Source organism: Apteryx mantelli, chromosome 25 (assembly GCF_036417845.1).
Source record: "Apteryx mantelli isolate bAptMan1 chromosome 25, bAptMan1.hap1, whole genome shotgun sequence".
In the NCBI taxonomy this organism is placed as follows: Eukaryota; Metazoa; Chordata; class Aves; order Apterygiformes; family Apterygidae; genus Apteryx; species Apteryx mantelli.
Genome location: NC_090002.1, coordinates 9,058,984 through 9,125,565, shown reverse-complemented (window position 1 = coordinate 9,125,565; position 66,582 = coordinate 9,058,984). Strand labels below are relative to the sequence as shown.

At 45.7% G+C, this 66,582-nt stretch overlaps 3 protein-coding genes across 5 annotated transcripts; all 3 read left to right on the top strand.

Annotated features, from left to right (window-relative positions):
- The first annotated feature begins 6,873 nt into the window (after positions 1-6,873).
- Positions 6,874-29,154, top strand: SLC41A1 (solute carrier family 41 member 1). The gene is given in 11 exon segments (XM_013942765.2): positions 6,874-6,963; positions 6,965-7,357; positions 14,351-14,458; positions 18,650-18,721; positions 19,027-19,171; positions 19,268-19,414; positions 20,196-20,343; positions 21,012-21,091; positions 22,230-22,364; positions 23,358-23,506; positions 25,223-29,154. Coding segments are annotated over 11 exon segments (1,653 nt in total). The 3' UTR covers positions 25,409-29,154.
- Positions 29,155-31,401: 2,247 nt separating this feature from the next.
- On the top strand, positions 31,402-40,829 carry RAB29 (RAB29, member RAS oncogene family). The gene is made up of 5 exons (XM_067310520.1): positions 31,402-31,537; positions 33,707-33,778; positions 35,423-35,604; positions 36,550-36,671; positions 37,361-40,829. Exons 1-5 carry the CDS (start codon positions 31,414-31,416, stop codon positions 37,476-37,478), a joined length of 618 nt encoding a protein of 205 aa, XP_067166621.1. The 5' UTR covers positions 31,402-31,413; the 3' UTR covers positions 37,479-40,829.
- Positions 40,830-42,943: 2,114 nt separating this feature from the next.
- On the top strand, positions 42,944-65,470 carry NUCKS1 (nuclear casein kinase and cyclin dependent kinase substrate 1). Of its 3 annotated transcripts, XR_010886308.1 has the most exons (9): positions 42,948-43,252; positions 51,990-52,039; positions 53,103-53,208; positions 56,510-56,565; positions 56,889-57,038; positions 57,785-57,937; positions 58,733-58,882; positions 59,605-60,190; positions 62,802-65,470. XR_010886308.1 is itself a non-coding variant. In XM_067310468.1 (8 exons), the coding sequence occupies exons 1-8, from the start codon at positions 43,236-43,238 to the stop codon at positions 59,802-59,804; spliced, it is 879 nt and encodes a 292-aa protein (XP_067166569.1). In that variant the 5' UTR covers positions 42,944-43,235; the 3' UTR covers positions 59,805-65,470. The 3 variants fall into 3 exon arrangements, 2 of the variants coding, with proteins under 2 accessions (XP_067166569.1, XP_067166568.1); XM_067310468.1 differs by having other exon boundaries at positions 42,944-43,252; positions 58,736-58,882; positions 59,605-65,470; XM_067310467.1 differs by having other exon boundaries at positions 59,605-65,470.
- The last annotated feature ends 1,112 nt before the right edge of the window (positions 65,471-66,582 follow it).

The following is a 66,582-nucleotide window of genomic DNA, read 5'->3' as shown; positions in this document are numbered from 1 at the left end:
CCCCAGCTCTCCCCATTCTTCCCAGTCGCTTCTGATAATGATGCATGCTTTGTACCTACGGCAGCTTTGCCCTTTGTGTTCTTTCTTGTTTTATCATGTCAGCTACCACGATCTGGCACAATTCTGAAGGGCTGCCTGATGATCTGATACTTGCACACCTCTCCTGACAGACCAGTTTCTTCTCCTCCCCATTCTCATTCTCTCCACCTTTCTCATTATACGTTCTCATAGAATGTCTCTCTCCTTGAGTAGTATTTGAAATCTTTGGGTCAACGTGTAAATCGTTGCGTAAGGATGATACACTGACCTCCTTTGCTAAGATCATTTAAAACTTTGCATTGCACGAATAACTTCTTGATGAAAAGTACATCATGAAAAAACAGATTGATAGCTCTGGTTTGTTCTTTTTCATAATGAGTCAGTGTACTCTGGTCACATGGACCAATTACCTCTGATTCATCAGAGAAACAAAAGCCTGATTTTCTGCTCTGAAGACATGTAGCTTGGTGTTATATTTAATAGGGTTTTAATGCTGTTTGTATCAGCCCGGTTCCAGCATGTTACCGTGTTCCTGTGTTACATGCATAGCAGCTTCCTTTTTCCCCTTCTTTGTAGCCAAGTCTACAAAGCTGCCATTCCTCTGACAACACTTCAAGCAATATGTCTGTGGTTGTCCAGCCACAGCAGCCCGCTAGCTAGCACACCAGCTGATGGGGGTCATACAGGCCTGCAGCACTATGAAGAAAAGGTCATGTTCCACACCTGCATTTTCTAAAGAAAGCTCTGTTGCTGGCCTCTATTTAAAAGGGCTGAGTTTATTTTGAGCCTCCAGTGACCATGGAGAGTTCAGGCATGGAGCTGGAGGAGAATGCAGGAACAAGGTGTTTACAAAGTTGTTTCCTCCCGCCTTGCATTTGACACTTGCATTCTTGGCTCCTCTTTTGCTACTTTGTCTGGTATTTCATGGAGCTGGTGAAGTCCATTTTCCCAAGCAGGTGCTGTCACATCTTCCCTGCTTGACTTAGCCAGTGCCCCTGAGCAAGACATCCCTTGAGTAACTTGGAGGCCCCTCAGCCATAGCTTACAGTCTCCTTTGCCATCAAGAGAAGCGCTCCCCACCTGTGACCTTCAGTCCTGACCTGTAGTGCTACGTGCTGCTACCAGGTTGAACCTTGCGCAGATTCTTGCCAGTGTTTTCAGTCCTCATCTGCAGCTCCTCTGCAGAGGTTGCTAGCGCTCTGGCGTTTTTACAGACATGCTTTGTTTCTTTAGTCCCCAAATTCAGGTTCCCAAAATAACCCTTTAAAGAAACTGTGCTGCCATGACCTATGAGGTCTCTACTGCAGCACTGTTAGTTGTACATCAGCATCTCGCAATACTTGTAGCAAGGCCTAGAGGCATTCAGAAGTGCTGCGCAGGGAATTTTTTTTTTGTTGCTTGAACAACGTAGTGAAGGCTACGTGTGATCTGAGTTGCAGTGCAGGAGGCTTGGCTCTGGTTTCCGGTTCCATAGCTTCCCAGGGTAGCAGGGGCGGCAGAGATAAAGAGCTCAGCATGGTGGGGAAGGGAGTGACCTGCTTCACTCAGTAGAGATCACTCTGGCTGATTTAAGAGCTGTGATGGTGGGCCCCAAAGGAAGCTGCAGTCCGTTCTCAGCAGGAAGGAAAATGACCACATCGAAGGGTGGTTAGTGCAGGGGGTGGGGAAGAAAGAGTGAATGCTCTTCATCACTCATGGATTCACCTATGAGTTGGGTCAAGGCCTGGGCAGTGAGATATAAGAAGCAACATCCAAGCCATGAAGCATATCCCAGGTGGATAATTATTTACCATGGAGCATTTTTATTCTTCCCAGTGCATTTAGATTTTTAAACATTATTATTATTGTTCTGGCTATTTACACTTGTGCACCACAGGAGGTTAATCCAATGTCATCGCTGGGATTTTGTGAAGTGACAGGAACCTCACAGAGTAGGAAAAAGGGGGAGTTGAGATGATTCTCATTTATAATTTTTTTAATATCAGTCTCTGCCCTGACCAGCCCAGAAGCCTCATGGTGTTAGTCATTTCTTCAGCCTAATTTCTGAAAAAAAAGAATTTAGAGGCTATACCCAGAAGAAGGCAGAAATATGAGGCATGTCTTCAGTCCCAACACGACAGGTGGCCACGCTGCTGCTGGGTTGGCAGCTGCAGACAAAGGAACCACTGGCCTCGCAGGAAGCCAGGGCCCTTCAGCCTTCCTCTGCCAGATGTTCTCATGTGGCAAAAAGCCCTAGGGATGAACTTGAGTGACACTGACCTGTGTTTGTCACAGCAGACACAGCGTGTGGGTGACACGCGAATACTGTTGAGACAGGTAGTCATTTGGACCTTGAGAAAAAGGCTGGTGATGGTTTTATTTGCTTCTAGGGCTGGTAAAACAGAACTTCTGTGATCTGCATTTCTTCTCCCAGACCAGGACCAGAATAGGGTCAGCTTCTGACATTGCTGCTTGCCTTCATAAACTGCTTTTGCTTTGGACTGATCTCTGTAGGGGTAAGTCATTATCCATGACCTGATCAGTCACTGAGTTTGTCTACTGAGATTCCTAGTTGCAAGGACTTTAAGAACTAGGTCCTCTCAGAATCCATGGTCAAAGGCAACTGGGGCTCCATTCAGGTCAGCATTTAGATGCGGAGAGGGTGGACAGCTGTGAAACTACAGCAGGGAGCAAAGGGTCTGGACTTCTCAGGACATTCAAATTCTGTGTTAGTTTTTTTGAGTAACTTTGGCCAAATCACTTCATCTTTCTGTATCTCTGATGTCTGTGAAAAGGGAAAATTCTACTGCCTTTATCCCATATGCATTTTGGCTTCATAGGCCATTGCTAGGTCCTTGCTCAGAACTGGACTGTGCGGTGTGACAGCTTCATAGTGCTAAAGTCATGTGGCTGCTGTAAAACACAGGGGTACAATGTTCCATAATGCAGTGTAGCTCAGTGGTAAATTCTTTCCTTTCCAAGCATTTTGTTGCCATTGGTACCTGCTACCCTGCAACTGGAAACCCATTTCCTGCCCTTTCATCCTCTGCCTTTCTGATCTCTGCGCGTCAGCGTAGCTGGTGGGGATTTTATCTATTTCTGTTTTCTTGTCTCAGGCGGCTTTTGTCTTCATACTTCCACTTCCTGAGTGTGCAGCTGGCTGGACTGTTAATCAACAAGGTCACATTTTGGTGTGCGTTGTGGTTGCGGGGGGGAAACAGTTGCTCCGGGTGGGATATGGATTTTCCAAATCAGGAAGGAAAGATAAAGGCAGAAATAGTGCCTAAAAGCCCAGGGTTTTTTGGACAAAGGAAGACGGAAGCTAAGGTTGGAGGCAGGATTTGGGACTCCTGGGTTCCCCTCCCAGCTTGAGTGTGGAGCTGTGTTGCAGCTTTAGCTAAGACATTGTCTGTGTGCGCTTCAGTTCTCCCATATGTCTCTTTGGCTGTGTCACAGCAGGAGGTTATGAGAATTAGTTAAATGACTGCAAATGCAACTGCAAATGGCCATTATCCTTTGAAATACTGGGTTCGAGTAGGCTATGTAACACCAGATAGGTACAAAATCCAGTATGCATTGCCAGCTGTTGTGAGAGTGTGCAGGTGGCACTTTTCTGATCTGCTCCGGAAATTCAGCTTTCTTAGAAGAGAAATATTTGCAAAGGTTGTTGGGACTGAGAAAGTTAGAAACCTAAGTGGTTTTATCTGAGCTAACTCCATGCTGCTTTAAATATATATACGTTGTCCTGTTTTCAGTGTGTCAGTCACCCTTTCCTTCCAAAGCAACAAATATTTCAGGAAAGAAAACTCCCAATGTTCAAATTTTAAATTTTATAAGCAGAAAGGAATGAAGTAGCACAGCACACGTTTCTAGAAGGGTCTGAATCACCATGGATCTCTTGCTGCCATTGACCATGACTACCTTCGTTGCCTTATTTTAAGAAACGAAGTCAGCAGTTTTAGTTATGCTTGACTAAGCATGTGTGTCTGTGGGGGAGTGCAGTTCCGGTGTTGCCCTCCCTCTTCCCCTCGCACACATGCTTGTGCCACGGAGACTGTTACTGGTTCAAGACCTGTCTCCAAGGCATGGAGATGGGGATCACGTAATCAGTCTGGGCAATAACTTGCTGTTGACCATTTCCTGGGAGGAAAGGAAAGGCAGGAAGGAAAAACAACAACTGGTCAGAAGTTGCATTTGTCTTTTAAAAAAAAAAAAGAAGAAGAAAAAAGGAAATAAAAGGGAAATGTGAATCAGAAAAGCTGGTTTCATTCAGAAAGACAGAATCCTGCAGAGCAACACTGTAACTGCGGAGGTACTGACCTCCGTAGCAGAAGTTACTGCTTTTTACATACACATTTGTTACGGGGAGGTTTGGCACGAACAGATGGAGGAGTGAGTACATGCGACTGTTCCTACTCTTTGCTGAACTGCTTCAGAGAAGCCACTGAATCTGGCACCGGGGCCTGAAGGCCGGCGCGTACTGTTTGTACTGTGCTAGTGTTCCTGGGCCTCAGTCCCAACGTGATAGGCAACGTACAGATCCTTCGGTGAGAGCGAAATCTGTACCAGAAAGCTGGGCTTATTTAGAGTTAGAGAGTTAAAATGATAAAATACCCTTAGGTTGCTGTTTCACAGTCATTTTAAGCAGACCTAAATGAGAGCTACTGCTGGAAATAGTCTTCCTCTCTGTGCGTTTCCACTCCTCCCGTCTTCTTGCGCTAACAGGGAACCATCTGGGTGAAAGCTTAGCAAGTTTGTGATGAATCAGTTTTCACTTGTAGCAGCAATTTGATCCAATTCCCAACACGATCACACAATCACAAGAAGCTTCACAAAGAAAGAGGCAGAAATACACAGCTGGGGTTAGAGGAGGCAGTGGGGCTTGCTTCTTCCAGTCTGCAGTTGGGTCGGATGAAGCATTTCGTGACTCTGCACCCTTGGGATGGAGGCTGTTACGCCTGGTTTAGAGGTGCTGTGTACCACGCGGAGTCATGTTGACATGGATATATCAGTATACATGTGGAGATACAACTGCAGCAACACCTGTGCACAGCATGGCTGTCCAGAACAAAATGGGAAGAGTGAGGATGAACGTCCCCAGCCCTGCTGCGAGCAGGGTTAGGCAGCCAGCAGCCGGGCACGTCCTGTGCTCAGAAAGCACAGAAAAGGGACCCATCGCCCCTCGCCTGCGGTGATGGCTCTGCCCAGGTAACTGGTGCTACTGCTGTCTTTCCTGATGGGAACTTCATTCCCAGGTCTGTCTGAAGCCTGTTATCATGGACTGCTACCAGCCTTCTCTGTGATCCCTAACCCCCTCTCCCCAGGTGAGGAGAAGATGACCTTCTCATTTGGAGATCCTGCACCGTGCACAGCTGAGGCGCTTTCTAGGAACAGCAAAGCTGAGGCTTCAATTTCAGCAGGAAGAAAAAGGAAGCGGGAAACTCACTGACTTGCTCCCACCACGTCTGCAGCTTCCATTCCTCTGCAAAGCCGGAGGCTCCATGGAGCCAAGGAGAATTAGGCCCGGGCCCAGACTCAGCCCCCAAACCTGGTCCCGGATCCGGACCCCGGCCCAGCCCCAGCGCGGGGCTCGCCGGCCGCACGTGATGCGAAGCCCCGCCCCCTCGCGGCAGGGGGGCGGGGCCTCCCGCCTCGCTCCGCCCCCGGCGCGGTAGCGGGCGAGGCGTCCGCCGGCCGCAGCTGGCCTCGGCACCGCGGGGGCGTGGCCGAGCGTGATGCCACGCGCGCCCGTCCAACGGCGGCGCCGCACGGCGCCCGGGCCCGGGCCGCCATTGGCGGGCGGTGATGTCAAGGCGGCGCGGCCCCGCCTCCGGCCGGCCCGGCCCGGCGCAGCGCAGCGCAGCGCAGCGCGGCGGCGGCGGGGCAGAGCGGAGCGCGGCGGCGGCGGGTGCGTAGCGGCGGGAGGGAGGGAGGGAAGGAAGGAAGGAAGGGAAGGAAGGAGGAGGCTGCGGCTCCGCCGGCGGCCGCGGCTCCCTCGGCCCCGGGGCGCCCCGGCATCGCGGCGCGGTCCCCCGAGGGGCTCGCGCGGGGAGGGAGCGCGGCGCTGCCGAGCCGCCCCGCAGAGCGCCGCTTTCCTTCCCCCGCGCGCTCCAGGTGACGGACGGCTCGTCCCGCGGAGTGACATGTGCACCTGAGGCTCGGCGGCCGCCAGCTCCCGCCCCGCAGCCGGCTCGGCTCGGCGAGTAACCTTAGCTGGGAGCTTGCTGCTGCCTTAAATAAGAGCTGTTGCTGCCTCGTGCTGTAAGGTGAGAAATTCCCTCCTGGAGGAGGAGGAGGAGGAGGACTCGACACTGACGCTCGGAGCTTGCTGCTGTTGCTGCCTTTCCTGGCACGGAGCGCAAAACAGGCTGCAGCAGAGCGAAATCCTGCAAGAGGTTTCTGACTCAAGCTCTGCGGAGGGAAAGTACCACTGGAGACGGCGACAAAGCCCTGGTAGTAAGAAGGGTTTTTCTGGATTGTATCATCTCTAAAAGCCAGTTCTTAGGTTCCTGTTTTCTTCTTTGCTCTTCACTCCATTTGTTTTTCTCTCTGCCTTATTGTGTGCTCCATCACAGCAGTCCTGCTGCTGGAAGAAGCCTCAGAAAGATGCACTGACCTGTTACACGGCAACAAGGAAAAGCTTGGATGCTGTCTCGGCGGCTGCTGTAACTTGCAGTACCGGAGAGGAGGAGAACTAGAGTAAATTCACTGTAGTTCCCAGTTCCACCCGTGTTCTCTGCTCGCTCGGTGGTTGGTGTCCCTCATTCCTGCATTGTGCTTGATGGGGATCTCTGCTGCGGGAGCAGTCTCTGCACTCAAAGGCAAGCGAGCAGGGATAGAAGAGGTGGCCTCTAGATGCTGGAAAGGCCATTTGTATAAGCTCCTGGCAGAAGGTTTCTTCTGGCGCAGCTGCTGGCTGTAGGCCCACCAAGCCAAGGGTCAGGACGAGCCTCTCTGCAGCATGTCTTCCAAGCCAGAGCAGAAGGAGGCCCATCAGGCCAACGGGGCTGTGCTGCCCATTGTGCCTGTGGACTGCCGCGTCGGTCCGGACCGGACGCAGCTGGTGGAGCCCTTGGAGTTCCTGGGATCCGACAGTGACGGGGTGGAAGTGGTGGTGCTGGAATCCCGTGCCAATGCCAAAGGGGTGCGAGAAGAAGATGCCCTGTTGGAAAATGGCAGCCAGAGCAATGAAAGTGATGACACTAGCACAGACCGAGGTCCTGAGCCTGCCTCGCCACTCAAAGAGACTTCCTTTTCCATTGGGCTCCAGGTCCTCTTCCCTTTCCTCCTGGCAGGCTTTGGGACAGTTGCTGCTGGAATGGTGCTGGACATCGTGCAGGTAGGACTGAAACCTCCCTGGCGTGGGACTGGGCTCCGAATCCCATTTCTTTAGCCTGCAGCTTGATTCCAAGCTGAGCCAAGAGGCACTTGAATGCTGGAGCTAGTTCAGCAGGTGGCAGCTAGAGAGGGGAAGGAGACCTTATGTGCTGCTTGGGGTGGGGGGAGGCTGGGGCAGTCAGGGAAATTAAAGAGAACCACTTTTCCTGACTGCTCTGCTGTCCTTGGCCAAGCTTATATTGCTGAACTGAGATCCCTGAAGCAGAATGGCCTGGTGGTTGGAGTGCGAGCCGTGGGGGAGCGGGAAGGACCACCTTCAGTTCCTAGCGCTGCTGCTGCGTTCCCGTGGGTCCTGGGGCGAGTTGCTAAGGCTGCATCTGTTCTGCAGCGTTTGCAGATGTCCCCAGACTAGCACAGTTGTGTGGCTCGTGTTGTAGGGACCCAGCACTTAGACCGTGGTGCCTGCACTGTAGTCGCACCTCACCTTTTTAGTTCAGCTCGGCTATTTAGCTTAGATATGTTTCTGTGAGCTAGAAGCACAACATCGTTGTGTTCAAGGCCTGCGATATATTCACCACCCCCAATATATATGGAAAGTAAGTGAAGGCCTTGCAGTCTGCTTTCTTTTCGCTTTGTGAACTGGAGGGGGCTGCAGCTGAGACTGATTCCTGACCTTGGTGATGTCTGGAGCGAGGGAAGAGGAGGCTGCAAGCACTCCTGCTGCCCTGTTCCTGCTCGAAGGAGGAGGCAGCAGCTGGCACTTGTGCAGCCAAAGCACCTGCCTGGGAATTGAGACAGCTCTGTGCATTAGTACTTGAAATAAAACGCTCTCCTGTTGATGGCCATAGTCATCCCAGGCCCTGGTCCTGGTTCCACAAGCCCTGTTTCCCTGTGTCGCCTTTGGTGCTTGCTGCGCTGTTTCAGCACGCTTGGCTTGTCCCAGCCAGCCCCATTAACGACTCCCTGTTGTGGTGGGTGCAGGACACTTGCATGGTGGCTCACTCTGAAGGCCAAAGCCTGGCTGAGTGGGCTCTCCCCTACCTTCTTGTGTGCTTGAAGCAGCCAGGAGTGACTGGGCTAAGGGAGTGACTCCTCCTGAGAGCTGTGTGCAGCCGAGCCTTTGGAAAAGCCAGCTGGACAGCTGGCTGTTACCTCTGGATCAAAACCAATGTATTGCTAGACAAGCTTTCTCATTAGGTCTTTTGCTTTTCCTAATAGGGAGTTGGCCTCAGAGGCTTGGCCCCATCCAGAGGATACTTCAGAAACTTTAGAAAGGCTGATTTGAGTTTGATGTTGTAAGCGTTTTCTGAAGAACACATTTTTAAAGAGCTGCCTTGAGAGCAGCTTTCCACAAAACCAAGGAGGAACTCAGCAGTAGCTTGCAGGAACCTCTTTAAAGGAGTGGTAGCAAGAGCTGTGTTACATGAAGTATGTTTGCTTTCTGATCTCTGATGTTGCCTCTGACTGCTCCACACTGGCTCCAAAAGGAAATGAAGATTTTCTCTGGAAAAAAAAAAAAAGAGGTGAATCCGACTGATTTTTAAAGTAGCATTGCAGATACCTGAGCGTGAAACTCGGATAGTGTTGTAAGTGCTTCTGGAATGGTGGGTGGCATGGTAGTTGTCTGGTTTGCTTAGGTTTTATCTGGGAAATGTAAATTAACAGACCATGGCTCCTGTGCCAGTCTCTAGCGCTGGTTTTCCAAGCTTGCATCTCAGCTCATCAGCAGCCTAAGCCCTTCTGCTGTGCTCTGAAAGACAGGCTGTGCGGGGTTGTCTGGATACCCACGCCAAGATGGTGAGTAAGGCACTGAACTCAATCACCCGTGCAGTGAGTTTATGAAGCTCTTTGGATGGGAGGAGGCAGCCTTTTTAGAGCTGTGGTCAACCAAAAGCTCTCCTTGAAGCGCCTTTATTTTCTTAAGTGGGGCAAACAACCCCTTGCAGTGCTTGGCGTGAAAAGACCAAATATGAGTCGCTTGTCTGTATTGTTGGCTACTACAGTTGTCTCCGAGCCAATCTGTAAGCCAATCTGTACGCCAACAGGGCAGTAAGGCTTCCTCATGTTTAGGTAAGTTGAGCTTTTCTACATGTGTGGGGGATCAAGCTCTTGCTGTCTTGCCCCTGTAATGGCTATTTCTGCACGTCCTTCCATACTGGTCACCCTTATGGTTTCTCTTGATGCAACTTGTTGGGAGAGTTGTGCAGTTGTGGCTCCAGACAGGAAAGGCTGAACTAAATCCAGGATAGGGGGATTTATTGAAATGATTTTCTTAAATAGAAAGAAAGTGTGTTTCCATTTGCAAGGTCCTTGTAAACTCATGTGTGGCTCTTTGGTTTTTCCTCAGAGCCCGTGCTTTGAACCCAGCCTTAAAGTCTCTGCTGGGGAAAGAACAGCCCTTGTGGCTGGGGAGGAGAGGGGCAGGGGTTGGGATACTGTGGCATACTGCTGTGTTCTCCTGTCTTTTATTTATGGCCATTAGAAATAAAGCTTCATAATTCCTCTGTTCCACAGCAGCTCGGCATGTAGCTATGCAGCATGTCCTGCCAAATCCTCTAACTCCCTTTAGCCTTGGGATTAAATGAGATGTCTAAATGCCATAGGGTGAGATGGGGGGAAGGGAAGCCTGTGGCTGCAGCTCGCTTGGCTGCAGAATTCGGGGAGCTGATCTTGATAACGGGCTTCTCGGAGACTCAAACCCTTGGAGGAAAGGAGTGAAGGTGCAGAGGAGGCAGCTACTGCATTGGGGACGACAGGAGTCCCATGGCTTTGGATGCAGCCATGGTTCGCAATGGATGGAGGGCTCCATGCACAAAATTTCCCCTATTTTGAACAAACGGACTAATCAGGCAGCTGTAATTGGTCTCCCCACTGTGAAAACAAGTAGCCCTGGGCTTATGCCATGCTGTCCCATCAATGTGTCCCTATGAATTTGCCTCTCAGGGGAATTTGCCTCTGCTCTCTTTGGGATTGGAGAGACCTTTGCGCCAGGTGACATCTGAGGGTACCAGCTGCTTTTTTGTGTACGACAGAGGAGTTACTGGCACTGTCCCTTCTCCCAGCAGTGCCCAGGACGATTGTTTTCCAGACTCGTCTGCTCCCTGCAGATTCTTTGGATGGGATGGATGATATTTCATATGAAGGAAGGAGTCCGCTCACTTCCTCTGCTTGACTGCCTTTGGCGTTAGCATCCCTCGTGCGGTGGGTCTGAGCAGGGCCGGCTGGGTGTGCTGACCCTGGAGCCTCGCTGGCCTCCCGGCCCTTTCTTAGCAGGGCTCCTTTGCGGCGATCTGGCCCTGCTTCCCATCGCTTCGTCCTGTCGGCCGGAACGCTGTTTACTCAAACCCACGGCGTGGCCTGACCCTGCTGAATGACGTGGGTGGGTGAACTGCCCCGGTAATTCCCGTGGAAGGTGTTTACGCTGAGGGTCGCCCTCCTCTCGCCTCCTCGACAGCAGCACCGTGTTGGTGGTGGAGGGAGGGAATGCAGCAAATAAATCTTGGAGCAACTCTGTTTACGTTGTCCTGAAAGCCCGCAGCCTGACCCACGGGCTGAGGAAGCAGCAGCCCTGGTGAACTTGCTTAGATCTCTGTGGACAGGGCTTTTGCCAGGTTTGTTTTGGCCCTCACTCGCCTCTTTGCCAGAGAGTGCAGGGCCTTAAACTCTCTTGTTAAAGCCGCTTGTTCCTTGGCTCTTTGCGGTGAGGTGGCTTTCGGGGTGGTCGGAGGAGAGACGCGCGGTATGCAAACGGTCCACGCCAAGGCAGTAAATAGCTCTAACCTGCCGCCTCCTTAGTGCTTCCTTCCCCTCTGCTGAGCTATCGTGAATCGCCGCGCCGCTATAATGTGAGCGAAACCGTGCTGCTGCTTACGTCTGTGGGCCTTAACCCCCGTGTGCAATGACCAAAAATGAGAGAGGCTGAGAAGCAGCTGTTGTCCTGGAAATACGTAGATGTCTGCAGGTGCAGAGCTTCTGAAGCGTAGCAAGCCTGGAAGAAACAGCAAAACACCGTGTGGGTTTTGGTGCTACTTCCAGAACCTCCGGCAGGCCGAGGTCCGGTCTCGCCTCCCAGTGCGGTGCCGCATGGGGGAGACTGAGGCCTGTGGTGCGCTGGTATCTGGGGAGACCTGTATTCAGAGGGACCGCAGCTTAGGAGGGGGTGACCACGAAAAAAGCGAGGCCTAGATCTGTTACCTTCTCTCCGCTTTCCCTCCGCAGAGGCCGGGAAGGAGGTGCTGGAGACGAAACGTCTCTCCCTGTAATTCTCTTCCAAGGGGCTGCTGAAAACCGTCCAGGGGCCCCCTCACTCCCCGGTGCAGGGCGCTCCCCTTGGCGCGGAAGGGACTGGACGATACTGGAGGATCTTGTTCACTGCGTGATCCTCCCTCCTCACCCCCAAAACCGGCTTCACGCTTCTCGGAGGGGCTGTCGCAGGGGGGAAGCGGATTTGAGCAGCTCAAAGTCCTGAACCTACGTTCGCAGTGGTTCCCCTTCCCTTTTTTGTCTTCCCCAAACGCTCTGGCTCCGGTTTTCCCCTTGGAGCCGTGTCAGAGGGCGCACGTCTCCGCAGGGAGCTTTGTTCTCTGCAGGAACCGGGCAGGCCTTCGAGACGGACTAAATGCCCGTAGACCAGTGTTGTATAACATCTTATATTAAGAGAGTTGGCAGGAGCCCACAGGTCCTGCTCCTTGCAGTGAGCAAGCTGCTGATGTCTGCAGAAATCTTGTTTTTCCCTCCCCGAAGATGGCTTTTTTTTTTCTTCTTCTTCTCTAGGAACACCACTGTCTTGCGCGGGGAGCTGCTGCAGCAGGCTCCAGTTACAGCAGCTTCTGGCACCGGCGTGCAGTGCGGTGCAGACTCCTTTAAAGGTTAATGTGCAAAGCCAGGGTGTTAGGACAAGGTGAGGGAGGACTGCAGTTTTTTATTAGCTATTGCCTGATCCTTCCTCTGCCATATCTCCTGAAGCAGAAAGAGCCGGAAAGCTCGCCGAGTGCTTCCAGCCTGTGGTCGGACTAACGGCAGTGTTCCTTTCGTGAAGCGTTTCTGGTGGCACCCGTCTTGTTCTGCTGGGGAGTGGGAGCGTGTCGCTGGCTGATCGAATTCTGGATACCGCTAAGGGAAGTCCTAGCAAAGGATTCAGCAGTACAGCAAGCAGCAAAATATAATCGTAATGCCTGCTAGGCCTACCTAAAAATAGAGACGGAGGAGAGCAGAGCTCGCCTGTTCGTAGATGTGACCTTAAAGGAAGCACAGCCTGATGTGCCGCTGTGTCAAACAAAATACTTCGGAGGGCAGGACTGATTCTCCCTCTTACCTCCTACTTCCCTCTCCTGCTCCCGTCAGCAGCAGACACCGAGATCGGACATCCCTCTGCGCTGCTCGTTCGGACGTTTACGTGGAGCCGTACCCTCGGAGCGCCTCTGGCAGTGACGGAGAGGTCTCCCCGGGCAGGAGCTCGGGCGAGCTGCGTGTTAGGAGGTCTGAGCAGGCTGGCTGCTGGGGCTCAGGCTGTTCTCCTAGATGCTGTCCGCAGCAGCTGGGCGAGGACCCTTCATTGGATGGTGAAGGGAGACGAGTCTGGAGACTGGGTGTCCTCAGCAGCCTTGTCCCTGGGCGGCGAGAGGCTTGTGCGCGTGTGTGCCTGAAATAGCCGAACAGCTTTCATCCACGCACCTGGGGGGTGGAGAGCACCGCTAGCTTGTGTTACCAAGCTGGCGGAAACGTTAAGGGGATTTTCGTGAAGTGACTGGGGAAAAGCTTTTCCCTTTGAGGGGAAAAATGGTCCCAGGACTTCCAGTTCATCCATCTTAAGCACTTACCTGCCTCCTGCAATCACGTTTTTTTTCAAACCACTCTTCCAGTGAATGCAGCTTGAACACCACGTTGCAAAGGAGCTGGCAGGAAGCTGGAATTGGCTGGCTCTTGTTGTCCCGGTGCTGAAGGCAAACAGAACAAGGAGTGGAAAAATAAACAAAAATAACTGAAGTCCTTCCCCGCAGGATGGAGTTAGTCATGCAGGTAGAAAGAGCTTTGTTTGCTGTAAGATGTTGGCTATTGGAGTTCCTTGTCCTAGAAAGAAATGCGCGTCCTGTTGGCTAGTTAGCCTGTGGCAGTCCAGTGCTGCGCCGAGGAGGGCGCTGCAAGGGATGGAGCCCGCTGCAGGTAATGCTGTTGGCGTGAAGAAAGCAGCAGGAGCCATGACTGTTAAGGCATTCGGGGCAGGAGCCAGCTTCTGAGAGCGTGATTCCAGCAGCGCTTGGTTTCCTTCAGAGAGTGGTAGTTACGGCAATGTGGGAAGCAGAGGAGTTATTCTGGACGCAGCGCCTTCTTGCAAAACATCCTTGAAAATAAGGAATCGGGCAAGGAGGTTCATGTGGTTGTGAGGGTTTTTTTGGGGTTGTTTTATGTTTTCCCAGAAGCTAGCAGCTTTGCTGTGAGACTGCTTACCCTACAATTACTCTTCGTTTCTTTCCTAAATAACTACGGCTGTCTGTTCTGCCCCTTGCCCAAGGGAACTGGCTTGGCTCTAGAGCCCAAATAGGCAGTACAGACCTGAGCAATGTAGGTGCCAGGGTGAGGGAGGGCACGCATCCCTCCTCTGTGAGATAAGGGGGAGCAGAGAGCCTTTTGGAGCTGGCAGCATCAGGAAACGGAAAGGCCTTGCTCTGGAAGGGATTCGTAAAACACATATATAGGGAATGGCTGTAGGCTGAGACTGACTGAGCTTCAATGCTTGATTCTACCAAAAAGTGCAAATATTGAGCAAAGTTTCTTCATTATTCCCTGTTCTGGCCTCCACATGTCAAAAATGGTAAAAATACGGGAAAGCTCCAAGTGTGGCACTCGAACTGGAAGTGGAATTGGGTAATCTGTTCAGGGCCACACAGGCAGTGCCAGATTGCAAAAGCAGCGAAGTAAATGACGCTCAATTCCAAGCAAAGGTATCTAATGACCACGTGTGTGTGTTCTTGGTTTTTTGTTTTTCACCTTGCAGCATTGGGATGTCTTCAAATCTGTGACTGAGGTATTTATCCTGGTACCTGCACTACTGGGCCTGAAGGGGAACCTGGAGATGACTCTGGCATCTCGCCTGTCTACAGCTGTGAGTATCCAGGGCAGGTTGGGGGAGAGAACAAGACAGCTGATTTCTGGTTTTAGATGTTGCAGGGAAGGCAGGCGTATGTTTGTGTGGGGACTGGGCAGGCGAACAAAGCTGCCTTTGTGCGTGAGCCCGTGAAGTGAAGTCGGTGACCATGAAAAAGAGAGCCTAGTACTTGGCATTCCTGCAAGGTGTAATCACCCTGTTTGACTGATCAGGTTTAAAGGCTCAATAGTCCTTAAGCTTTGCTGACGGTTCATTTCCTTGTCATGACTGCTCATGGTGCTGGAGGCATGGTGCATGAGAAGGATTTGGCAGTTTAATAGTTGGAGTGCTTGGATCCAGCTTTGTTCATGAGGAAGCTGGGTACAGGCATGCCATCAAAGCATGCAAAGCAGGTTAAAACAAGCCAGGTTCGGTAGGGGTAAGAGATAAGAAAGCTTGGAGAGAATTGTACTGCAGAGGCTAAAATGGAGGTGAGTTTGCCTGTCTGTGAGGACCTTGCAGTGAGAGATAGCAGGTGGATTGACAGCCTCTTGAAGTTGATGGAGAGGCACGGCCAGGCATTGCTCTTTCTAGAAGTATCACTCTCTTTCCTATGAAACAGTGAGCACCCTGTGAGAGACGGGGACAGGCTCTGTTAGTTCCCCAGAACACTGTGTTAGTCCAGCTGTAAATGAATTGCTTTGTGTTTAAACACTCGTGCTACAACACAGCAGTCTGTCTCTGTAGCTGAGCGGGGCTGGAGAGAGACTGGCAACCTCTCCTAACAGGCACAATAATAAATAATCCTTCCTTCTGTAAAGCATCTTCATCTTGAGCATGATAGCAAGTGACTGCCTCATGTTTCAGGGGCACCCCATGATGGGAGTATAGCTTTGAATCTTGCGTCTGCAAGGTGTTGGCTGCCTGCTGCCAAGCTTTAAACTCTACTGGCTCTGTGCGGTGCCTTACTGGAAGAGACAACCTTTGCAGCAAGCGGCTCAATCTTGGCACTGAGAGAGCAGAGGAGCTGACCTGCATGGGCCTGAGAGCGCTGCTCAGGAGGTGTTCAGTGAGATGCAGGGAGGGAGAGCTGTCTGTCTGGGTGGTAGCAGCAAGCACAGCTAGCAGAGGGTTGCTTATTAGTAAGCTCCCTTTTTCTCAGCCTTCCTCTTATTGATTGCTGCAGCAGAAAGAAAAGAGAAGAGCTGAAAAGGTCTCTCTGCATCCAGTCTCCTGGATCCTCTCTCGTTCTTCCATCTTAAGCAACGGGGTGATGCCAGCTTTGGCTCTTTTTCACCCAGTAGCTTCTTGTAGGCCTCCCCGAGGCCAGGGTTCCTGGTGCATTTCTGAAAGGCAGCAGAGCCAACACTTCGAGCTGTTCATCCACCTTTTGTCTCCTGCAGCCCCCTTTGTGCCTCCTTTAGGTCCCCTAAGGGATGCTGCTCTAATCCACTGAACCAGTGGCACGTAGGAGAGTACTGGTTACAGGAGTGGAATACTTCCTGTCCTCCCAGCTCGGAGTCTGAGGCTGGCCCTGCAATCCCTGGGGAGCAGGGAGGCAAACAGCGTTTTCCTGGACCAGCCTTGGCTTGGCCTTGAACCCTTCTGCACTGCCAGCCCCTGTCTGCTGGTTGTGGGGGGCCGCCTGTTCTTGGATTCGGTCCTTGCTCTGCTGCTCTCTGCAGGAGCTGGGCGCTGAGCTGCCTGGGGCATGGCCGTGCCAGCATTACTTGGCAAAAGCCGAGCTCAGCTCTTCCTGGAGGTGAGCATGGGCTGTGAGTTTCCCCTCTGTGTTCATCTCCTCTTCTCCAGGCGCTGCTGGGGAGAGCAAAGCTGCCAGGAGGCCTCGTGCTGCACCTGGCCCAGCTGTGCTCCTGTGCCAGCGCTTGCAGGGACAGAGGCTGAGCTCTGCAGCTTGTGTTGCAGGCTGAGCTTTGTTTGCCCCTTCATTCCGAGAAACAAATCCCTTTGTTTTGTTCATTCCCTATTGTTCAGATCATGTCAGGATCCTCACGCTCCCAGACACAGGACACTCTCCCTCTTGGCCTTGGCTTGTCTCTGGCCAGCTTGCGCTTTCTGAGCATGGGCTTATCAGAGCCAGTGCTTGGCTCTCCTGGGACAAAGGCAGCATGGTACTGCTGTGGCCTCTGTTTTCACCATCCTCTTCCCTCGTGGGGCTGGCACAGAGCATTGTTGTGGCAGGCTCGGCAGGGAAGTGAGACTGTCCTGGCTCTGCAGAAAGTCTCAGGAATGCAAAACTTTCTCCTATCTGCCGTGGTGGCTGCAGCGGGGTCACTAGGATGCTGGCACCAGTCTGGCTCGCCTGCCCGTCTGTGCTGAATGGCCACCACACTTGCGCCAGCCTGGTCTCGTGGTGCCTCCTACCGCCCCTGAGCTGACTGCTGTGGGGAGACGTTAGCCGGGCTGTCAGCCAAGCAGAGTTTGTACAAGTCCCCTACTTTGCTTTGCCCTGGTGGGAAGGAAGGCTATGCAGCCTCTTCCCGAGTTTCTTTCTAGCCTTGCACACTACTTCTTTGTATCTGTGCCTGGTGGGATAAGATAACCTCTTTGGTTTTCATTTTTCTCCTTGTCCGGTTCTTCCACAGGCATGGGGAAACACAGATGTGCTTCGCGATGTGGTTCTTGTGCTCTCTCCGCAGGAAAGCAGCCTGGAATGGTTTCTCAGACTGGGGGTTTCTAATTAGTGCCGCATTAAGGCACCTCAAAAGTTCCTTTCACAATTAAGAAGCAAAACTCTCCCATTAGTTAAAGGATTAAAATCTTGTTGCCAGCGACTACAGCTAGGTTATGTTAATCCCAACCTAATTGCCATGTGGCAGGAATTTTAAGGTCAAGCTTCATATGGAGCTCAAATTCCTGTGATGAATGTGCTGAATGCTACTCTACAGTCAACTTTTTGTTCGTCTTCCCCCATTCCTTCCTCCTCCCCACTAAACTGACCAGAAGAATTCACCCCGGAGATGGGTGCGTTTCAATGCTGGTTGAAGTGGCTTGGCAGTTCTGTCAAATGCATGTGCACTAAGGAGCGCGGATGGACTGATTTATTGCTATTTGATTTCTGTTTTTGCAGAGATCAGAAAGGAAACCTGAGAGGCAGAAATTGCTACTGTATTGTTTAGCAGATGGGTTTGAAGAAGGGGATGGGTGAGGTAGAAGTTTATATGTTATGAGTTTGGTGCTGTCAGCCAGTGACTGTATCATGGAACTACCACTCGGTTTTCTTGAGCCTCTCCCTTATGATTTCATGGTGACAAAATTGCTGCTGCTTCATGTTCGTCAGCTTCTAATACTATAAGATTGTATCCAGTCTTATATCTCTGCCTATCCATTCTCTCCGAGTTTCCATAAAGACTTAGAAGTGGCTAGAGAAGAGCAGAACCCTTACGCTCCATGATGACCAGCAAGTTGCAGTGATTCGGCTGGTTTTTTTTGTTTGTGTGCCAAGAAATTAAAGTAACTTTCCATCTGTTCTGGTTAGGCTGATTAGCATCTCCTGCAGTTTTAGTGATGCCAGATGACCTGTGTGCCATGGCTGCTTCCTGCTACTCAGTAGGTCTCTACATGGCATTAGCTTTGTTTACTCAACTTTTACTTGAAACGCTAGTTCTTGTTGGCAGCTCCCTCTGCCCGTGTGATGTCACTCTGGCCTTGCTCTGTACCGGAGCTGGGGGCACGCAGATAGCTGACCTGAGACTCTGCCTCCCCTGTTTCCATCCTGGCTGACCTGGGGGGCAGCATGACGCAACTGGGTCCAAGCCAGGTTTGGCTTGATCACCAGTGAAGTGAATTCAATGAGTAAATAAGCAGCAGTGCATGACTGCGCACGAGGACAAAGAATATCTTCTTGCTATTGCAAGATTTTGGCTGCTTCCCATTCACCTGGAGGGGAGGGATCCTGCCTGACTGATCTGCTGTCCTGCCACATGCGCCCAGGGTATGTTGCCCAAATGACATTCGTAGAACCACGTGTCACAGATTGTGGAGTGATTACAGAGCTATGCCCCGGGTATGCAAGCACACCTCTTCTACCGAAATGTTCTTCTATAAGTGCTGAGGACTTGAGGGTATTGTTCTCTCCTGCCCCCAGCACGGACTTGCGTTGGTGGAAGGCAGGAATTTGGCTGTTAATATGTACAAAGTGACATTGGTCTTTTAAGTATATAATGCTATTATGGTATCCTCTTGCAGGCTAATATTGGCCAAATGGACACACCCAAAGAGCTCTGGAGGATGATAACAGGGAACATGGCTCTGATACAGGTAAGAAAATGTGAAAGGAGAAGAAAGCGGGAATACTGGTGGGTTGTGTGAGTCCTATTCTGAAGAGTGTCAAAAGGTGTAAATACTTGTTTTTTGTAATTGCATGACTAGTGGGGAGGAAAATGGCAACTTCTTGTCCCACAATCATCTTTCCATAAAAGTTTGTCCCGTAGGTGAGACTTGGTGTCTCCCTGCCAGATGCTAATCCAGCTGGGATCATGCCCTGAGTAGTCTTCCCTTCTTTGCCCACCCTGGGACCATTTTGCTCTGTCCTCTTGGTGACTGCCTAGTTCTTTTGCTTTCAGGTTCAGGCTACTGTGGTTGGCTTCCTAGCCTCAATCGCAGCAGTGATATTCGGATGGATCCCGGATGGCCACTTCAGCATTGACCATGCTGTCCTGCTTTGTGCCAGCAGTGTGGCTACTGCTTTTATTGCTTCCCTTGTTCTGGGTAAGGGATAAGCCCTGCACACCCTCTGTGCACCTCTTCCTAAACTGCTCAGCTCTCCTTGGCCTCATCCTGTTTTCTTCCTCTTTTTGGCTATAGGCATGATCATGATTGGGGTCATCATTGGATCCAGGAAGATGGGGATCAATCCTGATAACGTAGCCACACCGATTGCTGCCAGCCTGGGGGACCTCATCACCCTGGCTCTGCTTTCAGGAATCAGCTGGGGCTTGTACAAAGAACTGGGTGAGGAGCAACAAAAGACTTTTGTCTCTCCCTGGTCCTTCCATGTGCTGCAGCATCTCCCTCACACCTTACCCTGTTCCTTTATCCTTACTGTTCTTGGGGTATATAGGATGCCTGGCCTGGAAGCTACCTCAGTTAGCGAGACCTAGTCAGAACTGGTGAGGGGAGGAAATGGACCTTCTTACTGCCTTGTAGCTGCAGACAGTCTTGGCAGTGATTTGCATACATCCTTCTTAACAGGTAAAGTGGTAAGGGAGAGGTTGCCTCCTTCCAAGTGCTAGAGGTTTGATCTCGTGGCTAAAGCAGTGGGGGAAGGCAGCTTTGTTTTTAGTCCTTTTTACTGTAATCATCAGTTGGGGGGGGTTCCTCAGTGCAGAGCTGCAGCTCTGCACTGTACACTTTCCTCCTCCTTCCCTTCTGCCTTCCTTCCCCAGTGGTCAGGATGTAGAAGACATGACTCAGCCAGGTTCAGCCTATGGTGAAGCTATACTGGGAGATCTTGCCCAGAAGCAGAAACTGGGAATGAGCAGTTAGTAACTGAAGAGGACATTTCACTCAGAGCTGTTGATAAAGCCTCTGAGAGTGCATCGGGAGAAGGAAATGCCACATCTCCCAGGGTTGAGGATGGCCTGGTCTAGTTTGCCTGTCCCTGCTAGAGTTTTCCTTGGCTCTAGGGATGAGGGCAATTTGGAGGCAGGCCTGTTGAGCTCAGCTGGGATAGCGCCTTGCCCCCCTGCAGCAGGGTGTCTCCTTGACATGTTGCCTCTCCTTTCCCCCTCAGAGAGCAAAGCATACGTGAATCCTTTAGTGTGCGCCTTCTTCATAGCTCTGCTGCCCATCTGGATCATCATTGCCAAGAAGAATGCAGCGACTCGGGAGGTGCTGTACTCTGGCTGGGAGCCGGTCATTATCGCAATGGCTATCAGCAGGTAGGAAGGCATGGAAGAGTTCTTCTTCCCAGACTCAGACAGAAAGAGCACCCTTCTCCCCAACCCCTTCAAGCTCTTAGCCCTTGATGGACTTCAGACAAGAGAGAGCCAAACGTCTTCCTCTTCTACAGCTCACTCTGCCAGGAGACGGGAGGTCATCTTGTGTTTTCTAGACAAAGACCCTGGGATCTAGACCTGGAAGCAAAGGAGTGTTTAAATACTTGACTGTTGTAATCCAAGGCCTTAGCAATGTGCCCACTGCTGCTCAGGGAGACCCTAACATGGCCAGGAAGTAAACACAGATCCTGTTTAGAAGTTCTCCTCACAAGAGACCCATCCTTTGAATGGCAGGGTTGCTTCTGATAATTGTGTTGCAGTAAAGTACGTGTTGAGGGATTTGGTCTTTGGTCTTTTTGGCAGCAGTGGGAATAGCTCCTGCTGAAACTGCCTTCTGTTACCATGTAATAGGAACTCTAGGATTATGCCCCAGCTGTGAGACCTAAAATCACGTGTGACAACCACAAGTGTAGGTGCATGCTAATAGGTGTATAAATCACCCTTGGGTGCCCCCACAGCAGCAGTGAGTACCTTCATGGGTATAGTGCCTTGTCTGAACAAATAGTTACTAATTAGTTATTTCACTGACCTCTTCAATCTTCCCCCTGCAGTGTTGGTGGGTTAATTTTGGACAGAACGGTTTCAGATCCAAACTTTGCTGGGATAGCTGTGTTCACACCAGTTATTAATGGTGAGTTCCTTTCCACTCTGTTATTCCAGCTTTTGGAGGTTCTTGGCAGACAGAGTGAAATTGTCCTGTGGGCCTTATTTCAGATGGGATTAGGAGCCCAGTTCTCTTTGATCATTAGTGAAACATGGTGCTTAGACTGGAACTTTACAGCAATGTGGCTCCCCCTGGTGCCAGCCTTTCACCAGAAGGGTTAATTGGCCTAGGAGATTATTGCCAAGAAGATACACTTTCCAAATCCCAGGCCCTCATGTACTTTGGAATATTTTCCTTAGTTTGTTGTTCTGGTGAATGTACCCTTTAGGCTGTCTGAGGCTGATCTATGACTTGGGAACCGCGTACTGAAGCATATAACACAGCCCAGGATAGGAGCTGCTGTTGATGAAGCCAGCAGGGAGCATACTAGCACAGGAGCTACTGAGTAATTCAAATCTGTGCTGTGGGGGAAGGCAAGCCAGCCTGGCTGCTGGGCCAGGATCACACAGACGCTGTGGGACCCACCCGCAGGCTTGTCCTGTCTAACCTTGCCAGGGTAGTGGAGCCTGAGGAGAGTAGTCTTCGTCTCCTGGTTCCTCCTGACTGGAGAAAGACCTCCATCTTCTGAGAGCTATGCTGTGGCACCTGGTGACATAAAGATCTAGATTTGCAGCTCAGAGTCATGAAATTTAGTTGCTTCTAGTATAAAGCTTTGAAGTTCCTTTCTGCCTAACGAACCAGCGAAACCCCTTTCTGCACTGGCAGCCTTTCAATATATGGAGTCAATTCCTGAGCCAGTGCATCCTGTGCTAGTGAGTTCCACAGTTTCATTATGCATCATACAAAAAAAGTAGCTTCAAACTTCTTGTGTCTGTTTTGGTGGCTGACTCGGGTGGGTTTTTTGTTTGGTTGTTTTTCCCCCCATATTTATTCCAGTCAAAACTGCAGAAATAGAATTGTATCTATTTTATTAAGGGGCCTAAGGGGACACTGTAGGGCTTTGTCTTGACCATTTACATTCTGCAAAAGTGCAATTTGGGTCAAAAATACTCTCCTACATTATTCCAGCATCTGGCAATTCCAGGTCTGTTGGCCTTTGAAAATGGTTCTTTCTTTTTTGAGCATGTTTGAGACATTTACCTTATTGCTCTCTCCTTATCTGCAGGTGTGGGTGGCAACCTGGTAGCTGTGCAGGCTAGTCGCATCTCCACTTACCTGCACATGAGTGGGATGCCTGGAGAGAGCTCCGAAACAGCCCCTCGCAAGTGCCCCAGCCCTTGCAGCACTTTCTTCAGCTCAGGTATTCAAGTGGGGAGATGAAATATATTTTGTTCTGCCAGCACCAGCTGCTGCAAATGGCTGGCTAAGCTTGTGTCTGTGACAGTCATGGGAGCACTGTCAAAGGAAATGGTGGCTGGAGTCTGCTCAGAGGCAGCTGTCAAATCATGGATGCAGCTGGTTTTCTGGCCTGGCCTGGCCTGCCCTCTAGAGACAGTCAGACCTTTAAGCAAAGCTGCTATACAAGAGGACATAACCCGCTGGATTAGGAAAACATGGAGCAGAAGTCCCATGCTCTGTCTAATACTGTAAATCCTCCTCCCTCTAAATCTTTTCCAGATGTGTCTGGGATGCTAAAACCTTCCTCGAAGCTGCTTGAATGTTGCATTTCTGCTGGGCCCGTAGAGCTGCAGAAAAGTTTTCACTAATGAAGGCTTCTTAATGGCTCTGTTATTTAGCAGTTGTGTGGCAGAGAATAGCCCAAACTTGCATTCTAGCACAGAGTGTGGGCGGAAAATACTCCCTCAATTGCCTAGAGAAGGCCTGATAACCTGTAGCCTAGGTCCTGGCCTTCTGGTAAGGGCTGTCCCTGAGAAGTGGACCACATCTGGCTCTGCTCACATTAGGTATTGGCATTTGGGGAGCGGGAGGGGAGAGATGTGGTGATCTGGGAGCTGTCAGTAAACTGATCACCAGACAAGGTGCAGACAGAGCTCCGTGCTTTACTTGCTCTGGGAAAATTCAACCTTTCTCAGGAAGTTCTTGAAAGCTCTGTACTGAGCACTGTCAGTGCGACGTGTCCTTGGGCATTTCTGACAGCTGGGCCGTCTTTCAGGGCACCACCTTCCAGCTCACCTCTGGGGGAGTGCAGGGGTGAGGGTCCAGTGTGCTGGGGTCTGGTTTTGTTTTGACCACAGTGTGCTGCCTTGTCACCTGGTGCCCAGGTAGCAGTCTGCGGAGTTGCTGTGTGTTTGGGCCCCTTTAAACCTTTAATTCCACCTTTTTTTCCTAACAGATGTGAATTCCCGCTCTGCTCGTGTGCTCTTTCTTCTGGTGGTGCCTGGACACTTGGTTTTTCTTTACACCATAAACTCCATGCAAGGTGGACACACTACACTCACCCTGATTTTCATACTCTTCTACATGACGGCTGCACTTCTGCAGGTAAGCACCAGACCTCGCTGGAGTCCTTCTGGGGCCATAACCCCCCTCAGGCTGGAATAAGGGGACATGAACATGTCATCTTCAGTAGGGAGCTGTTCCCCCAGATTGCTGAGGGCACAGTAATGTGCCCAGTGTAGAAGGCTTATGGGCTGGGGAGGGGTATGCCAAGTAGATTGTATTTGTCAAAGGAACGGGTATCAAACTAAGTAAATCCTTCTTTATTGACACGTGTACACACAACTTAATTTGTCCTTCCTCGTGTTCTTGACAAGTTTTGAATCTGTCCTTGGTCTTTCTGAAGTCCTCTGACAGCAGAGTCTTTCCCTCTCATGTGTTCATCTGTCCCATTAGGTGCTTTAGCCATTTAAAACTGCTGGTGAAGAAAACTAGATGTGGAATTTGCAGGGACCCAGTGCCTTGTATGGCTCTTCCTGCCTGTTCCCTGCCTCTCCCGGGTGGGCAGAGGCCTGGCGGCTCCGCTGACGCGGGGCTCCCAGTCTCCTCACCGAGGCTGTGTGAACCCGTAGCACTGGCTGTTCTGAGGGACTCGCATGGACCATGGCGTGCACCCTGCAAAAGCCCAGCAGCCACTTGCATGAGTCTGGCTGCCTGTGCCAGAGGGAAGGGAGAAACACTGGTTAGGGAGTTTCCTACTAAGCCCAACTGCGCTTCCCCCTACCCCCCACCCCCTCTGCTTGTGGAAGCTGTGGCTTGTTTCAGCGTCCCCTAAAATCAACAACTGAAGCGAGCTTGAGGAAATGAGTCAGAGCATCCATCAGAGGCAAAAGCAGAGTGCTGTCATCTAGGAGGCTAAATTTAGGTTGTGAACTCCTGCTTGGTGCTTGGGCACTTAGAGGAGGCTTCCGCTCGCAGCCATTCTGCAAAGCCACCCGGGCGAGCAGCCTGCAGGCTTGGGAGCGCCGGCGGGGCAGCTGGCTGCAGAGGGACTGCAGCGCGCTGGCTGCTGCGATCCTAAGCGCGGCCTTCCCAGCCCTGGAGCCAGCAGAGGCATTAGCAGCAAAAGGCCTGCTGGCCGCTTCAAACGCTTGTCTCGAACCAAAGGCTTGAGGGAATCGGTGTGGATTTCTTTTGTCTTTGATTAGACATTGATATGGATCTCCTCATTGCATTGAAGCAGGTGGGGGTGAACATCACACTCTGGTGGTTTCAGCTGCTGGGAAGTTGTTCTTTTATTCCTGGAAGCCAGACGTTGCTGCCCCTTTCCCAAGCTTCCTGCAGGCTTCTGAGTCCCCTCTTTGGCCCCATGTCTCTCTAAGTGTGTTGGGGTTAGATTTGAAAACAGAGATGCAAAATTTAGACTTTGGGGGATTTGGGTGGGGTTTGGGTGCCAGCACACTGAGTTCCCCCATCTAAGCCTAAATTTAACAGTGACGTGTGAAGCTGGGGCAGGTAGGTAAGAGTCTTTAAAAGACATAGAGGGGTTTCGGATACTTAGGGGCCCACTGCAATTTGCAAGTTCGTCGTCGTGCTGTACTTGTGCTGCTTTTAGGATGCAGCCTGCATTCAGTGCCTGCATTGTAGTGCTCAGCAAGGTTCCTCTGACCAGCCAGCAGCTCCATTGCTAGGATTGAGGTTCTGCATCTCTGAAAACTGGCCTGCTCAGCTGGAATTGCACCAATGCGATGCACCTTGAGAACTGGGACTGGAGAGGTCTGGATTCATGGCTGCTGTGACTCTTTCCTTTCTGCCTTTCAGGTTTTCATCCTTCTGTACATTGCTGACTGGATGGTGCACTGGATGTGGGGCAGAGACCTCGATCCTGACAACTTCTCCATCCCATACTTGACAGCACTGGGGGACCTGATCGGAACAGGTCTCCTTGCTCTCAGCTTCCACATCCTCTGGCTCATTGGTGACGGGGATTCTGATGTGGGAGACTAGCTCTCCTCTCTGCCCTTCTTCTGACAGCTCTCCTCCTTCAAATTTTTTTTTTGGTTGTTTCTTTTCCTCCAACCATGCTCTCCTTTGCTTCCTCCCCCTGTCTCTCTTGAGACTTCACCTTTGATACTGGATTCTCATTATTTTCAATGGGAATTTTTATGTGGTTTATATTTCAAGCCAAGTTTGTACAGAATATAAATCTAGTTTTAGGAAGGACAAAAAAAAAGTGTAAAGAGACAATCACCAAGTGCAATTTCATAGCAGTTGTGTCTGAACCAAGGCTACAGTGAAGATACTGATCAGTCAGATCATACAGGGAGCCCACCCTGTCCGAGTCGCAAGAGGTGAAGGGCTGCTTTTTTCGCTTCATAAGCGTTTTAAATATTGGAGGTAAGGTTCAGATTTATTTTACTGAACAGGCACCTTCTAGCAAAGTACAACCTCGTGGATGAGGGCATGGGGTATCTCCTGTCTTCTCTACCCTGTCACCCTCCTCCCTTGTGTTCGCTCTCTGAATCCCCATCCTGTGCCTAGCATCCAAAGCATGTGACCCTCCAATAGAGGGACTAGCAAAGATATGTGCAGAAGGGTGAAACACCCATTTTCTGTGTGCCCACAAGAAAGGCAAGTGATCTCAGGCTTGAGGAGTGCAGAGCCCTGAAATCTGGCTGTGAGTGGGCTGGTCTTTGCTGACAGATTTAGGCTGGAGAACAAAAGCTCTCTCAAATATAGCTCCCTTTTGCCAACCATCCTGCAGCATCTGCATCTCAGAAATTACAAACTCCTTGTTCTGCCTCTCCCCATCTTTCATCTGCAGATGGAGGGTGGTGATCATGGACTGAGTTCAGCTACTGCTGTGCGCAGAAGGATCCGCTCTGCGCTTTGTCTAAAGAGGCTGTGAGCTAGCCCCATCCATCACTCTCCCCCGCTGCCTGCCAGCGCTCGGCTGAAGGAAGCAGAGATCGGCTGGAGCTGTGATGGGTTTTGTGTGCGGGGCTGTTGTGTGGAAATCTCTCCTTTGTGCTGGAATAGGCACAGCACTTTTCATGGCAGCCTGTTCAGGATGGGTGGAAAAATAGATCCTGGTTTTTGCGTTAAGCCTTTTTTTTTCCACAGTTGCTGAGTGCTGCTGAAGGGCCCATTGCTGTGGGGAAGAGGCCATTCGCTATCTCTCAAAGCTGAGCCTGAGGCGCTTCAAAGCTGGGAACGTTAGGCCGTTGGTGTCCCTTAGAAAAGGACAACCGTGTTCAGCCATTGGCTGTATCCGGTATGTGTAGGTGCTAGCTGGGAAACAGGTTAGCAGCTGCAGCCTGATTTCTGAAGTCTGAGTCCTGAAATTCAGTGCATCTCTCTGTGCTGGACTGTAGCAAAGGAACCTGCTTGCCCTTGAGACGGCTTGTGAAATCTGGGGTCAGGATTACAGCCTGGCTTGCGAGCAGTGGCCGAGTACTGTGCAAGCGCAGGGCTCCCTGCTCCGTTACTTTCCCCTCTGCTTTTTGTGCTCTTCGTCGGGGTAATGGCTGAGATGCATTCTGGTATCCTGCTAGTACACACTGGAAGTACTTCCATGCAGTCTGCAGTGACATAATGAGAGAGAACCTGTTCTGGCTGTGTGAACATGGCCTTTGGAAATGGTCTTGCTGAATGTTGTTGGCACTTAACACTTTAGTTTTCCCATTTGAATCTAAAATGATTCAGCAAACTGGATGCAGTTTGGTGTAAGCAGGTCTGATTGACTTGGGAACTTCATCCTGTTACACCGTGTTTAAATGATATGCTCAAGCAGATAGCCTCATTCAACAGGCTTTAATGTATGAATATAAATTGAATGCATAATTTGAAGTGTGTGGGGGGAAGCTCTTAACATCTGTGAAGGATGGAAAAACAGAGTATATCGTGTGGGGCCTAATTTCAGTGCTCCAGTACACAAAACTTGGGGAGCTGCCAGTATCTTCCAAAACTCTGGGGATGCCTGCAGTATTCAGTGCAGTAGCACCTTACATCCTGATCCTGAAATAACAGCCAAGCTCTCATTTTAGTTGGCTGTGCAGGCTCAGAGTGCTGCAGATCTGGTCCTGTTCTGGACACGCTGCCTGTCCTGTTTATTTGCAGCTCCAGAGTATAACCCTAAAGCTGCTGAATTTGTGGTTACCTGTAGGCTGCTGCTTTTCCTCTTCATTTTTTTCTTTGTCTTAAGTGTGTTCGTCATAGCAGAACATGACCATCCTTGATTGCCTTAATTTCCTCATTTAGGTTAACTTCTGCATTTCTCACACAGGCCTTATTGAAACCAATGCTTGTTGTCTTTTTGCTTTCTGTCCCAGCAACACTGGGCTTCTGTGCTCAGGTGGAAAGAGATGCAATGTGGTGTTGGGCCTGCTGGTCATCCGAAATAAGGCCAGGTTGGAAGATATGTTTGTTACTCTGGACAATGCAAGAACTAGCTGAGCTCTACAAAGCCCTGTGCAAGTGTAGCCATTTACTTTTTAGGTAAGGAGAGTTTTGTTAGGAATTGTTCCTTCCCTGCCCCCCCCCCCCCAAAAATAAAAAAGGAAACGGGAAAGGCCGAGCTGAATGCACCCTTCTATGATCCAAGTCAAGAACAAATTTAGACTGAAATTGGGTATTGTCCGATCCCAGAGATCTGGTTCCAGAGTTGATTCTTAATCTGGAGATAAGCATGTTGGAAAGGAAGCTCAGGATTAATGGAAACCAATTCGGAAAAAACACAGAAACAGATGCATCTGAACCAAGCTGCAGTCAGTCTTTTGCCTGCTCAAGAGCAGATTGCTGAGGGACCACTGTTTAGCAAGTTGTAGAAGAATCCTGTCATGTTTCAGTATGTGTATATTAAGTATTCCTATTTTTAATGCCTTCCCTGGTTGTAGAATTTGGGAGGCAGAGCTCTGATTCTTACCCTGTCAGAATGCTGACTCTGGGATCTTAAGAAGAGCTGGTGATGCATTTTCAGATGGGTTTCCCCTGTCTACCTTACTAACGTAGTGTAAGGCTTTCCTTCCCTTCTCTACCTTTGCAATGTGTCCTTTTGTGGCATTAGCTCTGAACTTTATACTCTTCACCCTAGTGACTTGACTTCTCACAAATCTAATTTGGCCAAGATATTGTCCCAAAAAGTCCTAAAACAAACCAGCACCACCCCCATTCCCCCAAACCCTACTGTACTAAGTCTCAGCCTAGAGACTTCTGGAGTATTCACTCCTGCTCACCTCATTTCTCTGCCTAAAGTTGAAGAATAGATTTGAGATTTCCTTCCATTAACACTTAAGCTCATATGTGAGAAAGTCTCCTGGTCTTTAAGTGTCACATAACTATCTAGTTCCCTAAGAAAGGATTTGTGCCAGAAGGAGAATCTACCACTTGTGGTCTCATCTGTAAGACGTAGGGACCCAGAGGTGATTAAAAGCTGTCATGCTGCTAGGGTGATGCTGTATGTACAATTTTATAAGGTCTAGGGTGTGTGTGTGTGTGTGTGTGTGAGGGGGGAAATAGGTCAGGAAAGAATCTAATTTGAATTTTCAGGATATTGAAGGATGAAAACTTTTTCCACCAATTGCACTCAAATGCATGCCTACTTTACATCTGACTGCAAATGAAAAAATACTGGTTTACTCTTTTTATTAAAGGAAAAAGACTGTCTTAATTATTTATAGTTCCTATAACTGAATTGACAGATGTCAACTTAACTGATAAATTATATTTGGTTAAATAAAGATGACATTTATTTATGTGGATTGTGGTGTCTTTTCTCCATAAGACCCTCACATGTGAAGTTATTAGTCATACCAGCATGTTGTCGCATCTCCTATCTCCTACTTCAGAAAGATTTCAAAATACTTAATCTCTTGGGGAGCCTGATTCTTGCCTCTTTCTGGACCTGTTCTGGGCTGGGATGTTTCGTCAGCCTGAGTGGAGAGAGACCGCTGAAACGTGAGGACACGGTTAATTCGCTCATGTTTCCCACGATGTGACGCAGGGGACCCAGCAGCTGTTGAGAAATGGTTGATCAGACCCTTGTGCCTGCAGAGGTGCAACCAATTGCCAAAATGGATGAGCTTTCTGTTTGCTGGTCACGAGGACAGAACGGGGCAAAATGACTGCCTGGGGCAAGGCATCGCCGGGGCCGAGGCTGCGAGCCTGAGGCAGAAGGTACCGAAGGGCTCGGTGTGTCCTTGCCGCGCCTCGCAGCAGGGGGAGGAGTGACTCCCCGCCGCGGGGGCTCCGGCAGGCGAGTGTTCGCATGCAGCCGAAGGTCACTTTCCTACTCGTGTCTGTGTTAATGGACTGTGGCAGTGGCTCATTCAAGTGCTGCCTCTGGCTTAATAATTGATTTGAAACATGGTGTGTCGCTGGAATTAATAACAGATTGTCCCATGTATTCATTGTGTGCATCTGTAGTGCAGCCACTCTGTGGTTGAAGGTCTCTTTTTCTCTTTACTCTCAATTTTTGCAGTTTATTTTAGCTTACACAGAAGTTTCTCTGATATATAGTGGAATGAGGGTTAAGAAAATAAAATAAAAATTGTTTTGTGGATCAGGCAAAATGTGATTAGTGAAAATGATAGATTTTAGCCTGCCAGCTTTTAGCCAGGCCAGCTTCTAGTTTGCCTTTGGGTAGCCCCAGGTAGCTACACGTGAGTTCCCAGCAGGAAACGCAAATGTTTGTTTTTCAGCCACTTGGTGGGTTGGAAAGCCCTTGGGTGGCTTTGCAGTTGCAGTGCCTGCGGCGAGGGCCTCTCTTTCACGTCGTCCCTTTGCCTGTGACTGTTTCAGGAGCGCGGTGCATAGGGGTCCTGCATGTTTGCTGGGGGACGCTGAGCAGCGTCCTGAGCGTGCAGCAGCTGGTTGCCCTCCGAGGGCTCTGCGTTCTCCCCTGCCGTGGGCTTTGCGTTCGGTTTTCCTGCAGGGCTATGTCCCCTCGCTGTGGGTAGTCCTAAAGCAAACCTACGGCAGTGCTGAAGAGCAGGCAGCAACCAGCAAGGCCTTGCTGGCTCTAAATCTTCTCGGAACCTGTGTCCTGTTGCCTGAAGCTTCACATCGTTTCCCCATATGCTAAATATCAGTGTACCGAGGCGCAGGAGGGGTCGTTCCATAACGTGGTCTCGCTGGGGGGAGTTGTTTCTTTGTTTTGGTTGGGTGACAGAGCAGGAGGGGAAGGGGGAAGGTACTGAATGGATATTGCAGGGAGAATTTTGCCTTTAACTTGATCATACCTTGAAGGATTCCCAACAACTGTAGCTTTGCTTAAAAAAAAAAAATATATAATATATATATACATGCATATACACACTGTGGTTTGTTTTCACTTGCCTTCCAGCTTTTGAATCCCCAAGCTACTTCAGATCTTTTTCTCTATCATGGTAACGCTTGCAATATAATTCTTACAAGAACAATTCAGTGGTCCCACAGGTGCAAACGCTGGGGCGGTGACTGAAGCACGCGCGACGGCGTGCCTGGAAGCTGTTGGCACGTGCCCGGGGGCCCGGCCTGCCTCTCCTGGCCCCAGTCCCACTGCAAAGCTGGAGCTGGTTCTGGGTGAGCGGATCAAAACCTTCCTCTTAGCAAGGGGGGCGGGGGGCGTATTTCATCTCGCAAGCTTTTCGTCCCTAAGCGCTGCCGCGCGGCAGGTGCTTTGGCACCTCTCTCTGCACAACGAGGCGGTACGCAGCGTCCGGATGGAGGCCCGCCTCGCCTCAACCTGTTCTTCTGCGCTTTTTGGAAGGCTTTCGTTGCGGAGGGACTTGCGAGCCGCTCGCCCCGGGCGGCAGGCGATGGCGGGGGCGGGCGGGGGGCAGAGCCCGGGGCCGGGGGGGGGGGCAGAGCCCGAGGCGGGGGGGCAGAGCCCGGGGCCGGGTGCGGACTACGCGTCCCGGCAGCGCCGCGGCGGCAGCGGTTGCGCCGCTGCAGCCACGTGACCTTCACGTGACGGCGCCGCGCGGCCCCGCGGCTCCGCGCCGGCAGCAGGCGGCGGCGGCGGCGGCGGCGGCATGGGGCACCGCGACCGCATGTTCAAGGTGCTGGTGGTGGGCGACGCCACGGTGGGGAAGACGTCGCTGGTGCAGCGCTACGCCAACGACAGCTTCAACCGGCACTACAAGTCCACGGTGGGAGGTGAGCGCGGCGCCGCGGGGGGGCTGGTGGCGGCTGCTGTCGCCTCGCTGCCGGGGGGGTCGCGGCTGGGCTGCGCCTCCCCCCGCGTCGTGAAGCGCAGCGGGCTCCGCGTTCGCCTTAAAGCCACTGTTGCGCTTAATCCTCTTTAAGCGCCCCGCGGTCGCAGGCTGCGAGGGGGAACTCGCCCCTCTCCTTCCCTGCAGGCGCAAAACCCTCGCGGTAGCTTGTGGAATGGGCGCTCATCGGCCCGTAGTTACTGTGTTTTGCAGCTCCTGTGGCAGATCTGGGATGCGGCTCCTGCTGTGCCCCTCTTTAATGAGGCCCCTGATGACAGGTGAACTAGGAACTGCTGTGACCCTTCAGGAAGGGACCCGGGTGCCCGGCCCTGCTCCCTCCGGAGCAAACACCTTGCTGAGTCCTCACCTGGAGCCTCGCATCTTCCTGGTGACAACCAAACCAGCATCGCTTTGACATTTACTTTAGGAGTGATTTCATGTTGCTGAATATGCTGTAAAATGGGGCATTGGAAAAAAGATGGAGGAAGAACAGCTTTATAACAAGAGGTCTTGGGACAAGACTTAAGTAGAATGTATTTTTCTTTCTTTACCACCAGTGTAAGTGAATGATCTAAAAAGAGCAGGAGAATCTCTTTGAGGACCTAAAATACTGGAGGCAGAGCATGGCTGTTTAAATCTTCTCACTCACAAATGCAGAGGGAACAAATTGGTCAAAAATTGAAAACACTGGAGGGCCATATCCTATTGGAGCAGCAAGATGCAAAGTGCTTGGAGTTGTGCCTGCACGGTCATTCGCAGCAGTAAGAGAGCTGCAGATTTTCTTTTTTTTCTTTTTCTTTCTTTTTTAAATGTATTTCTAGCTTCAAAAAGTTCCAGGCCTGTTGAGCACAGATGACAGCTTAGCTGGACAGTTTTCCTCCTGCAATGAAAACTTGATGTATCATAATCTTCTGGAAAAAATGCAGTGTTTTCCTTTTCTACTCCCTGGGCATTTGTTACAGTTGAGTTGTAGATGGTGGGAAGTGGTAAATGTGAAAGGAAACACTGTGCTCCACGTACCAGTGACTAAACGGTTTAGGCAGTGTAGAACAAAGGCAACAACAACAAATCCAGCATTTTATTTGGCATTTTTCTGAGTTTCCACTAGGATTATGAATTTTAAAGGGGAGGCATGGAGCATGGTTACCTCTGACCTTTTTACTTAAAACTCTGCCTTTGTGCATTATTAACCCTAACTGAGAAGATCCAGTTCTTTGGTCTACTGTTTAAACTGTGGATTAAAAGTACAAAAGGCGCGATCCAAACAGCACTTGAATGAAACAGAGTTGGCTGAGGGAAGGTTTCCTTAAAGCTCTCCAAGCGATAAGGTTTCCAGTAGCCTTTTGTTTGCATTGTGGTTATTCTGGCCTATGTGCTGGAGGAATTCTTATTTCCTGAACTTTTTTTCTCCTGGCCTTAGCTCTTGGTTAGTGTCACCGCAGTGTCAGTGTTATGACCCCAGGGATCGAGAATGGGTATCTTCTGCAGACTGGAAGCTGTGGGTGGGACCTTTACAAACCCTGGTGGTGGGCAGTGTCTGATTCCAAAAAAGCCCTGCGTTTTGGGGTAGTGCAGTGGCCGCCTGGTGCTGTGTTTGCTGGAAAACTCCATGTTGCTCTGCTGCCATTTGCGAGGGCTTCGACAGCAGGTTGGCCGGGCTTTGCAAGACAGCGAATGCTGCTCTATTGTGTTGTTTAACTCCACCCAAAGTGCTTCTAATCTAAAGTTCAGGAAGGGAAAAGCAAAGTGTAGCATCCTTATGCAGGGATGGGGTGCTGATAATGCCCTTGATTTCTTCTTTTCCGAGGCATTTTGTGTGCCTGCGATCGTTCTCTCTGAGCACCCAGGGTTTGCAGCAGACCATGTGGAGCCTTCTGGAATTAACGCCTGTTTTGCAGCTGTCTGTGATGGAGGAGAGGGGGACGGCGCTTGCGGACCCTCCGGGCCCCTGTCTGTTCTGTTTGTGTGGGTGGTGGGCCAGTACAAATTGCCATCGCTGGGACAGCGGTTGCTGTGATGCCCTGTGCCTGGCCCTCTGGGGAAATGTTGAGGAACAAGTCCAATGTTGTGAATGTCCCTAATTGAGTTTCCTGTCTTTTGGGGGATTTTCTAGTGGATTTTGCTCTGAAGGTGGTACAGTGGTCAGAATCGGAGACGGTACGACTCCAGCTCTGGGACATTGCAGGTATGTTCAGCTGAACGACAAAGCTGTTCAAGAGCAGAATTTAAAGCTCTCTGAATTGCTTGGCCTTCCTCTCCCCCCCCCCAAAAGGAGTCTGATATGAAAATAAACCCTAAAAATCTGTGGAATCAAGGGGCAAGATTGTTCTGCTTTATGATGTTCTTCTAGTTTGCAGTGGTAATTTAAATATTTAATCAAAAGCTCATCTGCAAAGAACACAGCAGTACAAATGATAAATTCTATGGAGCCTTTCTTTTCCATTTCAAAGCCAGAGCAGACTGAATGGGGAGACAGGCTGATTTGTAACTGGATATATAACTTCTCAGCTCTAAGTCTTCTGTTAAAATAGTGATTTCTGGCGTGATAGCTAGGAAGGCCTGATTCTTGTATCTAAACTTGGAGTACTTCCATTGAATTCAATCTGGTCTTGCTGCTGGGATCAGAACTGGGTCTTGGAAGTTGCTATCTGGCTGCTCAGTGACCTGTGTGAGCAGAGTTGGTGGTTTCCTAGGGAACAAGCGTCCACATCAGAGCTGGAGAGGCCGGCGAGCAGCAGTCATGGAAACAGGACACTGTTACGTGCCCTGGAGGTGGTGGGCCTGGGTCAGGAATGGGGCACGTTCTGGGGGACAGTATTATGCAGTGAAGTGGACTGAATAGCATCTGCTGCTTAGAAAAGCACAAAACCCCTCTGTTCCTGAATTTTTTTAGCACCGGAAGACAAAGGACAGATAGATGCAGTAGTGTCTCTAAAATGGCACCTCTGGATCTAGAGTAGTGAGGAAAACAGGGTTGTGGCTTCCTCTGGTTTCACTGTTCAGGCGTGTGTGCCTGGAATCTCTAAAAAGAAAACAGGAAGGAGAAGTTTGCAGCAAGAGGATTGCAGCAAGAAACTGATTTCAATTTCAGACCCGAAAAGACATTTAAGATTTGGAAAGCAGAGTGGCCATATTTGTCACAGGGCTCTTGACGTGCCCTAACCTGAAGGGGATGTACGCACAGGATAGTCCCTTCGACATTGCTCTTCCCACCTGAAAGGGACACAGATAGTTTAAGGTGACTTAGAGTGCTTAATTCTTGATCTCTTCAGAGCGTAAAGCCTGTTGACCAGCTGCAGAGCTATGTCAGAGCTCACCTTGAAATCTATGCAGTGTCAGAAATGCTAGTTTTCACTGTGCCGCTGACCCATGTAACGTGATGTGAACGCTTTGTGGTTTGTCCCCATCTAAACAAGCGTAATCAAGCCATATAGCAGCATGGTGGGGTTACTCTCTGGATGCAGTTTTGGTAGTACAGACAGGCCGTAAGGTTTAAACAGTAGTAACAGCATATGTGAGTTTTAATATTTTTTGTTTAATATCAAAGTTTTTTCTTCTGAGAGGCTGCATTTGTATTGCTGTGTCTCCACCAAGCCCTCAGCAGCATGTATCAGTAGTGACCGAATGAACCCTCCTAGAGCTTTGCTGGCAAGGCATGCTGAGGTGCGTAAGGCAGGATGCGTCTTAATGCCTCTGTTTCCTCCTTAATTAAGTGGACAGTGTTGGTACCTCATTTTCTCAGCGGATGCTATCATGGGCGTGATATCTCGGTGATCAAGTCTAACAGAGATAACTCTGAAAAAAGAAGGTTTTCCTTTTCTTCCTCAAGGGCAAGAACGCTTCACATCTATGACTCGGCTGTACTACAGGGAGGCATCAGCCTGCGTTATCATGTTTGATGTCACCAACATCAGCACGTTCAGCAACAGCCAAAAGTGGAAGCAGGATTTGGACAGCAAACTCATGCTGCCAGATGGGAACCCTGTGCCTTGCCTACTGCTGGCTAATAAAGTGAGCAGCTCTAGATGTACTCCGAGTGTGTTTGTGTGTGTGCGTGTTTTTATATACACACATTACCATACTTTTACAACCACAAAGGGAGTGAAAAATGGAAAGAGAGACTTTTTTTTTTAGCCTTTAACTTGCAGTAGACTGGGAAGGTTGTGTATGACATGGCAGGTAAAGCCTCTCCTGTTCAGAGCTGCCAGAGGGATGTCTGCTTTTGGATGCAGTGTCAAGTTTCACTGTGTAGATTACTTGATGTCTTTAATGATTTATTTTTCTTTCATTTAAAAACTACCTTTATGTTCTACATGTGCCAACATTGGCTCAACAGCCCTTTCCAGATTCAGTTTGAGACTTGCCTGGTTTGAGAGAGCCTAAAGTTGGAAATGAACCAAAAACATGATGGGTGGGCAGGAAAATGGCTTTTCTGCTTCTCCACTTCAGGAAGAATGCTTTCCCCCAGTAGCATTTTTAAAGTAACATTCTTGCCTGCATTAAGGAGATCCGTGTGTATGTCACTAAAGTAATGTAATCACACAAATACCAGCTCTTATTGGACAGGTTTTCTCGCTGCCTTTTCATACTTCCTGCTGCCATCAGTGTGATTGCTTCAGTGGCACTACATCCGTAAAATTTCCTTGCTGCTGATAGGCCTGGCATATTTTGGATGAGTGACAATGCTTTTTTGTCCTGTTCCAAATGAACCTCAATTCCATGCGTGCTTGACTGAGGTGTGTCAGTATCTCAGATTAGATAAATATATTGCTTCTTGCAACATCCCATTAAGAACCTTGCCCTAAGAACTCTCTATCAGACTGCGATCTTGGAGATGTGAGGGGCCAAGCCTACTTGCTGCCTGAACACAAGCAGTAAATGGGTGAGGGGAAGAATTCCCATCCCAGCTTAAAAATTAAAAGGCTAAACTTAAAATGACTGACTCTTGTTTTACAGTGTGACCTTTCCCCATGGGCAGTGACAAGAGAAGAAGTGGATCGGTTCAGCAAAGAAAATGGCTTTTCTGGTTGGGTGGAAACGTCTGTCAAGGAAAACAAGAATATTAATGAGTCTATGAGGTAGGCACAGTGACTTGTGATACATCTAAAGAGTTAATTCCCTCTTTCAGACACCAACATCTTCAAGGTGAGGGGAGATGATGTCAGTTAGTAACGAACAGCAGCAATAACATGCAAGTAAATCTCCTAAAGGGAAACTGAATTCTGAAAGGTCAGAAGTTCTTCTCTCCTTGGTTAAGGAAGAGAAGGGCAACATGCTTTTGGAAACGAATTCTCTAAACAATACCATGGATGTTTTTTCATATGCTGGCCTCTACTAGGAGGATGGGACTTCTTGTGTAAAGAGATTAGAAATTCTTTTGTAATGTACCAAACCTTTAATGCAGAATTTGGCCTTTTCTGAAAGGTATCAGACTGCAGTGTTGGGAATTGACACCTTATCCTGACATTTGGTAGGAAGCCTGTTGCTGTGTCCCAGTCCTAAACTGGACCCAAGGTGAAGTAGTTGCAGTAGACTTTGTAATACAGTCATTGCAGTGTCTTCTGATGCTGCCAGATAATAGCAGTAATGGCAGGAATGCTGTTGGCAATGCCTATGAGATTCCCTAGCCTAACTGTTTAGTCCTTAAAGTTTTGGAGTTTGTGTCCTTCTAGAGTGAATCGTTACTTCTCTTTTGTACTGCTTCAAAACTGTGTAGCACAATGCTGCTTGTTTTAAAAAAAAATAAATATATATATTTATTTTCTAGAGTCCTGATTGAAAAGATGATGTCCTCATCCACTGGTGATGGAAGTTCCTCTGCTTCTGGGAGTGGGGATTATATTAACATAAAAGAGACATCCTCACCAGGCTGGGCTTGCTGTTAGATGCACTTACTACACCATCTGCTCTGGGTCAAGCAGCAATGTCCTTTTTTTTTATTACTTTTAAACCAGCTCTTGCTGGTATTTTTACATGATAGTGAACTCTCTCCTCTTCAGTGCACATGGCTACTCAATAGAGCATTGCTGCAATGATTTTTGGGTGAGGAGTAGAAAGAGGAGAGGAATGAGAAAAGGATTCCTCTTCTAGCGTAGTGGCAACTGGAAGCTCTGCTGCTATAAGGTAGCACAGCCTGTGTTCAAGCACATGGCTTGGATTAATGATTTTTAATTTAGAGCACTTCATTGTCTCACATGTGACTGCCTGTCTCAGGTAGGGGGAAGGATGGGGAAGGTATATTTTAAGTGTTGCATCTTTCATTCCCCACATGCATACAGTAAACACACGTGCCATGCCGAAGTGTTACAGTGACCTTCTTTTGATGCATGCAAAGCTCAAGCGGTCTTTCTGTGCCTTCAGATTCACAGTGTGGGATTACAGCAAACTCTTTACTTCATGCTCTGGAACTACATACCTCTGCTTACATGTCATGGAGAGACCAAAACATCTCCTCGTTGCCACTAACTGTCATTAAGATGCACAGCCAGATTCAGATTAGCACAGTGCTGCATGTTACTGGATCTGTAAAATAATCAGTGTATGAATTTGAAAAATTGTATAGCACAGCCCTCACTTATGTGTATACTGACTGTGGTGCTTGCAGCAGAGACCTCAGATTTTTGTCAAGAATTGTCCGGTTGCCTTATGTTCGCTTTTTCCTCACTCATCCTCTCTAGCACAAGCGTACATATTCTGTTCTGCTGCCACTTTATTAGGGCACCAAGAGCTGAATGAGGAATAGGTTGTAAACTCCTTTGTATGATGGAACAACAGTCCTTTTCACTTTTAGAACACCCTGTAAGCTACAGTCTCAAATAGCTTTGCAATTGCTGATGAATTGCCTTCCCACAATTATTCTGTACTGGTGAGTGAATTTGGTAGCAGGGATGCTGCTGGAGATACAGCTCTCTGAAAGCCCACCTGCTGGTTTTAGTGGTCCAAGGGGGAAGCAAAGGAGAAGACTTTGCGGGACAAAAGGAAATGAAGAGAACCACTCCCCGCTTGCCTTTTGATGCCTGCTTTTTTCCTAGCATATCCCCCAGGTATTCATTGTTTTTGAGAATGGTTCTTGCCACCCCAAAAAAACTAAAAGCACACTAGATAATTATCTTAGAGTTAATGGGAAACTCAGTCTATAAGGCTGTGGTTATATAGTATTGCATGTGTTTTATATAAGCATGCTATGCTATAGAATTATCTTGCCCATGTTTTAGGTTAAGATTTAAACAAGTGCTCTTCAATAATGTTTTTACTTTCTCTAGTAGATTAAATAAGGAGTGTGTTGAGGGGTGGAAATGTCGAAAAACTTTTCCCAAGAGCTAATCTGAAAACAGGACTATAAATTTATTTGTCAAAATTCATCCTGAATTAGGACTGCTCTTTGGCAAAGTTTCCTCTATCTTTTCTTATTCTATATAATCTACGGAAGGAGAGGGCAGTAAGAACAGGAACTGATTACCTTCATTTAAGTACAAAAAAACTTCTGAATGTTTGTTCTCAGGAGCTGAAAAGGTTTGATACATGAACAGTAAGTGCTATGGAATTTAGGCCTAGTGTTTTGTTCTATTTTTATTAAAAGCTAAGATATCTGGGATAGGATTTTGTTATGCAAATATTGCTGAATTCAGTTTTATAGACACTTAAATATGCTTTTCCGTGAGCTTGGGTTCACTGTAAAAAACATATGAAATGGTATTGTGAAGATAGTACCTGAGAACTTGGAAGTAGAACTTGTTAGCAACAAAATGGAACTGTCCTGTTGAATTTTACTTCCTAAATATGATCAGAAAAAAGGAAGGTTTTTTTTTTTAATCCTTTATGGAACATAGGGAAAAGGGTCTAATTATTAAAAAGGCCTATAATGAGATTGTTAAGATCCATACATTATTTATTGATTTCTGTATGTGCACCTCAAAAAATTTGAGCAAAGAGTTCAAATATTAAAGCTGGCTTTTTACACACGAAGAAACAGGTAAACAGCAGAAGGTCTCTGCCCAGGACCAACTATTCAAGTCAGTAAGAGCTTGGACCTAATACAGATTATCTAATACCTGTTTCAACAGCCTAGCTGCTAAGCCATATGTAGAAAAACATCTTTATACTGTTTGTATGTCAGTTTGCTATGTACCAGTCTCTCTTTGGTTTTTGGATCTCTTAATTTTGCATAAGTGCCTCTCAGATATGAGCAAAAAGCCAAAATAAGATCTTTGAATATTTGTTTGTATTATATATAATTTCTGTTCTGGCCAGTGGTTTCCGGTACGGATGTATACCTTGAGGTTTTTCTTCCACACAACTTACTGCTTGTTAATATCCTAACAGACACGGCAGACAAGTGTCAAAAACTAAGCCTACACAACAGAAAGTCGTTACTTGAGGTCTCTATAAAAACTCAACCAGACAGGAAAACGATTTGACTGTGCAAATGTGTTTTTTCAGAGCGCTCTCTGTGGCACATAAGGCACTTGGAAAAAAAATGCAGGCTTTCTGGCAACCTTGATTTAGTCCTGTAAAACAAACTGTAATTCAAAGGCCCCATCTAAACATGCTTTTTGCTGTGTTAGGCAGTATTCAAAGAACGGTTGCCTGTGAAATTGATTGTGCCCAGCTTGTGTTGGTTATTTGAGTTTTTAAAACAACTGCAGGGAAAAATCCAACCTGAGTGAAGCAAAGTTTCTAAGAAATACTTTAATCAAACTTGAGCCTTGTTTGTGCAGCCTGGTAAAAACTTGCTTTGTTTTCCTGATCTTTCAGAAATAAATCAGAAAAGCCTCATCTTTATTCTGATGCATTGTGCCTAACTGGTGTCTTTGGTAGGAATGACCTGTTCTGAAATTGAAGACACTTGATTTTTTCCCTTATGCAGTGCCTAGTTTGACTTTGTATGCTTTGCATGATGCTGGGCCATCTGTACCTATTTCGCTCTCTTCCACCTGTTGTTACTTAGTGCTATAACCCTGTATAATAGTTCAAAAATTTTACTGCAATAGAATTTGAAATCATGAGGGCAGACTATAGTTCAGAAATACCCAGTCAACAATATAAAAATTGAGCTTTTCTTTTTAACCCCTTGCAGTTATGCACAAGTATTTTAGAGACAGGATGCTGATTACTGTAAAGTTGCAGTATTATGTTTATATAAAGAGAAGAAACTGATGGGAGGTTTTCCCCATATCAATCAGTAACTAATGCAGTATTGCAAAAGTTTGAAATAAAAGTTTGACTTTGCTTGTTTAGTAGTTGTTGTTTTCCTGTCTCAACAGTCCTAACGAATGGGTTCACAAGTCCAAAACAAAAACAGTCTTGGTGTCAACAATAGCATAGGTACAAAGCATGCAGTGTGAACTGCCCTGTGTTGCCAGCAAAATAAATTAGATTGTTTTCATTGAAACACCTCGCTATCTTGGTTATCGCAGACTTTTTGACCTAAGAGCTGGAGATAAGTATGCAAAACTTTCCAATCTGTTGAGTCAGTCATAGTGACTTGTAATCCAATATATCCAGCTAAGAGGAGCAAGAAAAAAACTCCTTGATGTGGTTATTTGTTCATAATGTCTTCCTCCTTATGGCTCATTAATTCACATAGTGTATTTATGGGCTGGCTATGCAGGCAGGCAGCTGTTCTGAATACCCCTCTTTCTTTCCTGATCAGCTTCATTTTCATGAGTATTGACTTCAGGACATCTGAATTGATCAGACAAGTGGTGGTAATTCCAGAGGAGAAAAATTAAGATCAAGAAAGGTATTAAATAAACTCGAATTACTCCTATAATTAAGTAAAAGCTGACCATATTTGTATTGTCAAACCAGTCTTCTCAGATGACCCTGCACACAATAAAACGTTTTATAAGTACTACTTTTAATAAAACTGAGGAACCAATCTCTGAAAAGATTCAAGTGTAAAGTAAAAGTGACTTGCTATTGCAGAAGCTGCCATTTCTATGGACTGTACTTTTTATTTTTCCATGGTGAAAGCTGTTCCTTTTCTAAGTAAAATGAGTAATTATAGGTTTCTAGGGGATTAAAAGTCAAACCAACCCAAAACCTTCCTTGGAATTTCTTCTATTTTACATAATTTGTGCCTGTTCCTTACATCTGCTGACTAGTACAAGGAAATAATTGTGGCTGTAATGAAATCAGTACTGATAATGAAATTCATACCAGCTGGACTTAATTTGGTGCATTTCAGCATAAGAAAAATATTTCACACTGAATCTAAGGCTCATCAGTGCAACAAAGAAGTAATGTTAAGTAACAACGTGAAAGTGTGTAGATTTACTGTAGATACCATCGCCCAGCATAATCTAAGCAGGGAAATGGAGTTCACTTGAGTGCACGGAGGTGCCAAGTGCTGCTAGAAGCGTAAAATGAATCGGGAAAGGCAATGCAATTTCGTGCCTGTCCGGGTGCTTTGGGTGTTTGTGTATTCAGCCCCGTTAGCCCCCTCTGAAGTAGCGCAGTCTGGCCCTGAATGGAGGCACGCTTCCATGACAAAGGAGCTGCGAGCGGCGGGATGGCGCCGGGATCACCCTCCTGCTCTAACCTCCCTTCCTAAGCTGCGGCGAGCGCCGCTTACCTCAGGGGCCCGCGGCTGGGCCCGCGCCGCCCCCAGCCCCGCCGAGCCGGCGGCGCGAGCCGCGGCCGCGCGGCGACCGTTGGCCCAACGGTCCCCAACGGTCGCGCCGCCGCGGGCCCCCCCTGAGGCGGCGCGAGCGCCGCGCAGGGACGCTGCGAGGGGAGCCCGCGGGCAGCGCGGCCGGGCGGGCCGGGGCCCGCCAGGGGAGCCCCGAGGCGCGGCGGGGGCGGCGCGGCGGGGGCCTCGACGCCCCCGGGGCGGCCGGCGGCGCTGCGAGGCGGCGCGGCGCTTCCCCGCGTTTTCCCTCCAAAACCGAGCAGGGCCCCCGCGCGGCGAATCTGCGGGCCGCGCCCGGCGCCCCCGCAGGCCTCCGGCGCCGCGGGTAAAATGCGGGGCGGGTACCCGCTGCCGCGGCGGGGGGGGCTCAGCGGGGGCCGCCGGGCGCGGGGCGGCGGCGCGGCGGCGGCGCGGGCTCGTGGCGAATCTGCTCGCTCGCCGCTCGCTCGCCCCTCGCTCGCGCTGTGGCTCACAGCAGCTTGAGTCTGTGGGGCGTCCTCTCCTTCCCCCCTCCTCCCCGCGGGGAGGGGTGGGCAGGCTCTGCCCGCCGTGATGGTTCGAACGGGCCAATGGGGCGCGGCGAGCCGCCCCCCGCGGCCAATGAGCGGGGGAGGAGGTGGTGCCAGCGGGCTAGGCTGCGCCGCCCCCCGCTCGCATCCTCTCGGCGGTGCGAACGCGACCATTTTGCGGGGGGGATCGGCGAGCGGCGGCGACTGAGGCGGCGGCGGCGAGCGGTGACCGGGGCGGGGGGGGACGCGCGGCCCACGCAGAGGAGCGGGAGGCTCCTCCGGCGCAGCGCGGCGCGGCGCGGGCCGGCGGCTGCGGCGACCGAGGGGGAAGAGGCGGCTACGGAGGCGCGGCCTGAGGCGCTGGGCCCAGGGCTCCCGCTCGCTCCCGGGGGGAGGGGACGGGGCCGACACCGCGCCGACACCAGGCGACCGTTTTTTCCTCCTTCCCCTCCTGCTTCGGGCGACGTCCTCCGGGCCGGGCCCCCAACCGCTGGGCGAAAATGTCCAGGCCTGTCAGGTGAGTCCTTGGCAGCTCGCGGAGGCCCCGCTCCCGCCTCCCCTCCCACCCGCGGCGCCAGCGCTGCCTCCTGGCGGGCCCGGCCCCCGCCGCGGCCGGCGGCGCTAGGCCCTCCCCGCGCCCTGGAGCAGGCCTCGCCGCAGGCCGGGCCGCGGGCCGGGGGCAGCGCGGGGGCGGGGAGGCTGCACGCTCGCTGGAGGGCAGCCGTGCGGCGGGGCTCCCCGCCCGGCCTCGGGGCGGCTGCACGGCCGTGGGGAGGAGTGTGTGCACGGCCGAGGGGGAGGGAGGCTGCGCGAATGCAGTATGGGCTCTTTTCTCTGTATTTTTTTTCCTTTTTCTCTTTCTTTTTTTTCTTTCTTTCTTTTTTTTTTTTTTTTTTTTTTTTCCCTAAGAGGGTGGTGCGAGCATGCAACACGCCTTGTTGCACACCTGGTGTAGGGTAGCGTGCATATTGCCCTACACTTACTGGGGGAGAAAGGAGGTGGCAACGCGTTTTGCTGCACGCTTTTGGGGATGAGAAGAGGAGGCCTGGAGAGGCCGCGTGCAGCGAGCTGCGTCCCATATTTTTGCGACGGGAAAAGTGAATATTTGCGATTTGCCGTGACCCACTTTGGGCAGGGAGCGTGCAGAGTGCACGGATGTAACGCGATTTTCGCGCTTCTCGTGGGGGAAGCAGGCCTCTGCCGCAGCTCCGTGCACGCTTTTTCAGGCGAGGGACTGAAGCGGTGGAAAAAAAGCAGACCATGCTGCACGGTTTTGGGGAGGGGGAGGGGACAGGCATGCAATATGCCGTGACCAGCGAGGGTTTGGAGGAGAGGGGATGTGCATACAAGTTAAACCACGTTTAGGGGAGGAGTTAGGAGGAGCCGCCCCCTCTGGTGGGAACAGCACTGAACACACGCCCTTTTCCTCTCGCCTTCTAACTAACTGCTCTCTCCGAGTCGGTTTCCTACTGGTGGTCTGCCCCTCTCCCCACGAGAGGCCCGATATTAAACCGTGGGCTTGGGGAGGAGGAAATAGCGGGCCGTTTGGCTACGCGGGCTGTATTCTCCCCAGCGGTAAAGGAGGTAGGTCGTGGTGTTTGTGTCTTATGAAACAGCATTGGATCAGGAGCATGGAGCTTCAGGGAGACCTCGCCTATGCTGTTGAATTGTGTTAATTCCGAAAATGCGCAGTGTACAGAACTTCCCCATGTTTTTGATAGTTTGCCTACAGGATTTTCATTTTTTACACCTCTCTGCAAAGCACGCAGATAGTGTGAACTTGTGATTTAATTTTTCTTTGTAGAAAAGGTAAGGTGCTTCGTAATGTGTACTTTGTTCTGGAACTTATTCATTTTCAAGATATTTTAGGTAATTGGTTGTACTTTTTATTCTCAGTGAGCCTGATTTAGGTTATCGAATAAATACATTTATTTTGGAATAATAAGTATGAAATGAATTTTGGGTATAAAACATATATATATAATGTATAGGTGATAACCTTTTATTTTAAGTAGCATCTTTAATACAAGATAATTAAAAAAAAAAGTTAGATTAGGACTACTTTGCTAATTAGGGAGGAAACACTTGCTTTTCAATAGCTCTTTTTTGTTCAGTAGTATATTTAATTCCTGCATGCAAAAGTAAGGGTAAATAAATCTCTTAAGCTCCAGTCTTAGGAAATTGTCTGGGGTCCAAAAGTGCATTAATAGGACTATATATACTCTGCTCTGAAGCATCAGTTTTTGGCCTTTTGCAAGACAGGATATTGAACTAGATGGACTAGTGGTCTGATCTTGAATGACAGTGCCTGTGTTCTGGAATACAGTGATGATGTGACTTTGCTGCTCAGTGTGACACTTCAGTGTACGTTCTGCTGGCAATATACTTGCCAGCACTGGAGTCTTACTACAGGTAAGGAAAGTGTTGTATCTTTAAAAGTATGGTTTCTAAGGTTTCTGGTATTAATTAACTTTGTAAGAAACAATTTCTAAACCAAAATAACATCTAGAAAATCATGCAGTGTTGTGAAACACCTGACTTGTCATACCCACAGCTGACATGTGCTGCTCTACAGCAAAATTCAATGCCAAAGTCCAGCAGGCTGTTAGTAGTAGAATACCTACCTTTTTGGCATGTACCAGAAATAGATCTAGCTGTATTTAATAACCCTTTCGGGGCAAAGATCTTCAGTTGCCAGTATATTATATTGATTCACTTGGTAGTGACTGGATAACTCTCATCATAGATTTTAATCCAAAACTTTTCTCTTTCTTTTTCTTTTTCTTTTTTTTTCTTCTGGGTATCTTACAGTATTGTTAATAGGGAAATCTGGTGAAAGATTCCTCATCAGAGTCAGTTTTAGTGATGGGAAGGTTTTTCTTAATTTGGTGATCTTTGAATTAATTTATGTCTGCTAGTTTTTAGTGAATATGTATGCATCAAACTTGATAGAAATTAGGGATATCTGTTGGGTTCTATTCTCCTGGGAAGCAGAAGGCTAGCTTCAGACTGACTCTGACTGTTGAAGTCAGTTTCTTAAAACTGTTCAGTGAAGAAGTAGTAATAAAGCCCCCTTATTCACAGACTTCATGCATTTTAATTCAGAGCCAAAAACTTTCTACTTAACTAGAGTCCTCTTAGGTGGATGAAGAGGGTATCTTCATTATTGTTATGACAAGTAATAAAAAATAGAAGAACCTACCGTTGTCGAATCTCCACATCTTATTGCTAACTATTCTGAAATACTGCAAAGAGCATGCAGAGCTGGTGGTTATATAGTTATGTCCTTATCTATTCTTGAATACAAGTGAAATAAAATTTTGAGCTACTATTTTTATGTACAGCATAAATTAATGCATCTTAGTGATGTATTTTAACTAAGAATTTTGACTTTAAATTTGATGCAATTCACTTCTACCTTTTACTCACTGGTCACTTTCACTTGCTGGTACTCCTCTACTACAGGTGTTGCAAAATGAAACAATATAGGCAAGTATTTAAATCACAGCTTGTTCATTTGTTTTTGTTTTTTTAGATTAAAACCAATAATGAACGGATTTATTTCAGTGTTTCAGGGCTTTATAGCTTCATGTTCTTGGTTCTTCTTTAGTAGTAGCTCTCAAATCCCAGTCTTTTATTGGCACTTCAGTAGAAAGGTGGTCCTCCTAAATTGTAGCTGCAGGAAAAAATAAATTTATCTATTAAATGTAACTTGTTTTGTTGCCAGTATTATACCTGGACAATGTAAATATAAATATTGTTGTGATTCTGGAAACACTCCATGGGGTAGCAGGAAAGAAGCACTTCCTAGGGGACTAGCATTTAGCTTAGGTAAGAATGTGTGGTAATGTCCAGAGACGTGCTAGAGGCTTTCCAGATAAGTAAAAAGATACGATCCTTGCTCTGAAAACTTTAAAGAGATACAAAGGCTGAGGTAGAGGTACAATAAAAATCAAATTACTATGAACAGCACAGATTGCAAAATTGATTCTTTTTACTTGCCCCTCAGCATCAGAACATTTCTGTATTGTATCTTTAAAATATTCTCATTTGTAGTTGCATTCAAGTGGAGGATGGGCACAAGGCTGCTTAAACTGTTGCTGCATAAATCATTTAATTGTTTTATGGAGTTTCAAGTCATGTGTATCCCTAAAAATTCTGCAGATACCATGAGCAGTGCCTAGTCTTACAGACGTTTGGAGTTACACCAAGTCCAGACCCAAACAATGACCTCTGTAATTGGGAACCTCTAGTCGGTGAGTCTTGTCTGAGTACAGTTGTGCCAATTTTTTAATAGACTAACACCATAGTGACGTGTTTTAGGTAAATAACTGTCACTAGGCTTAAATGTTTCAACTTCTGATGCATTATTATAAGTTATTGTCTGTTTATTTAAGGCCTAAATCTAGCACTGCATATTTGTATTGCACAATTTAGGGAATATTTCGTGTAGGTATTTTCAGTCTATTTGTCCCTCTATATATAAAGAGGCACCACAGTGATGCTTTAGATGGCAATATTTATTGGTAATAAGTTGTCCTCAAAGTATAACAGCTTTAGCGGCTGGAATGAGAACCAGAAAGTGAAACTGACCACTTTGTCTTTACCAGGCCTATATGAAGCCTTTAAATGAAGAAAAGTTGATAACTTTTTTCATAAATGCTTAGCTTGATGATTATGTTGGTTGAATGCTGTATTAAAAACAAAAAAAGTCAGTAACTATTTAATCTCTTATTCATTTTACTTCCCAGATTGGACAAGAGGATAGGCTCATGTTTCTGCTGATAATCATTTGACCTAAATGTTCCTCTTCATTACATGATGTGATCAGTTACTAGTTTTTCTGAAGACTCCTTGTGGCTTTGCTTTTCAGGAGTAATGTATTTTTTTTAAACCTGGACCTTTGTCTTTACGTATGGATATTTAATACCCGTGGAAATACCGGGGATCTAAGCATTCTCTTTTTAAAAAAGCAAAAAAGCTTTTTGGTTGTTACACTGTGTATATTCCACTCTTGAACTCTTGGGATCCTGTGATATGTCAGAATACAGAATGGTTGAGGTTGGAAGGGTCCTCTAGAGATCATCTAGTCCATGACATCTAATCCTAGACATGTTGACTTACACTGAGGTTTGAGAGAACCTCATTAGCTGAAGATGAGGTGGTATTATGCAATCCTTAATCAGTTGTGTAGGTGTTTAGGTGTACTTCTAAATGTTAATATTGCTTTTCATCATTTTTAAAATTGTTGTTTGGCATCAAATACTAGTTGTAAGAGTTACAGTACAGTTCTGAGTTCTTATTATATTACTTGAGTATTGCTATGCTAAATAAGTGCTTCCAATGTAACATGTAGATGAATTACTAGATGAATTACTCTTATTCCAGAAATTTTGGACGGGCAGCTGATACTAAAAACTTATACTTTCAGGACCCCTCTTTATACCTTTCCTCCCCGAGTTCCTTCTCACATGCACACTTCAAACAGAGAGCTGAATTAGCAAGTACATTATCTTAAAATTACACTGTATGTTTTAAATCATATTGAACAATATCCATCCCAGCTGTCTACTAGACTGTTTTTTTTATGCTCAGTCTAACTGAATTTAACAAATATTTTCATGTCTGGTTGCTTGTCTTATTATCTCTTAGTGTCTGCTGGTGGAAAAGAGATACTCTTTATTGACAAAACCAGCAAGTGTGTGGTGTGGTCGTCCCCCCCCCCCCCCCCCCCCCCCCCCCCCAGATCTTAGCATCAGTGAGTTTATCCGCTCTACAGTCTTTATCACAGTGATCTAGTAAAAGATGCAGGCTCTCTTTGCAAGTTTAATGACTTCGCAGAGTCATTAAGCATTGCACGTCAGTGCTGTTGACAGTTCTAAAGAAAATTTTAAGTTGGTCTAAAGGGGGTGCGTGATGAGTATAGAATGAGGAGGAATGGTGGATGCAAGAGCAGTTTGTTTCACATTTCTGCCCTTGTGTGCTTATCTGGTTTTAATGGGAAGACCATTTCATCAAGTTTCTATTTTCAGTAATATCAGTGCAGATGCTCCCTCTTTCTTCCTACTCTACTTTGTCCTGCAAAACAAAATAAAGAAAAACAAGCAAACAGCCTTTTCTCTTGTTGTTTTCTGCCATAGTGATTTTTTTTAGGATATAGAAATCAGTGCTCTTGTAGACAAGGTAATGGGGGTATATCAGGGTTTACTTTCTAGCTGAACACTTATAGGGTACACTGCTTAGAAAGTGGAAGGATACCTGTGACACTTTTTGTTAATGCTTTTTCTAACTATTACCTTTTCAGTACTTCTTGATTTAATAGGGGTCTCTAACTGTAATAAGCAAGATGAAGCTCAGTATGACCAATTTATTACAAGGTGACAGTATTACAATTTCCATCTTGCTCGTTAGATGAGTGGTGTCTGAAACCATTGTTCTGCAAAGCTGCTAGAACAGAATATTCTTTTTTTCTGATTATATTTTTGGAGAAAAATGTAATACATGATATATGCACCAAACTAAACATCATCTTTAGTAATTTTGTTGTTCTTCAGATGCTTACCAGAATAAACTTAATGTTTTTACATGTAAGATGTGGCAGAAGACAATTTTCAGGAAGACTGTCTGTTGGAGCAGGGTTTTGAGTTTGAGGCCTAGCCTGTATGGTACACCATAAGATGTTTTGCCAATAATTGTATTTCAAATTTGGTATTTTACAGTATTCAGACTACAAGTGGGCAGTGCTCTGTAGCACATTGCATTTGTACTTTTTTCTACTCATGGTTCCCCTCAGGCTTGAATGTGATACAACCTATAGAAATCTAATGACTGGTCTTGCCTTTTTTGTTTGCATGGGTTTTTTGTGGTTTTGGGGGGAGGTTGGCTCTTTTGAGAGGATTGGTGTAGGGTTGAAGTAAATTAATTATGCTGCTTCCTCTCTTGAAGTCTGCTGCTGTAAGCCACGAATAGAGGCACTTGTGCAAGAGGGAGGTGTATAATTGATTTCCAGTTGATCAACAGCCAGAGTGCAACAGTGTGATTTTGGGGATATCTTTCAACTGAACGATCTTATCAGGAATGCATGGTATTAATCTCGGAGTGCAGTTCAGTTATGGAAAGTGAATGTGAAATTCAACAGTCTTGCTCTGCAGTTCAGGAGAAGTGAAGGGACTTGAGGTTCATGTACTGGATGGCCTTTGAGTTGACTTCTATTTGCAGCAGCCCTCAAGTCTGTAAGACTGGGTAGGTCACTTAATTTCTCACTTGCCAACTCTTTTGTAGCTGTAATAGTGTGATACTACTTCACGTGACTTACTGCAAAATTAAGTACATCATTGGCTTTGGGTCATAGGGATTGTAAAAAGGGATGTTTGTGTGTGTGTGTGTGTGTGTGTGTGTGTGCGCATGTGTAGGGTTCTGAATCTCTGACACTTTTCTCAGTCTCCTTCTGCTTCTCCTCCTCCCCTGTTGCGTGTTGGCCGTAAGAGAAGGGTATTTGGTATCTGACTGAGGTGTTACCAGCAATGTGTTAGATCACAAGCGTAGTTCAATGGCATAGCTGTCTTGGTTCCCTCGAGTAGCTGGTTTACAGGGCAGTTATACCTTATCAATAAAGTAATTAGGACAGGTACTGAAAACAGTAGCCAAAAACCTACTTTTATTTTTTAGGCTTCAGTAAGTTTGAGAAGCATATCTAATTTTGTTGGCAAGTGAGGCATCAATTTAAGTAACAGCTGCTTATTTAGTTAACTATATTTGTCTAGAATTGGCCATTACATTTGCATTATTAAAGATACCTAGTTACTTCTGCTACTTTGTCCGCTTAGAGAGCGGAAAAGGTGCTGATGAGGTAAAGAAAGTGTGGGTCCATGCTCATTTGCTATCCAAATATATAGGGTGCGTAAAATGCATAGCTTTTCCCACTGTGGTGTCATATAATGCAGCTAATCATCATAACTCTCTCTTAAATCTCATTAGAGAATCAAAGTAACTAACTGACAAAGCGCCCCAGAATAGCCTGGTGGCAGGTGTTGAAAACTTCTCACGTTTTAGAAAGAGGGAACACGGAGGGAGCAAATATCTGGAGGAGGAGGAGGTATGAGAATAAGCATGATTATATTGAGCTGTAAAAAGCAGAGTTCCTCTCCCCGTCCTTCCCCCACCCAAAAAGTAGTTAGGAAATGGTTTCTTGAATTTGTGATGATATTTGAAAACATATTAGTAAGCTCTTCCCAAATTATTATTTAATTAATTAAAAGAGTTAATGAGTCGAAACCAACAATTTCAACCATTTCTACAAGAAGTTGAATGTTTAGATTTTACTTCAAGGGTATCATTTTTTAAATCACTAAACATTATCTGAAATGTGAGGAGTCTTTTTGCAGCGACACAGGAAGGAGACATAAATCCTTTCTTTACTTTTTTTAAAATCATTCTGAAGGGTCCTCCAGTAATTTGGTCTGGAAGATACCATTGATTGCAAAAAAACCACAACCGTGATACTTATGTATAAAGCTTCTTTGCTTTTTATTCGGTAGTATATTAATAGTGACTATCCCTGCCTGGCCTGTGTATTGGCACTGGCTGCTGTTATGTGAAGAGTAACGCATGCCTTACAGGTGCTGTTAGTACTAGGAATATATTCAATATGTTGTGAGCATGTTAAATTCACCTGCTTGTTTTATATCTGGAATCCTATTCTTAAATATCCCAGCTTTGGGACTGGGTGTCAGGAGGAGGTCTGGCTTTCAAAGATTCAGCCTGTTTAAAAAGAAGAAAAAAAAAATCACGCCTTAAGTGATTAAATAGTTTAGCATCTTTAAACCTCTTTAATCTTAGGATGCCAACACTGCTTTTAAATACTGCTTTCAGTAATTGTAGCTGAAAATGTAACAATGGTACAACAATTTCTATGGTTTTAATAGTGAAAGAGCTGCATGGCACAGGTTAAGATGGCTCTTCCGAACTGCAGTCTTGAGCCATGAGATTACTGCTCATCAAAAAGCACCTACAGATCCTGAGAATATAATCCAGGCTATTACAGTGACTCTCTAGGAAAATGCTAGAATATACTGTGTGCTCATTGCTGACTTTGAAGGTATAGGTTACTTATTTGTGAGAGGTTTCTTGGGATGTTTTGGAGGGTGTGACTTTTTTATTCTAAACTACTGGAAATAAGTATATGGTACTTTTTTGTTAGCTAAAGTTTTGCATCTCTGAGATTATGAATTGCTGATTTTCCCCCTTTTTAACAGGAACAGGAAGGTGGTCGATTACTCACAGTTTCAGGAATCGGATGATGCTGGTAAATGACTTTGTTCTTAGCAATATAATATTCTTGAGATACAGTAGTTTATTATTTTGCATATTAATTGCTTTGCTTCTAGTCATATCTTTAACCTAAACTCTAAGGCGTTTCTGCTCTTCACAGTCTCTGAACTGTTAATAAACATTTGAAAATGTAATGATTCCCAGATGTTTTATATTAAACAAACAATAGTGATAGAAATCTTACTATTTAATGCTTGTATTGTTGTAGTGCCTTTAGGCTGTTGGCAGCAACTGTCTTCTTCCTTGGTCTATGTTATGTTCTGTGGCAAAATCTCCCTGATGCCACTTTTTTTTTTTTTCCCCTACAGTAAAATATGTTTTCAGTTTATTTTAGTGGACTCTGGTTAATCCTATAATGCCAGGCATTTCTGTGAATTGGATCTAAAAAAAATCTTCATATTCTGTGTGAATTAACTAAATATTTCTGGAAGCCATATGGAATATGTTTTGTGTTCTTAGAAAATAGACATGCTGCTACTGTTTGCTAAATGAGGCTGCACTGATAATTAATGGAAACAAATGTGCATAACTCTTAACTGCAGTCCTGTTATTCATTGTATAAGGTATTGTGTAACGATTGTAAAAAGTTACACTGTAGATTACTATATAACAATATACTTCTTCTATCATAGGACAGTGAAAAAAATTTTTGCTCTTAAGGACATAGAGCTATGTATGGATGTTAATTTTTAATAGATTTGCTTAATAACTCTGTGTGTTTCTGACTAGCTGTAAAAAATATTGTTTCCTCTTATGAAGCTTGTTCTATATTTCTTAATACTGTGTAAAACTTGATTGTACGTTGTATTTTTATTGTGCTGTTGGCAGTTGAAAATGTAAATCTCTAGTTTAAGACAAGACTCTACTTCTATAAAGTTTTGTTTGAAGCTTTGTGATATTTGGAGGGCTTCCTTTTGATATGACTGAAATGGTCATTTTAAGATATAGCTGAGGAAGTCAGTTTGCTGTGGAGCTGGTAGTCAGTTTGCTGGGAACTAGGAGTTTGATTCAAAACCGTTTTGCACTGTCCTGTCCAGATGAAGATTACGGAAGAGATTCAGGTCCCCCATCCAAGAAAATCCGTTCGTCTCCCCGGGAGGCTAAAAATAAGAGGCGATCTGGGAAGAATTCTCAGGAGGACAGGTAAAAGACACACTTAATCTGTTTAAAACTTAAAAAATTTAAAACAAATTACTGGCATAAAGACCATCCACTTACTTGCACTGCAGCTTTCTTAACACTGTGTCTTACTGTATTCTCATAGCATGCTAGAAAATGTGAAGTAACTGTAACCATGGAAAGGCCCTGTATTTTGTATCTAAGCTTGCCTAGCCTAAATAGGCATTTGTAATGTACTGAGGTCTTTGTTGCAACGCTGTGAACCTTGGTGTTAGCATTTAAATTGCTAGCAACTTTATCTTGTAATCTCATATCATATCTATCTTGGTCACTTGATCACCTTTTGTAAGTCCCACCTTTCAGTGTTCTCGAGTAGGAACATATACTATATGTCCTGCCCATACTGATCTTGATGTAGATAGAGACTTTTTTTTTTAAGTAAGTTTGGTGCTTGGAGTGGGAATTCAGTCACCAGTTTTAAGCATTTAACTTGTCAAGTCTCTTTTCTGTAAGAGCTTTCTTTGTTTTACAGTCAATCATCTTTCAGGCGTCAGTTTGCCTCCAGCTTGTGTATAAATTTGATTAAGGAAAAAAAAAATCTGAGGAATTCAGTTCTAGATTGCCTGACAGAGACTTCATGTTTTTCTTCCTGGGAGAATGAGGGGCAGAAAGACTGTGCAAGTGCAGAAACAGCTTGCTATCTGTTGTGCGTAATAGGTGAATTCCTTTGAACAGTTGCAGAAGCATGGTTCTGTGCTGCATAACAGAACCTGCAGTTCTAGGCATTGGACTAATAGTTGGGGCTTATTCAAAACTGCACGGAAGTAGCTCATCTGCAAGGAAGTTGTCAGAATTCAGATTAGTATGAAGGATGAGATCTGCATGTCTACAAACCTTTTCCTGTATGTGGGGAGCAGGATCTTCTCAGAGGAATGATTGTAAGTGGAATTCAAAGTCAGCAGTTTGAGATGTAGAACTCTCAATCACAAAGCTTTCATAACCAGTCTGGACATTGAGGTCTTCTTTCTTATTCAAAATTGGCAGGGAAATTGTGTGTAAAGTATTTGTCACTTGTACTTCAGCATTAAAACAGCTTTCCAGAGTTAGACAGTTGTAATGGGAAAGAATACGATAAAGTTATGAAAACCAGCAACCAGTGCAATTATCCAGGTAAGTCAGTGGCTTGATGCATTTCATTCCCCACGGTTTTTCAGTGTGCTCAGACCATTTTTGAGGATAACTATTTGGGACAATACACTGGCAATAGTAGTAGGGGTGGTTTGTTAGTTTTGTAGGTATTTTTGTTTTTAATTTCCTGTTTTGTCTAATTCAAAAACAAAGTAGCTTATTTTGATAACTGAGTTGTTATACCAGCATGAAAGAACTCAACTCGGAGTGATGTCCTATAGAATAGTGAACGTGTCTTTGTTTTTTTGTAGAGTGAAGCTATCTTGCTTTTCACAATATATCTATCATCAATGAAAGATTACCATAAGAAACGCGATTAAAAAATATATATATATATTAGGTCAATTGACTGCTTTTGTGACAGAAATCAGCTTTAGGGATGGAGATTCTGCCAGCTGTTTCTTATTATATAAGCCCAAGGTATCTCTTAACTCTCTTGCACTGTTTGGTAGAATGTGGATAACTTACCAGCAGGGTGTGCTTAAGAAGATTCCCTCCTTATGTTTCTGTGCTGTAAGGTAGAAGCTGAATACAGGCATGGGAATATTCGAATGGTCTGCCTGCTATTGTGAAGTGAGAGGGTGAGACAATTTTCACCCTGGTTTTTAACTGTCCTAGAGATATAAGGGGTTTTTTTGTTTGTTTGTTTGTTTTTTTTAAACCTTGTAAGAGTTTCAGAAAAGAACTCCTTTCTTCCTGCTGCCCCCAATTTGTGTTGCACTGTTTTGACACAAATGATGAATAGGAATTTAATGCAAAGGTGATGTTATGCAAATACTTCAAACATCTACCTCTATTTCTTCTGGATAAATCTAGTTCATCCATTGCTTGACAGATTTAGTGCTGAGCATGTTATTGTAGCAGTTTGCTTAGGCCATTCTAAGTGTTTTGCTCTTACAATGCTTACAGAAATACTAGAGGTCAAACTGCCAGAGAAGAGCTTGCAAATGCGGATAACACCTGAATTCAAAAACTGTTATTTTACAGATGTGATATTACATAAATAAATTGGGCTAGGCAGCTCCCAAAGCAACTAAATGGTTGACCTTGAAGTCCCATTAGCTTTGGGGATTTTTAAGTGTGTAAGAGCACTTCTGTCGGTACTGTGAACATTGCACAGGGCTTGCGTGTGAAACAGTCATGTATTCAAGTAATTGAAATCCATAGTTGTTTGATATAACAAATATAAGACTTAAAACAAGTGGGCCTGATGGGCTCTAGTGTGTTATAAGTTATCTAAACTATTAAAAGTTCTTGAGAAATGTTGTGTGTCAGTTCTGACTACCAAACTTGAAAGTAGCAATACTTTGGTCTATCCTATTTCTTGACCTTTGGCGAAATCTGCAGCTCAACCATTCCTGAAATGTATATTGTACATCAGTGGCCTTCAGCAGAGTATTCACCATTCCTACTTCAAACACTTATTTAATCATTGGCTGGAATGCATGTTCTTAAATGCTGGAAGGAAGTCCCTGTCTGCCTGATGATTCTGGCCAGTGGTAATAAAGAACAAGAGGGATGTGGGTAAGAACAGGAACAGTACCTGCCTGATAGAGATACCCTCTGAGGATTGAAACAGGCACCGCTAGAGCACAACGGGGAAACTCCATCAGAGCTCAAACCATTTCAGAGCTTCTAGTGCTACTTACCTGGGCTACAGTGCTAGTTCTGACTAGCGCTCTAGTCAAAATGAAGGATTCCAGAGAAAGTAATGAGATGAAGACAAGTAGTAACTCTATACATTCAGAATAAAACTATATTATATTTATATACTCAGCCACGTATTAATATAGAAAACTTCAAAATCCTAACTGTAAAAGGGGACACGTCTGGATAATTGTTAGATTTCAGAATGAAGCGCATAGTTCATCTCAGCCTTGTTGTTTCCTGATTGGTTCACTTGACTGTCAGTGTAAATTTATGCTTGATTCAGAGTTTGAAAATTACCTTTTCAACTGTAATAACTACATGTATTTCTGAGTAGTCCTGAAGTATAATGTGCCAATCTTCAAGAAAAGTACATATTTTCATGGCCCAGAATTCAGTTCATTCACTGAAAATTGATGTTTCTTTCATATAGTATTGTTTGGAATCAGAGTTAAAACAGAATCAGACCCTTTCTTTCTCTCCTTTTCAGTGAGGATTCAGAAGAAAAAGATGTGAAGACAAAGAAAGATGATTCACACTCGCCAGGTAACTAACCACATTGCACTGCTAGTGTAACTTCAAAACGAAGACCAGTTTGCAAGAAAGTTGCAGGAGCAGGACTTCGCATAGGACAGAAATTATGCTGATTAGAAAAGCATGCACTTTTCTAATGTGCTTATCTAACCTGGATGCTGATTCTACTGCTTTTACTTCTGGCCCTGGTTTGGGATATCTCATACTTCTTGCCTCATATGATACTGCTGTAAACTTGGTCTTCACAGGTTGTTAATCTCTTCCCTGTGATTGTCATCCATATGTTTCACTGAGTGGTAGTCAAGAAACTTCATTTTCTCACCTTTTCTTTCCAGATGAAGATTTTGGCAGTGAAGATGATGACTTAGGAGCAGATGATGGCAAAGCTGACAGTGACTATGAGAGCTCTCAAAAAAGCAAAAAAGGAAAAAAAGCTAAACCAGAAAAGAATAAGAGAGCCTCCAAATCCAGGAAAAGGCCAGCAGGTAAAGCAACAAGTGTTTTGGTTTGTTGTTGTTTGTTTGTTGTTGTTTGTTTGTTCAGAAAGTCTGTTATGATGATGAAATGCAGTATTCAGTAAGTATGAATGCTGACTGATAAATTCAGTCCCTATATTGCATTGCAGCAGTTCTACACTGTGTATGCACTTCACTCATTACACAGATTTTATAAAGTAGGATGGATCAAAGTGGTACGTAATTCAGCAAGTTTCTTAAACTTTGAGAAGGAGAAAATACTACTAGTTGACCATAGCTACAGGCTTTGGCAGTTCTTTGGTTCTTCACCATTGCAGATAAGTTACAGTTTGTACAGTAAGGAACTACGGTGTTTTAGATGTGTAGTAGTAACTGCCCTCTAAGCATGCTTCATGATACCTCAGACTTAACACCTCTGGAACAAAACATGTATTTACCAGAAGTGCTTTATTGCTGTTCCATGAATAATAGTATGGGTAATGGTGAATGGCAGGGCAATAACACTCTTGTAAAAAGTGTGGCTAGTCTTTGCAATGAAAGATACTGCACAGGTCCAATGTTGAGTGACTCCAGAAACACACTAGTTGTTAGGTTGAATGTGACTGTGTTCTCCTCACAACTCAGTTATTCAGCAAACATCTTGATTCACTCTTCCGTGTATGACTTGACCTTTGTTTTGTCTACTCGCTATCTCAAGACAGTTATGTAGTCTGTATTCTGTGTCTTCATCATAATGTGGTGACTTTGTGCTGCAGAGGACAGCGAGGATGAGAAAGAAGACCACAAAAATGTGCGTCAGCAGCGACAGGCAGCATCCAAAGCAGCTTCCAAACAACGAGAGATGCTTATGGATGATGTGGGTAGTGAGGAGGAAGAACAGGAGGATGATGAGGCACAGTTCCAGGAAAGTAAGTAAATGGGGTTGTATGGCAGAAACATAAAGTTAAAATTAATGTGACATGAATTATATAGTACCAGATATGAATTAATGGATCTGGTCGAACGGCAGAAGGAACACTGTCTTGAATGTGACAGTGCGGACATAAGTTGTCCTACTTGGAAACTAATTCATTACAGCATATCTGTCCAACAGAGTAAGCTTACCCTTTCACATCTAGAATTTTTGTCCTAAGTTTGGAGCACAGTGCCCCTTTAGGGCTGCCTATAAAGTTCTTAATGTTTCTTGCTGCTTCTTGCCATCCCATCTGTTTTGAGGCATTGGTGCTACTTTCAGAGCATATAAAAGTACCCATTATACCTGGTTGATCAAAGCAGAACAGTTTGTTTCATAAAAAGGGATGGATTTAGTCTCTTAATCAACTGCAGTAAGTTCCTGAAATAGTGGGTGCAAACGTGATTTCAGAAAGGAATAAGAATACCACTGCAAAGATTATTTAACTTTTTCTATGTGAAGAGGTTCTCTTCATTTTGAAATGGGATATTTGGTATGGAGTTGGAGCATCTTTTGAGGATCTCACAACATTTACATGTTTCATCATACTAATACTTTATCTCTAAGATATGAAATCTTCTGCTCTGTCAGAATTCCTTAGTACAGCAGCTATGTGGAAGCTTAACAGGTTAGAGTCCTAATTTCATGCCTCCTCAATCTAACTAGTAGGTATCTCAACCATATTTCTTCTACTTGTTTCCAAATGAATGAAAAGTTTTTCTTCACAAACTTAATTTCTTTGTCCTTTCAGAAGATTCAGGAAGTGATGAAGACTTCCTCATGGAAGATGATGATGACAGTGACTATGGCAGTTCGAAAAAGAAAAATAAAAAGGTGTCCAAGAAGTCCAAACCAGAAAGGAAAGAAAAGAAAATGCCTAAGCCCAGGCTAAAGGCTACAGGTGCGTCCATGAAAAGAAAACTAGCCAGTTTGCTTTAGAAACTGTGTTTTCTTTTTCTGCTGTATAAGACTTGGTGGAAATCTTGGGGGCCAGTAGGCAGTCACATAATTTTGAAGGGCTAGTACACATAACTTGCAATGAATTAAAGCAACCCTATGAAATAATAAAATGGCTTTAATTCTTAGCTAATGAAGAGATTGAATTACTGTGTGTCTCATTGGCAAAACCAGTTAGACTGTACAACTTCTCTGCTCTGACACTACAGTCTGGCTTTCTATGTGTCAATCCAAATAATATAATCCATAATTTTGTTTCAGGCTCTCAGTCTCCATCACATGTTTTCAGTGTAGGGGGAAGGGGAAGAAACCTGAACCAAAGGTAATTTTGGTACACTTCTGCAGGAAGTCTAGAATAATAATAGAAGCATACATATTGGTTTGACGAGAGGCTAGCTCTGATAGTTAATAATGTCATAGCCAATAATTAGTCAGGACTTGTAGTTAAGTAGTATTAAAGTCTTTTTAGTTATCAGTTTTCATTCAGTTCAGCTTCTATAATATGGAATGCAGGAAACGCCATGCATGTGATATGGTCAAAGCAAAATGAAACCTGCTACTCAAGTGTAAATCCTGCTTGTGTAAAGCTATGTAACTTTTGTCTTTGTAACAAATCATAACTTTTATAAGTTTTCTTTTTTTTTTTCCTCTCTCTCTCTTTTTCAGTGACCCCCAGTCCAGTGAAAGGCAAAGGCAAGGCAGGCCGCCCTACAGCTTCCAAGGCAACAAAAGAAAAGACCCCATCCCCCAAAGAAGAGGATGAAGAGCCTGAAAGTCCCCCAGAAAAGAAAAAATCAGCCAGCCCTCCACCAGAGAAGTCAGGGGATGAGGGGTCTGAAGATGAAGCACCCTCTGGTGAAGATTAAATGGCAGTTGAGGAAATCTTTGTTTAAAAAAGAAAAAAAAGAAAAAAAAGGAAAAGAAAACATACTTAGGGGTAGAACACGGTTTTGGCTGTGGCTTGACTCATGGGCTTTGAATGCTGTCTTTACTTTCAGCTGTTTAATACAGTGTATCCTTTTTTTAATAAGAGGAAACCCTTATACAGTAATATTTTGAAGTCACTGTTCTCTGTTGGCCATTCCGTTCTCCCTCCCCCACCAAATCTGAAAGCCATTTAAGACAAATTAACAGACCGTTTAAATATATATTTTTTTCAAGGGATACTGCAGTTGTGAAGCAATAAGGTTTGAGACTGATACGTGGAAACCATACTTACAAATCGTTAAGTAGAATAGATTTCCCAGTGCTGGTAAGAATTCTTTAAAACTATTATTCCTTATCTGAATATGGGGAAAAAAAATGAACCTATGCTTTAACAGATTTTTGTTGATACAAGTTTATTCTCTCAGAAAAAGTGTAGTTAATATGAATTCCAATTGAGGAGGAGGAAACATGGGGCGCAAACCTGTGTTTCTTTGGTTCATACAATTTTTTCATGGAAAGCATTCAGGAAACTTGTAGGTGGGCCACTCTATTTAGAAAAGACCCTCCAACTAGGGTGGAAGATCTTTTTGTCTTTGCTGGATAGATTACCATTCCACTTTAAGCAAATTACAGTTCATTCTATACAACTTCAGATGTACAGTCTACCAGCTGCTCATATCCATCAATTCTATTTTATTTCTTTGAAGGTTGGGTATAGATGGGCAGAGTAGGGAAGAGAAATTAAAAACAACTTAAAATTCTGGTTTCTGTTTGGTATTGTGGAAATTTTCTTTAAAGTTGTTTCAAGGAAAAACTTCAATAGACAATATAGAACTAAATTCTGTAGCTTTTGGGGCGAGGGATGTCCTTTTATCAATGTGAAGCAAAGGATTCCTGTAATGCTCTGGTCAGTCTCGGATCCCATGAGTCACGCTTAAGTGTTTCTCTTCTCTCCCTCCATCTGTCCTCAGAAAGGCTTTGCAGTCATTACCTCTCAGGCTCTCCAGCTGCAGTGTTGGATAGCAGACTTCATCGGTAGTGAACATTACCCCAATACCACTTCCATTTCTTCCTCCTTCCTTCCTATAGTATGGGAGGCTCTGTTCATTCTGCTCCCACATCATCATGTCTGTGTCTAACTGTTGATCATCATTCTGCTCCCTAAGCCTAAAAAGTGCTGTGTCGGGAACAGTATTAAGTGGATGAAGCCAGGAGGAAATGAGGTTTGGAAGAAGTGTAGCAGGGCTATAGTTTTATAACAAAAACAGGATGTCCCTCTAAATGCAAGATACTTGAGACTGTGTGGTGGCATTTTAATGTGTTTTTATCAAAGCAGCCATATCCTTTTTTAAACATAATTAAAATACCCAGGCTTTGGTTTTCAAACCTTAATGCAGAGGTTGCTGCCATGTTTGTTGGTGGAAATATTAAAAACTGGACCTGCCATTTTTCTTTCTTTTTTTCTTAAACCCTTTGTGCTTTCTGTATGTTGCTCACAGTTATCTCATAGCTGACAAGCTTTGCATCTTTTTTTTTCCTTGTCACTGAACTACACGTGTTTTGTAACCAGCCTCTTGAAGGTAACATAAGGCAGCTAATTAGTTGGATTTCTGGTGCACATGCTACCAGGTTTTTAATCCTGTTTGGATTTTAAAGAGCTTTTAGATGTGATACACTAATACAACTGGGAAGGCTTCTTGGCTGAATAAAATAGGGAGCCCGAAGATACTGAGCGCAGTATGGAGCCTAAAACATGGAATGGAATATTAATAGCAGCCAAGTGATTGTCTTGTGTGATTCATAGCCGTGGATTTTATAGAGGCTGGTAAATTACTTTACCGTGGCTTATACAAGTTTTTAAGTTCTCTAACGTTCTTTACTATAATGAAACTACTGTTGCCGTTACAATAAAGATGATCGGTGTTTCCATTGTAAATCTTTTTTTTTTTTTCTCCCTTTTTTAAGTGGTTTAATTTAGCAGAGCAGCTTAAGGCCGGAGTGAAGTAAAAGTCTTGAAAAAGAAGTGAATGTAATCCCTTCTCCTCTCCTCCACATCTTCCCGACTTCCAAATGTCTGGGAGAGCAGAGTCTCTTGCATTCCCTTCAGTCTTAGTCCAGTCCTTCTTGGGTAATACGGGAAAATAAATGGCCAAACTTTAAGTAACGTTTGGACTAATTTTTGGGGGGTAGCATACACTTTTATGAGTGTCTGGTCCACATAATTATTCCCCTTCAGTCCAGACTATGTCTTGAGCCATTCTTGTCTATTGGGTTCTTAGTTTATGTTTGCTATTAAAATGTACAAGGATTACTTAAACATAGAATACCTCTAGCTGATCTGGTCAAACAGCTGTTTCTTTACCTGCTGGACCAGATTTTTTCTGAAGAGTGTATTTTGTAAGTTCCACTTAATATATATATTATTATATTTTTTTTCTAACAAAGTTAACTAATGTTCAGGCTGTGGAAAAATACCTTTCCACTGTTCTCAGTTCAAGTTTTGGACTGTGGATTATTTTATGCCTGGCAGTTTTGACCCTATATCTTGTAAAATTATTCTGCTTTCTCATATGTTCTTCTCTAATGGCAGTTACAGGATGCATGATGCTTGTCTTTGAGCTTGTGTCACAACCCAAACACTATGTAAATCCTGTACTACTTCTGGGATTTTGTAACTTTTTCTATATCTTATTGGTTTTGCTGATCTTTGCAAACACTAAGCCCAAATGGTCTCTTTCTCGATTACTCTGTTAGAAATACAGCAGTTTAAATTTTTACAGGTTGAAGAAAATTGTGAAGGCTAACACTTTTTTTTTAAAGTACAAACAACATTTTTCAGTAGCAGCAGACTTAACATTTTTAAATGTCCTTTTTAATTCTTTCATATTAAGCATTCTGATTTCTTGAAGGAAAGCTGTAAAAATGCCTTTCTTTAGGAGCATGAATAGTTCTTCGTGGAGCAGGAAGTTTCGTTCGCAGAAGGCGGCTTTGAAAAGATTCTCTTCTGTTACACAGCTGTAGTTTTGGAGCCTTTGCAGAGAGGTAAATGGATTTATTCCAGAGTTCAGTTAATCTAGTGCCCTGCCCTGGTCTCACTCTTCAAATGGTATTTTATCGCTAACTTCCATTAAATGTCCTTTTCTACATTCTGTTTCTGAATCCACACTACAGCATTGTTTAATATTTGTATGCAATTCATACTGCCTTTAACTGACCGCAAGGCTTGATCAGCAAACAAAATTTCAGTTGGGATTTCATATTAAAGATTACTTGCTTTAATTTCTGTTTGATCAGCATGAAAATGCCAAACATGTTAAGCTACATGGGTTTCTGAATGCATTGTGGGTGAGAGCAAGATTTAGAAGCAGGGCAGTCAAGAAGCTTTTAATTTTGTCGTTTAAATAACTTCCTTAAAGCAGAAGAGCGCGTGGGAGGAGGAGAAGTGCACCTTGCGTGCCTCCTGTTAGGGAATGCCTGGAACGCCGGGGAGGTGCTGTGCCACCGCGTGGCTGCGTCCACCTGCAGGTGATGGGCTCCCAGGGCAGTGGCAGAAGATGCATTTGATTTCTGACCCCCCCTGATTTCTGACCCCCCCCGACCCCCCACTCCCACCCCACTGGTGACGGTCACAAAAGTACAATAGACGCTGAGGCACCCAGGTTAAGGAGGGAGGGAAGTAAACTAACATGCTGGAAGCTTTTGAGCTGTAGAAACTGGTGCTTTGCTTTATGTAATTTGTTTGTGAAGTGTTTATTTTTATAACAGATCATATTGGTGAACACATGGTTTTTAAAAACCACAAACCGATCCATGAGTTTCAGTATTTGAGAAGTGGATGTTCATCTGTTGGGGGAGGCAGGATTTGAAAATGTAAGCAGGTGGAGGTTTAAAGGGACACTGTCACAGAATAGCTGCTGGGATATAGGATATGTTAGGGGTTTTTTGGGGGGGGAGGGTGTCCCATCTATATGTGGACATATATATTCTTTATGTAAATGATCAAAAAAAATTTTCCTTGAACTTTGAATACTTTCCTGTAATTTGGGGAAGTTTAAATACAATTTCTGTGCATGAAACTCGAAGCAAAGCTATTTCGTTCATACTGTCCACGGTGACTTTTTTTTCTTAATGTACTATGAAGAATATAAGAGTTCTGAAAGATGACAGTGTCCTTGCAAGAGCACCTCCCCAAACTAAGCGCATCCTTGTTTTAGACTTCCCACTTCAGTAGATGACTGGCATTTGAATGTCTTTTTCATTAAACTCTTTATATTAAAATTAAAACATAAATATTTCTAAGTCTAGTCAAGTTCTCACTATGTGCTGACTCTATGTATCAACCACTATTAGAAACAACTCTGTAAACTGCCTGCCCCCCTTCAACTGCAGTGAATTGAATGGTTCGATCAGTCTGAGCATGCTCAGTGTGACTGCAAAACACCATTGTGCATATGCTTTGTATATTGGGGCAAGGGTTTTTTATATATATATTTTGGGAGGGGTAGTGGGTGGGATGGAGAAATACTCAATCAGCTTAAGCCAGAATAATGTGTGTAAAAGCCCCTGAAGTATTTTGTGTGTGAGTGCGCGAGTGTGAGTGCGCGCATGGGAGTGTCTGACATCTTATTCCCTTTGTGTTCTGAAAAATTTGTGAGTTTTACTTTTTTCTGCAGAAGCAATTGTTACAAAAAATTGTAAATAAGAGCTACATAATTTTGTTTAACCATGAACATCATGTCACAGTAAACCCTGAACAATTAATTTTAGAGGAGAAAGAGACTCCAGGTAGGGCCTTGGGCCCTTAGCTATCAGCAAGGCATCGTTAGATGGTATGCAGTGAATATTTGTCTTGAGTATTTGCAATCCTCAGTTGAGTTTTTTCAAAAATCAGGCCCTTTGCAGTTCCCCTTCCCGCCCCCCCTTTTTTTTGTTTGTTTTGTTTTGTTTTAATCTGAAGAGTGGTCAGAAAAAGGGGCAGCTGCAAATAGCGTTCCATTTCTGCTGGCCCATGATCAGTGTGTGTGCATGTGGACATGGCTGTCATCACTGGGCCTGATAGGGTTGACAACTCTTGCAATACCTTGACAATACTGAGATCTACAGCATGGTACTAGGAGTTAAGTTTGAATGTAACATTAATGCTTTATTTAAAATAAAAACAACACTTTTTTTTTAAGGGGTTGAAGTGAACATGACTTTGTTGACCATGTTCGTGAATTTATAGATGCAACATTCATTGGTAGAATTGTGTGATGGTCTTTTGTGCTACTTAATTTTACATATTCCATCTCTGTATGTACCTGCAAAGAAAGAAAAAAATAACAAAACCCTGCTTTGCTTTTATTGAAGGGTTCCCAGGACTGCATACCTGCTCCTGAGCTCTGTTTTAAGTATGTGTATCCTTCGCTTGTATTTTGTATTAAAAAAAAACACAAGGAAAAGAACCCTTTATTGTTCAGCATGTTGGAATTGTGTCCCCTCTTTTATTTTTCTCCTTTTTGGAATATATTAAGCAACTCATTCTTCTGTATCTTTTATTTTCTTTTGTAAACTTTTTGGTTTTGTTTAAAAATGGCTTTATAAAAGGGCTTTTATAACCCATAAATGTGACTTGTGTAATTTTTCTGCTATTCTAAGGTATTCTTCTGTGATTGCTTTGTGGTGTTACTTTTAGCAAGGTGTAAAACTGTATTCGCCTTTCATGCTGTCTCTTAGGTTTGAGGTTAATTGCTTTTTAGACCTTAGGCTTTCCCTGAGGAAGCTAGTCAGGTTTTGGCTAGAGCAGTCTGGCAAGTATGATTTTAGTAGTACTACCTATCAGTTGAGGGAAAGATTTAAAGAATTAAGTCATCTTGGCAGTAAAGGGCACAATCTTTGGTTTCACAAGGTGTTCTGCAAGAGAATTGTGACTTGAGGCTTGAAAGTTCAAAACCTAATGAAAATCAATTATGAGGACAAACAAAACCTTTTACATGACATGCTTGCATCCATGAGCTGCCCCTCAGCAATCAATAGCCTTTCTATTTTGCCCTCTATGTCCCAGCAATGACAATAAATACACAGTCTGTTATTTATCTGCGGGTATTAGATGAAAGAAGACAGAGTCCAGCAAGTATGTACACTAAATCCTTAGGTGGATGTCCTTTCAAATGCAGATAAACTGACCCACTGTGCTGATTGCTTTCTAGATGTGCCATCACATGCACTAGAGGCTATCATGCAAAGCGAGTTTGTGTTTTAAGAAATCTGTTGTGGTAGGTTTTATCTATTTTTCCTACAAAGTCTTAGTTCTGTCTTTTGTGTAATAACAATCATAGCAGCTAAGATGTTTTAAAAAGCATTTGGTCATTGTGAAGTTCCACAGCTGTTCTTGGGGCTATATAATCTGTCAGCCTTTGGCCCTTGCCTGGTGGGGTGATGGAGCCAAGGTGACCTTGCAGCGCAAATGTTGCTTGTGAGCAGCAGAGGGCGAGCCTGGACCGTGGTAACGTGTGTCCCACTCTCCCCCTTCACCAGAATATCCGGGGCTGTCCCAGTTAGAGTAGCATTGTAGTAACACTTGTTTGCGTTTATCTGAGATGAGATGGAAAATACTTTGACCTTTGTTAAAGGCTGTACTAAACAAGTGTGGGCTAACAATGTTTTGCCATCATTGCCTTGATAAATCTTCGATCTTGTAGCTTTGTTTTGCTCATGAATGTATATCTGTGTCTTAAA

Bases quoted from the DNA above. Each gene is read 5' to 3' on its own strand.
- RAB29 (XM_067310520.1), top strand. From the start codon at position 31,414: ATGGGGCACCGCGACCGCATGTTCAAGGTGCTGGTGGTGGGCGACGCC. The intron at 31,538-33,706 runs GTGAGCGCGGCG...GGGATTTTCTAG, and splicing joins CTACAAGTCCACGGTGGGAG to TGGATTTTGCTCTGAAGGTG. The intron at 35,605-36,549 runs GTGAGCAGCTCT...CTTGTTTTACAG, and splicing joins GCCTACTGCTGGCTAATAAA to TGTGACCTTTCCCCATGGGC.
- NUCKS1 (XM_067310467.1), top strand. The intron at 53,209-56,509 runs GTAAAAGACACA...TCTCCTTTTCAG, and splicing joins AAGAATTCTCAGGAGGACAG to TGAGGATTCAGAAGAAAAAG. The intron at 56,566-56,888 runs GTAACTAACCAC...TTTTCTTTCCAG, and splicing joins AGATGATTCACACTCGCCAG to ATGAAGATTTTGGCAGTGAA.